We start from the raw sequence: 72,089 nt of genomic DNA on the forward strand, positions 1-72,089 counted from the left end.
AAACATTGGAAAATGTATACTGATTTAAAACTTACTGCATTTCTGAATGTCAGAAAAGGTTAACCTATCGACAGCTATACAGTTAGTCATCTGATTGGGCATTCACAAGTAAAATTACTCCTCTGCTCCTTTCCTTTAACAACAGATGTGGTTCAGCTGTTTCCTGGTATAACTTTAACTATAGACAGGATGGGGTCACTGCTTTGTCAAAAGAGACAGATAAAACATCTCTGATGAAGAAATAAATGATGTCTTGTTGATAAGATGGACTGTATTCAGTCACACCATTTATTGGGTCTGATGGTCTCAGGCCATTTAAATACCTCACTTGAGGTTCAGCAGTTTGCATTATGTATTGGCTGAATTGTGAGGTCCACCCTTCCCTTTTAGTAACTGTCAGTTGTAGTGTCCTCCCCCAGGTTATCCCACATTCTTTTCTGGACCTTTTTGGATTGGTTTGGGCAGGAATGTGAGTGGTTTCTGCACATGAACAATTTGGGTCGATCAAGGTACCTGAAGGGACAAGAGATACCAAGACACAATTCTAAACTTTTTCAAGTTATGTGTTCTCATGACTCTACCATCAGGCATGCCACTAGTTCAACCATCTTCCCCTAAATGCTCTGAGTTTACAGAACTCATGTCTTGAATGTCAGGCTTGTATTTTGAACTTAAAGTCTCACATAAATTAGCCCCAAAATTTGGTCAAAGCATTTGATTCTAAAGAATGAAGTTTTAACATTCGTAAATTTCTGGTGTATGGAAAGGATTGTACCATTAATGGAAGAGTTGTTGTAGACATTGTTATGAGCAGAAGGTTGTGCTGTACACTTGACAAATCCCATTCAGCAGATAATTCAGTGAAGAGAGGACATCCCAGTAACTCATATGTCCTATTGGTCTGAAGAAGCTCTTGAGTTGAATGAGTCTAACTAAAGCCAAACAAATTCCAGGTTACTGCAAGTCTAAGACTTCTACCAGGTATAAGACAGTCTTCCCCAAAATAGTCCTCCTAGGCAATTTAACCAGACTTTCAGACAGACCACTGACTTGTAAGGAAATTAGTGAGAGCTCAACTTGGAACTGTCAGCAACTCATCAATACCCTTAGTAGATTAAATCCAGTAATTGAGGAAGTAAACTTTATTCTCTGGATTTTAAGCAAGTAATGTAATAATTTCTACCCTGTAGCTTTTAAAAATCCACTTGGTAATTTCCTACCTATCTTCATGTGTTGGATTTTAAAATCCTGCACTGATTCCATCTTCAGTAAGAGCTAAAGAAATGTGGAGTATGCCACTAGAACTAGTGAAATGAATCAAATAAACCAACACATTCCACCGAGGTCTCTGTCAACAGGTATGGCCACTGAACTGTTTGTAATAATTGTGCTGAGTACTCTAAAGTAAATATAGTCCTTCTGTAGCAAATGATTCGTCAAAAGTGCTTCTATGGATTAACCAAGGAAGTTAAATTAGGAAAGATATCCTGAGAAGTTAAACTCAAAGCTACAAGAAGTGAAGAGTGTAGAAATACGTATTATATCTTAAGGAATAAACACCAACAGCAAATAGGACTACTCAAAAATATATCACATCTCAGTGCAGGAGAAGATTTAAGGTTCTCCACATTTCTGGAATGACATGATATATTTGGTAGATAAATAAAATTAGTCAAGCAGCAATATTTTTTTTTCATTAGATTATGACTGAAGAACTGTTTGTTTCCTCCAGAAATATTTCTATGCTTTCAGATAAACAATTGCACAGCACTATCCCAGGCAAACCAAGACAGAAGAAAGTTACTGCAGCTGTCAACCTGCATCTAATACATACACATTTACTGTTACCTCAGCAAGGCAGCTACATTCTAGAGTAAATACAACTCATGGCTTTTTATTTATTTTTTTTTTGTAGAGAGAGATTCTCCACAGCCTTTTCTTGGATACTTATTACTAAATACACATAAACCTTGACACCTATTTTAAAGAGAGCTTGTCAGAAAGAACAGTATGTAGGATTTGGAAAAAAAATGTGAAATTTATTCTTATTCTGATGTGAAATTCCCCAAAGTTTAGTTGCTGAATGCACCAGACACTGAGAAGCAGCGCAGTGATCGTTAATTTTTAAGGGTGCACCAGAAGTGATTGTTTTGAGATATTTCTACATTTGTGTGGTTTTTTTTTCAAACCATGGGGTTGGCATATATAAGGCTGGGGTGGGGGCTTTCTCCAACATTGGGAAGAATGTGGAGGGTGGTTTGCAACCCCCAACACCCAAAAAAAAACCCACTTGAAATGTAACTTTTTGCCATTCTGAGTTTTGAGCGTTAGTTTTAAATGTAGTGGTTCCTTGGATTTCTGATATTCAAAAAACTGTATTTCACTTCACATAAAGCAAAACACTTCTTTCACTCTCTTCAGATTTAATTTGGGTGAATAGCTTGGTAACCACAAAACCACCCATTGTATCTCCTCTGTCGTTCATGGATAGGGAAACATAAATTATCCAAATGAATGCTTGTTTGGCTCATCTCTGGGTCATTCAAATGCAAAATATAAGGGGTTAAAATTTTACCATGGAAATGTTAAGGCTTGACTTCTTAAGATCCTCAGAACCTAGTAAGTACCTTTGAACTTATGACTCTTACAAATCCTTCTTTATAGTGGTCTAGATAGAAGTTTGAAATTATTTTTTTTTTGTTTGTTTGTTTGGATAACTGCATTTTTGCAATAATAGCTGTAATCAAGTAAAGCTACTTTGGCAATAATTTAGAACACTGGCCCTCACTAGTGCATTTGTTTGTGTAGTTTTCAGAATGTTACAGAATTAGTGCAATATGGCAATCAATGTCACTGTAACATTTTGACACATTCTAGTAGGATTCTTTCTTAATTCCTTTCATACATATTAAGCCCTTACTCCCTTCAATAAAAATGTTTTTTTAGAGTTAAAGGTGGTACTAGCCTTTTGAAACTGAACTAATAATATAATATGCTGTCTTTCCTGTTAAAAATAAATGTTAGATATGCTCTTTTAAGTGGAGCCTGTGGAACTCATGTTTATCTGAAACAGCAGTACAGTACATGAGCTGGTGTTACAAAGAATAACTGCACATTTTGCCTGGACTGTTCTCGTAATTGATACTCTGTATCAGGATAGATAATTTGGATTTCTTTGAAACACTTGAAACTGGGAAACACACAACTGGGAATGGGGCATTTGAATGACAAACCCTTGGCCAGTGTTGTTAAAGTGTACAAACTACTGTCTGAAGGAGTGATTGATAGTGATGGGATTTAAACCCCTATTTGTTTGTAACTGATTGGAAATTCACAGTACCATAGAAAAAATACATTCAGAAGTGATAACTTGGGTGGCCAAGATGGCAAGCAGTTAACAGCAAAAGAATTATGGTTTGCTTCTCCTATACATTTTTGACAGTATTTATTTTTTTATTTCACAAAATCCTTCTAAAAACATAAAATGAAGAATTGGAAAATATTTGGTACTATCTGGTGAAAAAAATCTGCTCTTTTTTAAAAATTTCCTGTCGAAACATCAGCTTGAAAATATCAAATGAAAATGTATCACTCTAAGGCAACACATCAATAAGTCACTGTGAAGAAAGGGCTACAATCTATCAATAGTTTTCAGGACTTGTCTTTAAAATTGGATAAACTAGACTTTAAGGTTGACACAATCAAAGATATCTGTCATGGAAGACTCATACTCTGATATAGATGATAGAATGACTGAAGGGGACAGTAACACTGAATTCATTTTAAAACAAAACAAGTTCCTGGAGAAGATAGATGACCTTGAAAACAGGGTAAGAAGGAACAATATCAGGATATATGGAGTGCCTGAGAAGCAAGAGGGAGGAAATATGGTAAACGTTTTAACTACTTGGATGGCAAAATCTTTAAACCTCCCTGAAGCCCTATCATATGGTATAGAGAGGGCACGCAGATCCCTGTCAACAACAAATTCAAACAAGAAAACTTCAAATCCCAGGACCATAATGGTGAAATTCATTTCCAGTCAGGACAAAGACAGTTCTAAAAAACTGCCTATTCTGCATCACCCATCAAAATAGGTGATGACCTTATCCAATTTCACAACTGCTTTCCTTCTTTACTTGTCTCAAAGAGGAAAGATTATATTCCCCTGCTGAAAAGTCTAAAGAAATCTGGAATAAAAGCATATCTAGTTTACCCAAAAAAATTAAGACTTTGTTGCCAAAAGGAAGAAAAACATTTGAAACCCTGGATGATGCTGTTTCTTTTGTGCAGAAAAACATCTTAATCCCACTGAAGAATTTGAGTGGATCTCATCTCTGAAATGACGTGCTAGAAGAAACAAATGGATAGTAAAAGGCAGAAATAAAGAACTCAGGGACAAATGAAAATACTACGTGTTGCTGTAAATGCATGGTTTTATAATAACTTGTTTTTGAAGTATTTTTGAATGGATTTCGTCAAAAGGTAAAACTTTTAATCTTTTCATGTTTTCATATTAAAACATAGTTCCAGTAAGCAATAACTTCCTACATATTGAAATACGTCTGATTCTCCACTAGATGTGGTAAAAGTATAAATACTTGATATATTAATAGTAATCTTGAAATATATAGTCTGAGTTTAAAGAACTGATTAAAGTTTTATAGTTAAGAAGGCTTATAAGTAATGATAATTAGTCTGGGTTTGATAAAAAACAAAGTACTAAAAGAAAGGAAATTTGCAGATATATTCTGTCATGGTTATCTGTTAAAGATAAACATTTAAATAATCAACAGTAGTCTTACTAAATGCTGGGGAAATGCTTAAATAACATGTACTTAATGAAGTTTGCAATTTAAATAGGGCTTATTTGAATTCTTTTCTTTATTTCTTCAATCATCATCATCATTATCATCATCTTCTTTTGGCTGTTCCTGTTAGGGGTCACCACAGGGGATCATCTGTTTCCATTTCTTCCTGTCCTCTGCATCTTGCTCTGTCACAACAACCACCTGCATGGCCTCTCTCACCACATCCATAAACCTTATCTTAGGCCTTCTTCTTTTCCTGTTACCTGGTGGCTTCATCCTTAGCATCTTTTTCCCAATATACTCAGCATCCCTCCTCAGCACATGTCCAAACCAATGTAATTTTGCCTCTCTGGCTTTGTCTCCAAACCTTCCAACCTGGGCTGACCCTCTAATATACATATTCCTAATCCTGTCCACCCTTGTCACACCCAGTGCAAATCTTAACATCTTTAACTCTACCACATTCAGCTCTAACTCCTGCCTTTTTGTCAATGCCACTGTCTCCAACCCATATAACTACCCTCTTGTAGACCTTCCCTTTCACTCTTACTGGTACTCGTCTGTCACAAATCACTCCTGACACTCTTCTCCACCCAATCCATCCTGCCTGTACTCTCTTCTTCACCTGTCTTCCACACTCACCATTACTCTAAACTATTGATCCCAAGTATTTAAACGCATCCACCTTCACCACCTCTACTCCGTGCATCCTCACCATTCCTCTATCCTCCCTCTCATTCACACACATATATTCTGTTTTAGTCCTGCTGCCCTTCATTCCCCTTCTCTGTAGAGCATATCTCCATCTCTCCAGGGTCTCCTCCACCTGTTCCCTACTCTCACTACAGATCACAATGTCATCTGCAAACATCACTCCTGTCTGATCTTGTCTGTCAACCTGCCCATCACCATTGCAAATAAGAAAGGGCTCAGAGCTGATCCTTGATGTAATCCCACCTCCATTTCTTCAATAAAATTGTTAAAGTGTCTTTTCTATATAAATCATGGCTACCCCAGCATGATTGTGATCTCTCTTAACTTTTATCATCTTTCTTTTACCTCATTTTCCTGGCTGAAAGTCTAAAAGTGTTTCAAAAGCGTTTTTCTTAATGGCATGAACTTATTTGAGTTTCTACAGCAGCCTAGTTTCATTTTGAAAAGCTTATGAAAAAGGAAGTGCTACATGACCTCTAACCCCTCCAGAAACAGGAAATGAAGAGAACTTTTGAATGGAACATTAAAATGAACATTACTGGAATGGTTTGAAGACTTCTTTACATTAATCAGTTTAAAAATGATTTTGTAAGTTAAAACAGGATTTTTAATTTTATACTCAATATTACTACTTTAGTGAAACAAAAGAAGCTTCTGTTTTAAGGAAACTTCTGATAGGAACTGTAAGATTTTGGGGTACACATAGATACATAGATCTGTATTCATTGTACCAAACCATTGTTCATTAGTTTTCATACCATTTGTTCTCAAAGATGCCAAGATATAAATGTCTTTCGGTAAACATTAATGGGTTGAATAACCCTTTAAAAAGAAACTGTTTACCATTACATAAAGCAGATATTGTCTTCTTGTAAGAAAGACATCTTTTGACTGAAGATCTATGCAGGTTGAAAATAAAGGCATTTAATTCTAGTTAACTTCTCATTTTAGTTTTAAAAAAGAGGTATTCTTATCTTTTGGAAGAAAACATGTTTGCCTAAAATAGTTGATACTTATTCTAATAAGAATTGTATGCTGGGATTGGTGGTAATAGAAGTAGATAAAAGCAGATAAAAGCATTACACTCTCATAAATACTTATTGGATTCCTGGAATAGAATCTATAACAGCCAAGAAGTATCCAGACATTGTTGCATTATATTTAAAAGTAAATGTGGTGATAGCCAGAGACTTTAATTGTGTTTTATCAAGTAAACATACCACTAATAGGATCAGAAGATCATAGGAGTTTACTAGGCTATCAAACCAAAGGTAATTTCAAGCCTAGTTGTTTCATCCCAATGTAATGCCACAGATACTCCAGTCAATACCTAGGATTTTATTTAATAATGACTGCCCATTCTCAGAAGGGTTGAGGGTGTTATTCCTGGTAAGTATTTACAGTGTCCCATCCACTTGTCCATTTTTCTTTTGAACGGTGTCATAGAGGTGTTCTGCTTCACATGAATCGGTAGCCTATTCTAAAGATGCATCAGTCACTGGGAAACAAATCTGTCCCTCCAGCATGTCCTATTCAAGTCACAGGCCATATTTAGGTTCCTAAAACAGGTAGCTCTAGTCCTGTTTGATGTATGGATGTGCAGCAAATTCATTAGGTTTGGGTCAGAGCTTGCTCTGTAAACCAGGTATAAGTCTCCCCTAAGAAGTCTATAAGATACTTAATATTGTAACAAGGACTTTAGTCGGTCTGTGTAAGGAAGGTGCTGGAGTCCCTTGATCTTCTTAGTTAGAAACCTCTGTGGTATCTCCAATTACTGCAGGTGCTTTGTATGGTACATGCCAAAAGGGCTGTTATACTCAATTATGGGCCTGATTAGTGACAAGTATAGAGGGGCTATAACCTCCTTTCTCTAGAGGTGATGCCTTTGCTAATCAAGTGTAGTATGTAGAAAGCCTTCCTTACTAGCATGGACAGGTTGTCAAAGTTAAGGTCGCTGTCTACCTAGGATCCCAGATCTCTTACCACTTTATAGGTACATAGGGTATTGTTGTTAATGTGATAGCATGAAGGGACATTGTTTTTACCAAAGGGAATGATGATGCATTTCTTTGCATTCAGTTTGAGACTGTGACTAAAGACCAGTCATTGGCCTGCGTAAGACCCTCCTGAAGTATACTGACATTATTTGGGGATTCAATAGTTGCACCCAGTTTGCAGTCATCTGCAAACTTGGTCAGCCACAGCCCCTTAGTTTTGTCCTGAACTTCTGAGAAGTATATACCAAACAGTAGGGGGGCCAGCACTGACCCTTGTGGCAGCCCATTGGTGAGAGTGTGCTGAATGATGTAGATTCACCCACTTTGATAGTATGTGACTGGTTTGTAAACCAGTTGGCAACCCATCTTACAACAGAAGGGTTTACATTCAGTTTGCTAAGTTTATTAGCAATGCCTGAGTGTGGGATTGTGTCAAAGGCCTTTGCCAAGTTCAGGTATTCTTTTTGCACAGATTTGCCCTCATCAATGGCCCTGGTCACATCTCCAAAGAAATCATCCAGGTTTAACAGGCAGGATCTACCCTTGATAAAAGCCAAATTGGATCGAATCCAGGATTTGAAGGTTGCAAATGCCTTTATTTATGAGGTCCATGATGATAATTTCCATGGCTTTACAGATGAGTCTGGTCAGGCTTATGGCTCTATAATTCCCTGGGTCTGTTGCTAAGCGACGTTTGTGGAGGGGAAAATTGTTGCTGTTCTCCATTCTGCAGGAACCAGGCCAGTGGTTAGGCTGTGATTGAGCAAGGTACTTAATGGTAATGCTAGCTCATGTTTTAGTTTGTTTAGAGGACAGCCTGAGATGCCATCTGGTCCCATAGAGGCTGTGTTTTTTGCCTTAAACAATACAATGCTTTAATGACTTGTTCTTCAGATATAGAGGGTGAGAGAAAGTTGGGGGCAAGGTTTGTGATACATTTGGAGGGGATAAGGGAGTGAAATTTTCACCAAATCTGTCTGCCAGCAGGTTTGCTATCTCTGTGGGATCAATGTGTGTAATAACGTTAGTCACTAGTTTGGCACATGCTTGGGTCCTACCTTTTAGGCTATGTACCTAGCTGTAAAAGGCCTTATGATTATCCTTGGCTGTGATTCCTAAGTTTTTCTCAAAATTACCCTTAGAAGATTTGACATATCTTATTTGCCTGTTGAGGCTGAGGAGGGTGCTTTTCCATTGTTGGGGCCTCACCTTAATTTTCTTAGACAGCATCTTTTTGCATTTGTTGTAAAGTTTGTTGATGCTGGATGTCCAGCAGGGTGGCTTTTTTTACCTGGGGCTCTGGCTATGATTCTCTCTGGTACAGCCAAGTCTATACACTTATACAAGTGATTGTACAGGGCTTTAGTGTAAGCTTTTGGTGTAGTTACCACTTCTAGCTGGGGGTGGGGCTTGGAATGCATTTATACCCTCCTCTGGTAGGGTGGAGTTTGCTTTGGTAAAGTTTTTTAGTCTGACTTCACCCTTTCTGAGTTCTGATGTTAGTACCAGTTTGAAGGCAACTAATTTGTGGTCAGATTTGACTAAAGAGGGTCTGACAGTTGAGGTGGTGCATATGTTTGTCATGTTAATCAGGACCAGATCAAGTATGTTTGTTCCTCTTATTGTGGTTTGAACAATTTGCTCCATGGCACTTGAGTTAACAAAATCAAGGAACTTTTATGCTAATGAGCTAGGGCTAGAGCAGGTTTCCCATTGGATTGTGGGATAACTGAAATCTCCCATGACCAGAGTGTTTGGCAATATTTGGATTGATCCCAGTTTGATCAAGTAGGCCTCATGCGCATCATGATCCACAGAGGGGGATCTATAACTAACAATGACTTGAATGGTGGTCTTACCCACAGTAATCTGCAGCAGATATTATTAACATAGTACTTCATTTTAAATGACAACAAAATTCATAAAGACTATAACAAAATCTGCTACAACAGAAAATTACCTTTAACAGTCATTTTATTAGTTTAAACATAGATAATAGTAAATAATAACGATTTTGAATTTGAAGTACAGGTATGGAAGATAACTGGACTTTCACCATTCTATCACATTATTACAGTATTTTTTATGCATACTGAGTCCACTGAATTATGACGGGAAAGTTGGAAGCATGAAAGCATGGACATTTTTTCTTTATATATCCTCCTGATTCCCTTCCTCAGGTAGTCAACAAGAAATATATGCAGATAGGCTTAAAGGAAGAGGCAAACTGAAAGACCTCTAAGTTAAATTGTAGCTACACTTCTAAGTAAAGCCAATAAGATACCTAAGGAAAAGCAAGTAGGCAAACCCTGCAGAATACCATCTTGAAGTATACACATCAGAGCAGAGAAACAACAATAAAAACTAGAGGAAACTTGCATAATAAAAAACGTCAATAGATTCATACCTTGGGTATTTTTATCACTCCACCTAAGCCCAGAAATCTAGAAGAGGTCAAAATTTGTGTTGGTTTTGAATTAATGGCTTGGGTGACTGATGGTGCAGGAGGGATGGATGTGCATGCCTGTCCTGGGTGAGACAGCATTCATTGATGATGCTCTGTAAGGGGTGGCATGATCAATTGAGGGAAGTTGCCCCTGGAAATAGTTGATGAGTGCAGGATGTGTGGAAGGGAGTAGGTACAACATATAAAGAAAAAAAAAAAACAAGATGGATACAAAGATGTTCAAGTCCACAGGATGCCCTTAGGATCCGTGACTACAACATTGGACTAAGTCAGGGAGGGCAGGAAGAGATTAGCTGGTAGACTTAGTGCAGACAGTGCACTAGGAGCCAGGTTAGTAGTATGATGTTAAGGGGGGACAAAAACTTGAGCTGTTATGAGGATTCGGTACAACAACTTGATAGGAAAAATCTTTAACATTCAGAGTGAATGATTTTGGATGAGTGATGCACAGTTGTTTATTTAGTTAGATATGAAATTTTCCTATGACTAGTTAAAATTTCACCCCAGCAGTACAATTATTACAGCTTTTTCAACAACATTTTAAAAGACTTTCTTAGCTCCTAATTAAATTTGCAGCTGAAGTTTTCCATGCTGCATGCCAGAAAATTGCATAGAAATGATAAACATTTCTGCAACTGTATAATTGCATTTGGTAAAGCACAGACATGTCTGAAACATAAAATAACATGTTTTTTTTTATCTGTTAACCAAGTAAAAGGGCTAGTCCTCCTCCTTTGTTTCTTTCAGATGTAGTCCCAGCCTAAAGGGCAAGGATATGGATGAAAAGCAGTTGATTATGTTGAGTTGTTTTTGTATGACAGAACATAAAGTTACTTTTCTTGACAAAACTATGGGTATAATAAAAATTAACACAATCATATTTATATTCTATTTAGGGACAAGGGAAACAACTGGACTATCCAGAGAAATCCCACACAACTATTAAGACAACAAGCAATATTCTCCATGTGTTCAAGGAGTCATATAGAACCCCACCACTTGTGTTAAGGGCTGTGCTAAAAAAGCCCTGTTTCCAGGATGTGGTACTAGTGCATTCAGAGACACATCAACTGCATCAAGGAAGGACCTTGTCATTGACTAATTTGCATATCTATGAATTGTCATTAACTACTGCAAGTGCAGATCAGCATTTCTTGTCGTAGTTAACAGTGGAGACGGCCTCATCATTGGTAACACAGTCCCCGCCATTCACACTTCCCATACAAAACACACACAACACACATTCTATAGCTGTTGCTATCTTGTCACAATGTCCCCGGTATTTCTTTTTTCGTGTCCACATAAATCATGGATGATTTCAGTTAAATATTAATGGAGACATTATAGCTTCACACTTCCTATTCTTCAGTAATTCCATGGTAGCACGCAAGCTGGTAGGTTACCATCCTTCGAAGATTATAGGAGGTATAAATTAAACCTTCTCCTACTATTGTCCCATCTTGTGCTACTGCATTGAGAGGTATGCCTATTGTTTCATCTCCCTCCCCCTCATACATCACTGACTGTTTCAGGCAGTGAATAATGCCTGAGATAAGATCCTCTATATATACGTGTGTTAGGTCTGAGATTTACTCTGGCAAGGGCACAGGGTTCAACCTCCTTTTAGTACCATTAAGGCACAGTACATAATAGTATCCCTGGTATCTAGTGTTTCTCACCTCAATCCTCTTTACATGTAATTACTGTTAAGGCATGAAAGAAAGGTTTCTCCTTAGTTTCTAGTGTTCTCCTCTGACCCAGGTATAAGGAGTTTTCCATATTGTCTGCTCTTTCCTCCTGATCCACATATAAATAAAGTTCGATGCTGTCTACTGTGCCACCTGACCTATATATATTTAGCGTTCTCCTAGTGGCTAGTGCCTCCCCCACCCATTATTGCAGTCTTTGCCTGCTAGTCTATGATTGTGCACACGCACACACACACACACACACACACACACACACACACACACACACACACACACACACATGCACACCTACTTAACCTACACTCCAAACTAACCCTCCTCTAGTGCTACCTCCTAGGCAGACAAACTCACATGGACACTTACACATTCACCCCCTAACATGTACAGATATACAACATCCCCTAACAATACCTCACCATTAAACTCCCCACCTTTTACTTCTGCTGTGATGTATTCATTACCACAAGTGGCCAGTAAAGTTTATGCTAACTTTCACAAGTGAATGATTCTTTAAATAATTTAGCTGTGCAAAAGGCTTAGGCAGTACCGTGGAAAGAGAACATCACTAAGTAGCATATGTATCCCCCTGGGCTGCCTCTTTAGCATTTAGCATGGCCCAAAGACTGCCTGACATTCTGCAAAAGCACTGTGATGGAAAGGTATCTGAATTAGAAAAATTACCACAAATTGTGACCTCATATATACCTTGCACTAACTTTTATAAATTTGGCCCAAAGTATTCTCATAAAAATGATGTACTTTGTCAAGTGATCACGTACATAATATATACTTTACCAAGTGCTTGATATAGTGTAACATTAAAGTGAAACCTTGTACACTTTAGCAGTTGTTTGTTTTTAACAAATACCTCCAGCAGTCGTTTTTGAATTACCGTCTTGCATCCTTTATTTATCACACTGTGAATGAGCTGATTTTTCCCCCCTGGGCTTGATTCTCTCTTTTTTTAATATATTTTTGTAGGTCTTCCATCTTTTTTTTCAGTTCTTCTGTGATTTTTACTTTATCTTTGTAGCTGGGAGCGTCAATTCTTTCTTCCAGGAGCTTGAGTTCTTTTAAATGTTTCTGTTGCCTTGTGTGCTATTTTTTTGTGATTTTCTTTGGAAATTTGATAAATATATGTATCTAAATAGGCAGATAGCTAGCTAGATAAATAGATCGATTCATACACATACATAGCTGCTAGTGAGCCAGTGAAATGAGTGTTAGGTTTGCAGCTGCATAGTCCACTGCGTATGGTCATCTAGGCAGCTAATTGACAAGTGTATAAGATTGCACAAATCCAGGGGTTGGAAAATTTGCCCTTACCTCATGTTTGTGTGAACTTGGAGTTAGTATATATATAATTAGAAGGGGGTGTGGAGGTCAGAAACAATGTTTTATTGAAATCTTTTATAAATGTAAAAATTGAGTGTAGTAAAAACCGACAAACCAAGAATCCACAAATTCTTGCCAAAGCGATTCCAGGAAGTAGAAAGCTCAAAAAATCACTTGCCAATCCGTTTATTAAAATGCACACATAAAACTGAGTGAAGCGCTTTCATTCCCATAGGAACTTCTTCAGAACTAACATTAAACAAAATACAAGTCATTAAATATGTTAGAGCATCCAACACACCCACCAAATGAACCAATAAAACTATTTAAAATTCAGTTGCTTCAGTTTTAGGCACAAACTAATTGAAACTGCCTCATTGAGCTTAGGATATTGAGTGGCATTCAATTTTATTTGCCACTTTAGTTCACACAGGTCAAGATGTTCCTCAACAATTCTGCCTTCCATATCTTTGTCTATTTTTGTAATAATTAAAAAGCCAAAAATATAATCCACATTGTTACTCAAGTGCCTATACAAAGCATTGGTGTTTTTCTGTTTTTTAATGTCCTGTAAGTGCTCATAAACATGATTTTTGAACCTCTTGGAGGTCTTCCCTACATACAAGGCAGGACATGATTTACATAATGCCACATAAACCACATTTTTGGTACAACAGTTATATTTTCGCTCAATTTTGCATGTTACATTCCTAACTTTAAACTCACTTGCACAAATAATAACAGAGCAGTAAGCACAAGCTCCACATTTTTTCATTTCCATATTTCCATAACTTTTCTGCCTATCAGGCTTTTCCAAAAGTTGCTAAAATGACGTGTGTTAGAAAAATGTGTATTTGAATATATGAGAAATGCTAGTTTAAAAGCAAAGTAGTATATGATGCATTTTATTCTATTAAATCATATAAACAGAAAGGATTAATTCATGTTTAAATGTAAGTAGTTTTGAAACTGCAGTGTGGCTTGAAGCAAGCTGACCTTCAACCCTGGCAGATGCTAGCTTAGCAAGTTTTAATGTTTATGCTTTTCACAAGTGATTATCTGCTGGGTCAGGAAATTAGATATGTGAAATAATGAAATCTTCTGCTCTTTCCTGCTGGGATGATTTGGCCTTGTATATGTGTTACTGAGATAGCATGCAGCTGGTGGGAAAGTGTAACAGTGAACAAAGATGTGTATTAAAAGACTGAATCTGCTATTGTATTCGAACTGATATGAAACCTTGAAGAAGTAACTTTACAGAAAGACATTATGTCTAACCAGGTGGATAGCAAGGCCGTACTGTTACCAGAGGAAGACTTTTTTAAAATATACAGCATCAGCAGTTTTTATGAATAGAGGACTGTAAGCTAAAGTGATGTAGATGCCCTGTGACATATCACGTCAGTAAGGTGGGCACAACTTGAATGTTAAACCTATATAAACTTGTGTGCTTCCTGTTTAATGTTAGACAAAATTCTGTACTTGTACGTTTTTTGCCTCCTGGTGTACACTAGTAAACTTTTGAATCTGAACCTCCTGTGTATTGAATTCTTAATTTTATTTAACAGTTTGGTCCTTCTTAGCCGGAATTCCCTTGGACAGCTGCAGATCAGAGTCTACCGATGGTCAAATACTGCGCAGGAGAAGTTACCGAAACGGTTCTTCTTGGGTGAAAAGACCTCCGACTGAATTGTCGTTTAAAGAGGCTGGCCACTTTCTGATCTGTGGCCAAAGAGCAGATATTGGACGATTCAATACCGGAGGCTCAGGTAGGAAGAATTTGCCTTTTTTCTGTTTTAGATCAGGGACTAGGTTACAGTATATTGTTGTCAAGATTTGTTTTGCAGATCAGGGACAAAAGGAAGTACTGTATATTTGGTCATAGATCAGGGTAACAGAATAAGGTAGACAGTTATTCTAGATAAACTGTGAAAAGGAACTTAGAACTTGATATCACATGATAAAAAAAGGGTTACGTAATATTTTCTTTGCCATGGGAAATCAGTGCACTAAAACATCGCGAGATCTGCCCCTAACTGAAGACTCAAAATACATGCAATTACAACGTTCCGATAACGTTAGGTATTATACGAAATGGGTTAACAAATATGAATTTGATGGTAAACTAGATAAGACTTAACTAGTTAAACTCCTTAAGCAGCTTAAATCTGATGCAGGAGGTCAGGCAACAAAGCAACGCCAATTAGGCATTCCTCAGGCACACAGGTGGATTGAGGAAGCAAACCGTAGAGAACAGAAGCTTAAAAATTCAAAAACATTATTTTTAGACAAAGAAGATAATAACTTGGTAATAGCAACAGCTCCTTCTCCTCCTCCCTTGCCCCCTCTCTTACCCTTTTCAGGATATGAAGCGAGTGGACAGGCTGGTCCGCCTCCGCGTTATCCTGAAGTTTCAACAAGACCACAACCATTTGTTAGAGATCCTATTGAAACTAGGTCCCGAACACGTAAAACACATAGGGACACAGAATCATATCAAATAGAGAGAAACCTACAGGATGAGAGTGAGGAAGAAATATGCCCACTTATAGAAGTTCCAAATCCTCAGGCAGGACAGGAAGGGCAAAACCCAACACTCTTAGTATATAGACCATGGGCACCGGAGGATATCCGGAAAGCTACTGAGGGAATCCCCCATCCGAAAGTTAATTTTACGAAATATTTGGAAGATTTACAAGGCATGAGGTTGAGTTACCACTTGAATGGAGAAGAAGTAGAAAAAGTAGTAAGACAAATTATAGGTCCAGATTGGCACATGATTTGTGGCACCTGGAATCCTCATAATGTAGAGCTTAAACCCCTCCCACATAGTGACGCAGAGTTAGACAACAGAGTGAAAGGACTTACTGACCGAATCTCTGAGAAATGGAAACCTAGAGCAGACTGGACTTGCATTAATCAATGCATACAACAGGAAAATGAGACAATAGATGGGTACTATGCTAGATTATTAGAATGTTTTAATAATCATAGCGGTATGTCGGTTTCTGAGAACCAAACGAATGATTCCCCGTATGAACAACAATTGAAAAATGCATTTTTGAAAGGTTGCATTGCACCTATTAGTAGCTTCATTATGAAGCATATGATAGACCATCGAACAGGGAGACTGCAAGCCTTACTTGAATACGCTAGACATGCTGAAAGACATTTTAATAGTAAAAAGAAAAAGAAGGTGCAAGTCTTCACTGCTGAAAATGGAGCTGAAGTGTTTGTGTTACAGTCAGGTAAAAAGGGAAAGAAGAATGCTCAGGGAAACAAACAGTCTGACAAACGATCAGAAGATTTTGAAGAAAGGAAAAAGAGAGGTGAATGCTTCAAGTGCGGGAAAAAGGGACATCTAGCAAGGGATTGTAAGCAGAACAAAAAGGTAATAACAGAAGATAAGGGAGATGAAGTTAGTGAAGATACATCATGTGAAAGTCAGAAATCATCAGGAATAATTAATGAACAAAAAACAAATGTAAATGTGATAGAAGGAATAGAGGAAGTGCAAGTAGATATGGAGGATGAAGAAGGTGAAATTTTGGACTTAGCATTATTGAGCTTTGAGGTCTACTTAGCAGATACGAAACCGGAAGTTACACTTCTGGTGGAGGGAAGGGAAGTCAAATTCCTGTGTGACTCAGGAGCGTCATGGACTTTGATACACCCCTCCAAGTTACCAGAACATTCCGAATCACCTGATTACATACTAGTAAAAGCCGCAAATGGAAAGCTATACAGGGAACCACTTTGCCATGATATAGCAATAACTGACCCTGTTTCAGGTATGACCCAGAGAAGTAAAATTGTTGTTTCTGCAAAGTGTCCAGTAAACCTATTGGGCAGGGACCTTATGCAGATATTTGGCATAGCAGTAGTTCCAACTGTACAAGGTATGGAGGAGCAGAGACAAATGGATACCTTTGTAGTGCAATCGGAGGGTGAAACTTTTTACTGGTACAGCCAGGACCTAGTCAAGACTGGTCCAGGGGCAGTAACTGAGGAACTGATGAATGTAGCCATCAGTAAAGCCCCCTCCCTTGACACTTATCGACAGCATTTGTTACATTGTACTCTATACTACTGTACTACACCAGGACCTGATAGAGAGTATGAGCAAGAATTGTTCAGAAATCGTGCAACTAGATTGGTTTTGCGTACTTTGTACTGGGATACTGAGGGGAACAGTGTAGTTAGCTGTTCATTACCACAAGAATTCCTTGCATTTTATAGATCAAATCGATTACCACATGTCAGTTTGACAAAGAACAAAAATGTAAAATGGGCAGACTTAGGAGAAAAAGTAACAAGATGGGAGAAACAGACTGATTTAGAACTATCAGAACAAGGGATACAGAAACAGAAACTGAACTGGTTGACACAGACACATCCAGCTGTACACTTGCAATCTAGCGAGGACAGCTGATTAGCATTTTTATTAGAAGAAGAAGAAAAGGCCTTATGTGAAATTCCGACAACTCTTTGGTCAACAGGCAAGTCAGATGTAGGACTTATTCGAACAGCAGGACCAGTTACAATTACCCCAAAGTCAGCTTTTAGACCACAGAAAAGACAATACCCTTTGAGAAAGGATGCAGAAATAGGAATCAAACCTATAATAGCAGCATTACTCAAAGAAGGAGTACTGGTAGAATCTCCTGATTCACCATGTAATACACCCCTATTTCCTGTTAAAAAAGCAAATGGGGAATGGCGGATGGTACAAGATTTACAAGCTGTAAATAATGCAGTAATACCTAGAGCACCTACGGTGCCAGACCCACATACTTTGTTAAATGATTTAAAATCGCAACAGAAGTATTTCTCTGTGGTAGATATCAGCAATGCTTTCTTTTCAATACCTATACATCCTGATAGTCAATATTGGTTTGCATTTACATTTCGGGGTAAAAGGTATACCTATACTCAACTACCACAGGGATATTGTTAGAGTCCAACAATATTTGCACAAGAAATGGCTAGCAACCTGGCAGGGTTTACCCCACCGGGAGGTAGTCAAATTCTACTTTACGTAGATGACATCTTGCTAGCAGCCCCCACCCAGCAACAATGCAGGAAAGATACTGTAGAGTTATTAAAATTTTTAGCAACACAAGGACACAAAGTAAACAAAAGTAAGTTACAACTTTGGAAAAAACAAGTTCGATACTTGGGATATGTAATATCCAATGAAGGTAGAATATTAGACGAGGAGAGAAAAACAGCAATCTTGCAAGCACCCAAACCAGCAACCAAGAAGGAAATGATGTCTTTCTTGGGTACAACTAATTTCTGTTGGAGCTGGATACCAAATTATGTTTTGGAATATGCTCCACTGACTGACTTGATATATAAGACACCAATGGCAGCACAAGATATTTTGCAACGGACACCTGAAGCAGAAACGGCTTTCTGCAGGTTGAAGCAGTTAATAGCTTCTTCATTAGTTTTAGGACTTCCAAATTATCACAAACGGTTCTTTCAGACCGTAGATTGCAAGCAAGGATATATGACATCAGTATTGACGCAACAACATGGGGATAAGCAACGCCCCATAGCCTATTATTCATCGCAGTTAGACCCAGTGGCGCGATCTTTGCCTCACTGTGTACAAGCAGTAGTTGCAGCTGCAATGGCAGTACAGGCTTCAGCCTCAGTGGTGTTGTTCCACCCTCTCACATTGAGAGTGCCTCATGCAGTTGCAATAATTTTACTGAAACAAAAAGTGGCATACCTTTCTCCTGCTAGACACCTTTCATGTATGACTATACTGCTGAGCCAACCTCATATGACAATTGAACGATGTACGACATTAAATCCATCAACATTACTTCCAACTCCTGTGGATGGCACACCACACAGCTGCCTGCAGGAAATTGAACAGTTAACTTTACCTAGACAAGATCTCACAGATATGCCCTTGAATAATACCGAGGTGACATATTACGTGGACGGCTCATGCAGAAGGGGTCCTACAGGAAAGAATCTGGTAGGGTATGCAGTAGTTACAGACACTGACATTTTAGAAGCCCAATCCTTACCACATAACTTATCTGCACAAGCAGCAGAATTGATAGCTTTGACACGGGCATGTACTTTAGCAAAAAACAAATGTGTAAACATATATACTGATAGTCAGTATGCTTTTTCTACAGTACATGTATTTGCACAACAATGGAAAAATAGAGGAATGATAACATCTAGTGGAAAACCTATTAATCATGCGCAATTTATTTTGGAATTATTAGAATCTATTCAGTTACCTACCAAAGTAGCTATTTGTAAATGTGTAGCTCATACAAAACAACAGGATAAGATTTCAAAAGGCAATGCACGAGCTGATGCAGCTGCAAAGCAAGCAGCCTCAGACTCAGAAACTTTACTTTTGAATGAGGAATTACAACCTTCTGAGATTTTAGATTTAGACATGTTAAAAACAATGCAGATGCTCACTACAAAAGCAGAAAAACAAAAATGGTAAAACAAGGTGCAATTCTTGAGAATGGACTTTACATTTCCAAAGAGAGAAAACCGATATTGCCGTCTAATTTATTTAGATATGCAGCTTTGTTGGGCCATGGGCAGTGCCATGTCTCAACAGGGGGGATGGTACAGTTAGTAAACCGAATATTCCAAACATATGGATACACAAACTACACAAAAAAATTTTGTGCAGCTTGTCATACTTGTAACAAGCACCATGCACAAGGGGCATTTAAAACCAAGCAAGGAAGTTTTCCTATACCACCATATCCGTTCCATACTATTTGTATGGATTTCATAGAATTGAGTAAGTGTGAAGGGAAGAAATACTGTTTAGTTATTTTAGACATGTTTTCCAAATGGGTAGAAGCTTTTCCAACCAAAAACCCGGATGCAGCAACAGTGGCGAAAGCCCTGATAAAAGAAGTAATCCCTAGATTTGGCATTCCGGAAAGGATTTATAGTGACAACGGCACACATTTCGTGAACCAGACAATTCAGCAACTTGGGAGATTTTTTGGTATCTCCTTAAAGAACCATTGTGCCTACCACCCACAGTCAGCAGGACTGGTGGAAAGGTACAATGGTACCCTTAAGAATAAACTGAGGAAGTTAGTTGAGGAGACCCAAAAGAATTGGATACACTGTCTGCCTTTGGCACTGCTGAGTATGAGAATGGTTCCAAATGTGAAGGGTTTGACTCCCTTTGAAATGATTTTTGGGAGAGCATATTATGTGCCTCAGTGGAAAACTCTCATGCCTGCAGAACAAGAGGCTGACAGTTCATTAGCTAGTTATATGAGGAAACTGTTAACAAATAAATCTGTTTTGCAGTTTAACTCTTTTTCAGATAAGGAACAGACCAGACCGGTAGAAGCAGTCTTGGCCCCTGGGACGTGGGTGTGGCTGAAAGTGACAAAAAGGAAGAATTGGGCGAGTCCAAAGTGGGAAGGACCGTACCAGGTTCTGTTGGCAATGCCTACTGCAGTTAGAGTGGCCGAGAGGACGTCCTGGGTTCATTTGACACACTGCAAACCGGTAAAGAATTTTCAACTTGATAAAAACTTTGTGACAGATACACAACCAGACCAAGATGGCCAAAAACAAAGTGAATAGAAATTTAGTTCAACCCCAGAGACGTTGCATAATCATTTTGTTGAGTATACATTTATTGACTGTAATTGTAACAATTTTCCTCTTGTTGTGGTTTATCCTACACACAACCACACAAGTGAAAGTGGGAAGGCATGACGAAACGTCTATAGACTGGCATCCAAATTTTAACACATACCTGGCCATGAAGCATGTATATGCAGAGACTATGAACATTTCAAATTGCTGGGTTTGTACAGCTATACCAACAGCATATGGAGAAGTGATAATGTCCGCTGTCCCTTTGGGGATAAATGAGACTTGGGAGAACTTACTCTTCGATACAGGAATTGTGAGATCACAGGACAAAATAACTTTATTTTTACCTGTCACACAAAAAGGAGTTGTATGTTTTTATAAAAATGATACCCTCCAGGTGGGCTGGAGCAATTGTAATATAACCATATCTTACCGATGTTATATTAAGAATAGTAATGGCAATACTTTTTGCAATACTAATTATGACTCATATTTGAACTCATTGAAAACAACCATGAATGACATTCGCAAGAATCCTGTTTTGTTTAAACAATTGTCAGTTATAGATCAGAAAATATTTCATGCAGGGCTAATGCGTATTAGTACTAAAGTAGAAAACTGTTATTTTATTTGTGGGGAAAAAGGCATATAAATGGTTACCTGAGAATTGGTCCAGCAGTTGTTTTTTGGGTTATCTGGTTCCGGCAATAAAACATACTGCAGAATTACCTTTGGGTAAGATACGAAACGTGAGAGAAGCAGCCCGAAAATCCAAAGGTCCAGTTGAAAAACCTGTGAATCCAGTTGGAAAGATCAAAGCTGGCTGGAAAGATCACAATACCGTGAAAGACAAAAGCAAATTGACTCATATGGACTTGAGTGACAGTGTTATATCTTGGGCAGGAATATTCCCAGCCTATGGAGCAGTCAAATCGATCTGGGAGCTGAGGAAGTTGTCGAAACTTCTCGAAGTAATGAGTAATGCAACTTTTTCTGCCCTAGAACTGGTGACTGATGAACTGAATGCAATGAGAACTGTTGTGCTACAAAATCGAATGGCTCTTGACTTCACCCTAGCGGCGAGATGTGGTACATGCACGCTTATCAAAGAAGAATGCTGTGCGTACATACCAGACAACAGGCATGAAATTAATAATCACCTAGAGGTAATTCAGCAAGTATCAGCCATGACTGAACCAGGCCCAAACCCACTGATGGACTTTTTCCAGAATCTATTTGGGGGGGGGTGGGGTTCCATCCTAATGAATATTCTGATTGCCATTTGTGTGGGTATACTCCTAATAGGAGCATGAATTTGCTGTGGAATTCCCTGCATGAAAAGATTAATCAAAGATTTTATTGATGTATCTGTTACTGAAACTTTGTATCAAGATATTGAGATTGAAAAATTGATCTCAGATGACATTTTTTCTGAAGTATAGATTGAATGACTCACCTAGCTGAAAATCCTAAGTGGAAAAGGTTAGGAGATGAAATGACACTATGCATACTTCAAAATAGAATAAAAAGTATTAATAGGGGGGAAAATGTTAGAAAAATGTGTATTTGAATATATGAGAAATGCTAGTTTAAAAGCAAAGTAGTATGTAATGCATTTTATTCTATTAAATCATATAAACAGAAAGGATTAATTCATGTTTAAATGTAAGTAGTTTTGAAACTGCAGTGTGGCTTGAAGCAAGCTGACCTTCAACCCTGGCAGATGCTAGCTTAGCAAGTTTTAATGTTTATGCTTTTCACAAGTGATTATTTGCTGGGTCAGGAAATTAGATATGTGAAATAATGAAATCTTCTGCTCTTTCCTGCTGGGATGATTTGGCCTTGTATATGTGTTACTGAGATAGCATGCAGCTGGTGGGAAAGTGTAACAGTGAACAAAGATGTGTATTAAAAGACTGAATCTTCTATTGTATTCGAACTGATATGAAACCTTGAAGAAGTAACTTTACAGAAAGACATTATGTCTGAACAGGTGGATAGCAAGGCCGTATTGTTACCAGAGGATAACTTTTTTAAAATATACAGCATCAGCAGTTTTTATGAATAGAGGACTGTAAGCTAAAGTGATGTAGATGCCCTGTGACATATCACATCAGTAAGGTGGGCACAGCTTGAATGTTAAACCTATATAAACTTGTGTGCTTCCTGTTTCATGTTAGACAAAATTCTGTACTTGTACGTTTTTTGCCTCCTGGTGTACACTAGTAAACTTTTGAATCTGAACCTCCTGTGTATTGAATTCTTAATTTTATTTAACAACGTGCCTTTCCTATAAACCACGGTTGGTTCCAGTCTCACGTTTTAACAATATCATCACCTCTAAAAAGGTCCCAATTTTTCTTTATGATTACTGTTATACCTTTACTATCCAAGTTGTATGTAGAAATAAAAGTTTTCTATTTTATCTGAACTCTACCATTAACATTGTCTGTCCCTTCTGACCCTCCACCTACTGCTGCAATGGGATTTTTGTATCCAAGTATGGGTTGGAAATACAGATTAGCTCTCTTAGTTATAACCTCATTCTTAATATTTTCCAAAAATTATATCAGGTAAGCTCTCTTAATGAACATATTGAGCACAAATTCACAATCACTCTGATTCTCTAAAACATGTCAAACTCTGACACCATCCTAGTTACCCTCACCAGCTGGCCCCTCACCACAGATTTCTTCTGGTGAAAAGGGTGATAGCTGGTAAAATGAAGATAACTATTTGAAAATGTAGGTTTCCGGTAAGTGTTGGATATGAATCTCCCTTTTATCTTATCTTTTTTAATTTCTACATCTAAGAAATTACTTTTATCCGCCTCCCATTAGGTTGAAAAGGATAAAAAATCTACAGTATTATTGATATATTCCAAAAATCTGTCCAATTTTTCCAGGGAGTCCCTTCATAAAATAAATATGCCATCCAAAAAATAGGTATATACAACCCAAGAATCCCTAAATTCATTATTAAATACAATCTGCTAAACTGAGCAGTGAAGTCATCTTAGACTTATTCTCCTCATGTTTCAAAACTTTCACTACATTTGGGTCTTGTGAGGTCAGCAGATATGTATGGAGTCACATGATTGCAGATCTTTACATGTAATCAATTTTGAGAGGCCCATACCTCCTTCAGAACGGGGAAAATATAATGTTGGTATGCACTGATTTTTATAAATAATTTAATGAACATGAAGCATCCTTCTTGTTTTTCCTGTCTAACCTATCCAACACCTTTGGGCCCCACTCCAAAACTGTAAGTTAGGACAAGAAGAGCAAATCGGTTTATAGCTTGGATTTTGTTCCTAGATGTCAATGCTGTTTTTAGTATTAATTTTAGTCTTCCAAAATATTCCTTACTGAGTTTTATTCACATTTGTTCATGTTTTATTGTTTATCCTTCATCAATTCCCAAATATTTATACACTTCCTCTTGCTCAAGTTCTTTTATATCACATTCCTGTCCAAAACTGATGTTTTCTTGGTGCTGCAGTTTTCCTGCTTTGAAGGTTGCTTCTGCACATTTATTAAGGCCAAATGACATTCTTATATTATCTGAAAAAGTTTTGACCACATGTAATTGTGCTTTCAGTTCCTCATCTGATGAACTGTACAGTTTTACATCATCTACAAAAAGAAGATAAGAAGTCTTTACACTTTGTTATTTTCTGGGAGCCAATTTGTAGCCATGACCTAATCTGTTAAGTAGATAACTTAATAAGTTAAGAGCAAAACAAAAGAGCAGTGGTGACAGAGAGTCACCCTGGAATATCCCCCTTTGAATTTTTATCCCTGGAATAATAATTTGTCCTTTATCATGGCTTTACTGCAAAGTGGTTTGTCACTGTTTCATGGTCACTGTAATGTAACTGATCAGTGTAGGGTGTATCTTATGAATTTTTAACCACTTTTTTATCCATGAATGTAGCAGCAGTGGTACAGTGGTAGCATTGTTGCCTCACAGCAAGAGGTTCTCTTGCTCGATTCTTGGCTGGAGTACCTTCTGTGTGGAGTCTGCATGTCCTCCCCGCAGTCAAGTGGCCTTCGAAAGACATGCGTGAATGGGCGTCCCTTCGCTGAAGGTTGGGCATCGGGCTGGCAACTCGGCATCATAAAAATCTACTGGCAATCATTAGTGGACCGGAGTTCCACTGTGGCGACCCCTAACCGGGAAAAGCTAAAAAGATAAACAAACTTTTATCCATGAATGTGGGATACTCTCAGATCCTTTTTTTGTAATCTATCCATGCCATACTTAGATTCTTCCCCTTTTTACAATTCTCCATTATGACTTTATTTAACAACAAATGATCCTTTGTTTCATATGACTTTATTTTATTACCCTTTTGTTCTATTGCCATGATTGAAGTTTGTTATAAATGACTATAAACTCTATAAACTCTGTTGGCATCAATTCCAGTGTATAATTTGTCGTCGAAAGGCAAGTTACTGGTCTATAGTTTTTAGGACAGCTTGCAAGTTCACTCTTAAGTAGGAGTATTATTTTTCCTGTTGTTAACCAGGCTGGTGTCTGTTCACTGTGTACATATAAATAGCTCATACTCATGGCTAAAGTTTTCATGTAAAGATGTTAATAATTTTAGGCAGAAGTTGTGCTGCATCTGGGCCTGGGTTTTTGATTAGGAGCTTTTCTTAACTTTGTTTTAATCTCTCTGTCTGTTAGTTCATCCCATTTCATATTCATGTACATTTGAACTTCTTATTCTTTCTATCTTCTTCTATCCATTTAGCATCTTTATTATGTTCCACATGATCATCATAGATACTTCTCCAAAATATATCTATTTCTTTTTTTTTATTGTGTTTCAATTCCTTTTTCTATGTTTCCCAATTCTTTATAAAACTTTTTTGGGTCATCAATAATTGCTTATGTTCTACTTTTCCTTTATATTTATCTGCATATCTTCAAAGTTTGTCTGCCTCAGCTGATATATTTTTAGTTTATTATTTATGATAGTGCACAACAGATCCTGATCTGTTCTGATACTCTGCATTGCTTTTATCACATCTATCTTTCTGAGTATATTTGATGATCTATTCCCTCTCCTATGCTATTCTAACAGTGACACTTCTTGTTTTAATTGCTTTATATTTTTCTCTATTCAATACTTCCATAATGGCATTCAAATTCTCCCGTTCCTTTCCCTTACTACTCTGTTTTCTGTGGTAAGACTTTATCTGTTATTAATTTAACTGCACAGTAATATATCCCATTTACTTCTATTGCATGGATCTCTATGGACAGTCCTAATTAGTGTTCATTTGTTTTATCAAGCTTCTGACTTTTTGGGTTTTATTGACTTTCTGTAGTTTCTTCCATTGATCTTAATATGTCTGCCATCTCTATTAAATCAAGCAACTCTTCTCTTAGATCATTTTCTTCTAAACTGAGGGCACATTTTTGTTCTTCATTTTATGTAGGCATTCTATAGAAAGTTCCAAGGCATCTTCCTCTGCCACATTCTCTTCAGTTTCATCCTGTGTCATCCATTGTTCTTTCATATGAGAACCCAGTAGCCTATCACTCTACAACATTGACTGCGTCAGAGTTTCCACAGGTTCCTGTTCCTGCTCTTGCCATGCAACTCCAACTGAATGTTTGTACTGGTTTCCTGTGGAAGGCTCCAAAGTATTTTCATATGGCAACTGAACAGATGGTTCTTGCTCCACTGGTTTCTCCTTAATTTGGGGATCCAGCCTTACCTTTGAGAATGAAATAATGTCAAATGTGCACTACTGCCAAACCAGACTAAGGACTGTTCAGACTGAACAAATGATAAAAGTGTCAGTTACTTTATCCACAGCAGACTCTCCCATTCCCAGAAGCTGCAGACACCTACATTTGTACTGCACTGCATCTCCCAGTAATGTCTGACCTCATATTCTACTCTCCATTTCTCTTATAACAACCTTGTGTATGGACATGTCAGTACTCTGACTCATTCTAGGTATCAAAAGGAAAAGAAAACACCCTTAACGGCTATTATGACACCTAGGAATGATAATGTTTTGATTGGGCATTTAAAGTTTATTTTGAAAACAAGATATCTGAGATCATAACATACAATAAGTGAAAAATAAGCAGTCATTTGATTGTGGTATTATGATTATTTTAAACAACAGTGCAATTTCTTAGTTCAATCACAGAGTCAAATAATCAGTCCTAGTAGAATATTCTTAGGGGGTCCTTTCGCATCTATATTTGGTCAGCAGACATGGGCAGTGTACTTTAATGAACTGGTTAAAGAAACTGCTTTAGAGAAACTGTAAGTGATATTTATGATAAGAGCAAATTGAAAGAAAGGAATGAAGAATAAATGTGTGGGATAAGAAGTGAGAATAGAGAAGATGCTGATCTGAGTAAAATAATACTACGGATCAATTGTTTGGAGTATAATTTATTTAAGAAATGACAAATTCAGCACAAGGTTTGGGAAAGAGGTGGACAAGCAGTATCTGAAGTATGGATGTAAGTGCACTTTGCATGTTTTAAAAGACTTTTTTTTTAAATTCCATTCTGAAGTAAGAGTATGACTGAATTTGTTTCTGGGTGCAAGGAAGATATCCTCAAAGTTTTGGGCAATGAAAGGAAAGTTATTTTCAATACATATATTTGTCCTCTAAATATTGCATGAAACAGGCTTCATGTTTGCCTTTTACTCAGGTCCTTGCAAGTACTGTATTGGGCCTTGAAAAATGGAACAGATTTGGCATTTGATGCTGAGTAATAAAGGCTGTAATATGCTAATAAACTACTTTTGTTAGGCAATGGTATCACTTCTCCAACCTGTGTTTACCTACTTTTATGAATATGAGCAAGTCACTTAACCAGCCATGTTATTTATTTATTAATGAAGAAAATGTAATATGAAGCTGTAGGATAGGTATGTAGTGCAGTTGATGAGAGAATAAAGGCTTGTTCCTGAAACTATTTGGAGAGTGGTAGAGAGACGATGAAATGATGACAGTGCTTGGAGTAGATGCACATGGGAGTCATGTATGAAGCATGCAACGGTCTTGTGTTAAAGTTGTGAGTGTGTGTATGTGTGTGTGCATGTGTAAAACCCCAGATAGGGACGATCTACAATATTCTGGACAGTTGTGAGGTATACATAGCACAACTAACATCATATCTTGGATTAGATGCCTGAAAATAATACATAAATGAACAACTATTCAAAGCACCTAGTTTGATATAAAGTTATAGACATGGGAAAGTGATGATTTATATTGCAACAACAACAAGGAATCCGAGTGCAAGACCCAACTAATAACCATAAAATGATTTGTATTGTCATGGGTGAGTTTTAGTCTAGTAGATGAGGGTGCATTATTGATTGAGAGTTGGTGGTGATAGATTGTAAAGAGTGTTAATACAATAAGGGATACAAGCAGTAGTAGTTGTGGGAGTGGCATTAGGAGTGAGAGATAAGAAGTTAGTAAGAGTCACAGAGGTTGAGGAGGATAACAGAATATGAGGCTGTTGTGTCTCAGCAGGTGCTGAGCAGCAGTGCAGTGGTTGGAGAGTAATGAAAAGGTTGTAGTTAAGTTCAGCTGTTAGTCTATGGATTATATGATGTTCTTGCTTGATGAGATGATAGTTTATACTCACAGTTATGATTTTATTCTAGCTCTGGAACTTGCAGTGTGTCATAATAGGCAGAATGTCCCTGACTATTGTGCCTTACAGGGAAACATCCCACAGCCTTACAGTCTGATGCCAGCTTGAAGTAATCTCCTACCTAAACAAAACTTACCTTACTAAAACTCATAGTACATTTCAACTCCCAAGTGTATATCCACCACACAGTTGGATTATTGAATGGTATACTAGACATTGTATGGTCTTGTTAACTGATGTCACCAAAAATAGGTATTGAAATTAGCTGCTGCTAGGTATGGTGTGGACCCAGCCTACTCCAAGGACCCATGCCACTAGTGGGAGGGGCCTATGTGCCCCTACTGGTCAGTGTGTGGCTGTCATAAAAAAAAGCACCCTTGGGTCAATAAGGTACTGGCTATCTGGTTTCCAGTTGCTTACTTGGGACAGGTCTGTTGAATGAAAGCTAGACATAAAACCAATCAACCTGATAAACATGAACTAAAGATTGCTACACTCGGTATATGTCCACCAATAGCAAGAAGCTTAGAAGTGAAAGAAATAACGGTAAAGAAGAGGATGGACATTCTCTGTATCCAGGTAATAAGACAGAAGTGCAGTACAGCAAAGCCACTTGGCTTGGGATCTCGAGACTATTACTCAGGGGAGGACACACTAGAAATAGAGTGGAAATTGTGACTCAGAAGAGGCTTTAGAAGACAGCAAGAGATGTCATCTGAATTAGTAACAGACTTGTGGTAATCAAACTCCAGTTTAAGGAAAGGGTAGATTCATGGGTAAGTGCTGTGCTAGCTGCCCTTGCAGGCCACTTTAAGTCTATCCAATTTCACTTCAAAGATGAGAATCAAACCCTGTACCTTGCGTCCGTGAAGTAATCACTTTAATCATTATACCAATCCTCCACATAAATAGGTAAGTAAGTACTGGTGTAGCTGCCTTGTAGGTTAGACATGGATGCCCTTCAGTATTCTGTAGCAGACTAAGTACTGGTATAGGGCTTTGACGCAATCCACATAGGACATGTTATTTGTACCCTGTATTCTTTTAGTGAGGAACCTCTGTGGCCATTCCAGCTGTTGCAAATTCCTGCTCAGGGACGCACAGAAGGGTGGATTGTACTCAATTATTGGTCTAATGAGGGATGAGCATAGTGCAACTATGATCTCCTTCAATCTGGATGCCATGCCCTTCCTTATAAATTGTACCATGTAGAAAGGACTTTCTCACCACCAAGGATACATGGTGATCAAACTTCAGTTTACTATCAACCTGAGTTCCCAAGTTCCTTACCACTGGATATACTCTTCGGAAAGTTTTATCAATACTATAATTTGCAGGGGTGGTCTTCTTCCCAAAGGGTATAATTATTCATTTTTTGCACTGAATTTTAGTTCATGGTTCTGGTACCAACTATTTGTCTGTGTCAGACCCAACTGAAGGATATCGACATCTTTGGAGGATTAATTGATTGCTCCCAGCTTGTAGTCATCAAGAAATTTGCTCAGCCAAAGGCCCTCTACATTTGCCTTTGTTTCACATAAGTGTAGTCTGAACAGGAGATATCCCATTACCATATCCTGTGAAACACCACTAGTAACAGGCCTCTTGGTGGAGGTGGATTCTCCCACTCTAACTTCTTGTGTCCTTTCTGTGAACCTTTTGGCTATCCATTGGGTGACATAGGGATTTATGCCTAAATTTGTGAGATTGTCTATAATACCTGAGTAAGGTATTGCATCAAATGCCTTGCCAGGTCAAAGTAGGCAGTAGGTGTTGTTTTACCCTTCCTTGTCTATGGCTGTAATGACCTTGTCGAAGATGTCCACTGCTAAAATGAGCTGTGCTGGTGCAGTGCTTGAAGATTTCCTAAGTCTCTGTTTATCAGGTCCATGATAATTCTTTCCATGGCCTTGCATATAAGAATTATCAAACTTATGGCTCTGTAGTTCCCTGGGTCTGTTTATGGACATGTAAAGAGATAACTGTTGTAGTCCTCCATTCCTTACTGATGAAGGCAGTCTGGGGGGTGTGGTTGAATAGAGGTTCTAGCAGGCCTGACAGGTCTTGTTTCCAGCTATTTAGCAGGCATCATATTATATTGTCAGGACTCACTAATACAGTGTTTTTAGCTCTGGAGAGTTCAGTGAGGACCTGTTCTTTAGCGACAACTGAGGGAGAAATGGTAGAATGCATTTCCCATGGAGTAACTGGGGGTGATAGGGGGGTGAATTTGGAGCTAAATTTATTGGCCAGCAAATTTGCTATATCCTCCAATTCAAAATAGGAAGTCCCATTTACTATTAGTTCAGTACACTGTTGGGTGTTCCCTTTAAGGCTCTGTATATAACTGAAAACTGACTTATGGTTAAACTTAGCTTGGGAGACTATTTTTGCTTCAAATTTAGGTTTGGTGAACTTAATTAGTTCCCTGAGTTGCTTTTTGAGACTAATGAGGGAGGTTTTTTTGTCTTGTAGGCATAGTCCAAGTCCTTCCTATTTTGGACAGGCATTTCTTTCTTTTGTTGTACAACCTATTAGGTTCATAGGTGCAAAGATTAGTACTATGCTAACTATCCCTGTGAATCATTTTAAGCCTAGCTAATTACCCTATGTGAGACTCAAGCCCTGCACCTTGTGCCTGTAAGGTAAACACCTTAATCATTATGCCAACCTCCCTCCCACTCCTGTTTATACTGGGGGTCAACAAAGGCTTGTTTTTGTAGTTTGTCATAAGTTTGTTTCAGTTTGGTATTGCTGTTAATATGCAGTTATTTACATACTTGTATGGGGTTTCTGTAAACACTTCAGCATAGTTCGCAGTGTGCTTTGAGTTTGGGGGGCCTTGGAATTTAGCTACGCCATCACTTAATAGGAGTTAGTTAGCCTTGGAAAAGTTCCTAAAGGTTCTGGGATTTTCTGGGATTTCGGGCTTTATATTAATTACAAGGTTCACCACTTTGTGATCTGATCTGGCCAGTGAGGACATTACATAAGAGGAGGGCACAGCATTCCCTCATATTTGTAAATACCAGATCCAGGATATTTGTACCCATAGCAGTTGTGTTTACATTCACAAAATCCAGGAATCACTGAGCCTTCATGTTAGTGGGTGAGTATGTATCCCAGTTTATGGTGGGATAGTTGAAATCATGCATGATTATGGTGTTAGGCTGAATTGTGAGTGACTGCAGTACATTCAAGTATGTGGTATAGTTATCATGGATCATAGAAGAGGACTAATAACTAGGAAGAACATGGTATGGGGCTTTACCTAAGTTTAATAGATATGGCATAGCTCAAGTGTGTCATATTGTTTGACCAATCTTGAGATGAACTTACTTTTTATGTAGAGTGATGCACGTCTACCTCTTGCCCCTTCTTGTGCAGTAGGTGGTCTAAATGTGCAGAAGACATAGCCTTGCACTGTCACTGTGTCTTCTGTGTCTTTAAATCATGTCTCAATAAGGGATACAAGCAGTAGTAGTTGTGGGAGTGGCATTAGGAGTGAGAGATAAGAAGTTAGTAAGAGTCACAGAGGTTGAGGAGGATAACAGAATATGAGGCTGTTGTGTCTCAGCAGGTGCTGAGCAGCAGTGCAGTGGTTGGAGAGTAATGAAAAGGTTGTAGTTAAGTTCAGCTGTTAGTCTATGGATTATATGATGTTCTAGCTTGATGAGATGATAGTTTATACTCACAGTTATGATTTTATTCTAGCTCTGGAACTTGCAGTGTGTCATAATAGGCAGAATGTCCCTGACTATTGTGCCTTACAGGGAAACATCCCACAGCCTTACGGTCTGATGCCAGCTTGAAGTAATCTCCTACCTAAACAAAACTTACCTTACTAAAACTCATAGTACATTTCAACTCCCAAGTGTATATCCACCACACAGTTGGATTATTGAATGGTATACTAGACATTGTATGGTCTTGTTAACTGATGTCACCAAAAATAGGCATTGAAATTAGCTGCTGCTAGGTATGGTGTGGACCCAGCCTACTCCACGGACCCATGCCACTAGTGGGAGGAGCCTATGTGCCCCTACTGGTCAGTGTGTGGCTGTCATAAAAAAAAGCACCCTTGGGTCAATAAGGTACTGGCTATCTGTCTTCCAGTTGCTTACTTGGGACAGGTCTGTTGAATGAAAGCTAGACATAAAACCAATCAAGCTGATAAACATGAACTAAAGATTGCTACACTCGGTGTATGTCCACCAATAGCAAGAAGCTTAGAAGTGAAAGAAATAACGGTAAAGAAGAGGATGGACATTTTCTGTATCCAGGTAATAAGACAGAAGCGCAGTACAGCAAAGCCACTTGGCTTGGGATCTCGAGACTATTACTCAGGGGAGGACACATTAGAAACAGAGTGGAAATTGTGACTCAGAAGAGGCTTTAGAAGACAGCAAGAGATGTCATCTGAATTAGTAACAGACTTGTGGTAATCAAACTCCAGTTTAAGGAAAGGGTAGATTCATAGGTAAGTGCTGTGCTAGCTGCCCTTGCAGGCCACTTTAAGCCTATCCAATTTCCCTTCAAAGATGAGAATCAAACCCTGTACCTTGCGTCTGTGAAGTAATCACTTTAATCATTATACCAATCCTCCACATAAATAGGTAAGTAAGTACTGGTGTAGCTGCCTTGTAGGTTAGACATGGATGCCCTTCAGTATTCTGTAGCAGACTAAGTACTGGTATAGGGCTTTGACGCAATCCACATAGGACATGTTTTTTGTACCCTGTATTCTTTTAGTGAGGAACCTCTGTGGCCATTCCAGCTGTTGCAAATTCCTGCTCAGGGACACGCAGAAGGGTGGATTGTACTCAATTATTGGTCTAATGAGGGATGAGCATAGTGCAACTATGATCTCCTTCAATCTGGATGCCATGCCATTCCTTATAAATTGTACCATGTAGAAAGGACTTTCTCACCACCATGGATACATGGTGCTCAAAGTTCAGTTTACTATCAACCTGAGTTCCCAAGTTCCTTACCACTGGATATACTCTTCGGAAAGTTTTATCAATACTATAATTTGCAGGGGTGGTCTTCTTCCCAAAGGGTATAATTATTCATTTTTTGCACTGAATTTTAGTTCATGGTTCTGGTACCAACTATTTGTCTGTGTCAGACCCAACTGAAGGATATCGACATCTTTGGAGGATTAATTGATTGCTCCCAGCTTGTACTCATCAAGAAATTTGCTCAGCCAAAGGCCCTCTACATTTGCCATTGTTTCACAGAAGTGTAGTCTGAACAGAAGAGGTCCCATTACCATATCCTGTGAGACACCACTCGTAACAGGCCTCTTGGTGGAGGTGGATTCTCCCACTCTAACTTCTTGTGTCCTTTCTGTGAACCTTTTGGCTATCCATTGGGTGACATAGGGATTTATGCCTACATTTGTGAGATTGTCTATAATACCTGAGTAAGGTATTGCATCAAATGCCTTGCCAGGTCAAAGTAGGCAGTAGGTGTTGTTTTACCCTTCCTTGTCTATGGCTGTAATGACCTTGTCGAAGATGTCCATTGCTAAAATGAGCTGTGCTGGTGCAGTGCTTGAAGATTTCCTAAGTCTCTGTTTATCAGGTCCATGATAATTCTTTCCATGGCCTTGCATATAAGAATTATCAAACTTATGGCTCTGTAGTTCCCTGGGTCTGTTTATGGACATGTAAAGAGATAACTGTTGTAGTCCTCCATTCCTTACTGCTTAAGGCAGTCTGGGGGGTGTGGTTAAATAGAGGTTCTAGCAGGCCTGACAGGTCTTGTTTCCAGCTATTTAGCAGGCATCATATTATATTGTCAGGACTCACTAATACAGTGTTTTTAGCTCTGGAGAGTTCAGTGAGGACCTGTTCTTTAGCGACAACTGAGGGAGAAATGGTAGAATGCATTTCCCATGGAGTAACTGGGGGTGATAGGGGGGTGAATTTGGAGCTAAATTTATTGGCCAGCAAATTTGCTATATCCTCCAGTTCAAAATAGGAAGTCCCATTTACTATTAGTTCAGTACACTGTTGGGTGTTCCCTTTAAGGCTCTGTATATAACTGAAAACTGACTTATGGTTAAACTTAGCTTGGGAGACTACTTTTGCTTCAAATTTAGGTTTGGTGAACTTAATTAGTTCCCTGAGTTGCTTTTTGAGACTAATGAGGGAGGTTTTTTTGTCTTGTAGGCATAGTCCAAGTCCTTCCTATTTTGGACAGGCATTTCTTTCTTTTGTTGTTCAACCTATTAGGTTCATAGGTGCAAAGATTAGTACTATGCTAACTATCCCTGTGAATCATTTTAAGCCTAGCTAATTACCCTATGTGAGACTCAAGCCCTGCACCTTGTGCCTGTAAGGTAAACACCTTAATCATTATGCCAACCTCCCTCCCACTCCTGTTTATACTGGGGGTCAACAAAGGCTTGTTTTTGTAGTTTGTCATAAGTTTGTTTCAGTTTGGTATTGCTGTTAATATGCAGTTATTTACATACTTGTATGGGGTTTCTGTAAACACTTCAGCATAGTTCGCAGTGTTCTTTGAGTTTGGGGGGCCTTGGAATTTAGCTACGCCATCACTTAATAGGAGTTAGTTAGCCTTGGAAAAGTTCCTAAAGGTTCTGGGATTTTCTGGGATTTTGGGCTTTATATTAATTACAAGGTTCACCACTTTGTGATCTGATCTGGCCAGTGAGGACATTACATAAGAGGAGGGCACAGCATTCCCTCATATTTGTAAATACCAGATCCAGGATATTTGTACCCATAGCAGTTGTGTTTACATTCACAAAATCCAGGAATCACTGAGCCTTCATGTTAGCGGGTGAGTATGTATCCCAGTTTATGGTGGGATAGTTGAAATCATGCATGATTATGGTGTTAGGCTGAATTGTGAGTGACTGCAGTACATTCAAGTATGTGGTATAGTTATCATGGATCATAGAAGAGGACTAATAACTAGGAAGAACATGGTATGGGGCTTTACCTAAGTTTAATAGATATGGCATAGCTCAAGTGTGTCATATTGTTTGACCAATCTTGAGATGAACTTACTTTTTATGTAGAGTGATGCACGTCTACCTCTTGCCCCTTCTTGTGCAGTAGGTGGTCTAAATGTGCAGAAGACATAGCCTTGCACTGTCACTGTGTCTTCTGTGTCTTTAAATCATGTCTCAGTAACTTTACAGATGTTAACATTCTCCATGGTGAGGATTGCTTCCAGGGACTGGAGCTTCTTTTTGAGACTTCTATCATTGAGCAGTAACACCTTTAATTTATTTTGCATCGAATTTACTATGTTTGAAGGTTTATCAGATTGGCATTGCCTAAAAAAGGAACTATAGGGGTGGATAATGTTTGGTCAATATCCAAAAGCTTAGTGGGGACAGGTGCAGACCATCTATGGCAAAGCAGCATGGTCTGTCAATCATGTTCTCCCAAGCTGACAAATATTGGACCCCTTTAGAATGATACATAGGTTCATAGATTAGTACTAAGCTAACTGCCGTTGCGAGTCATTTTAAGCCTAGTCTATTAGACCTTGTGAGACTCAAACCCTGCACCTTGTGTTTGTAAGGCAAACACCTTAACCATTAGGCCACCCTCCTTTACCAATAAATAAACCATTTATTAAAGTCTATCACCTTCTGTTTATATTGTGGTATCATCCTTGGAGACAGTAGAATGCTGCTCAATCATAGGCTTATACCTGCCTGGAACACATAATCTGAAAACTCTATCAATCTCTCTTCATATCGTCCAGGGAGGTATGTCACAGGTTATTAATTATTAACACCCAGATGGACTATGACAGAATCATACTAGTACTTGTGGTTCAGTGTCTTGAGTGCATTTGTGATCTGATGGATTTTGCCCCTTATAGGCAACTGACCCTGGATACACAGGTTTTCCAGGTCCCTCCCTACTATCATATCATCCTGTCTAGTAAGTGAACCTACATCGAGTATAACAATTCTAAGTTCATATTTGGCAGGCTGACTGTTTTTATGTCCAGCTTTCACTGAACAGAGTTATCCCTGTAACCCAAGCTGAGAAACTGGACAGCAGCTAGTGAGTAACTTATTGACACAAGGCTGCTGGGTTTTATGGCACACACTCACTGACCAGTGGGAACACATGCACCTTACCACCATTAGGGTGGATTCCTGGCATAGTTTGGAGTAGGCTAATTCATTAATCCACTTATCACTTGACTTAGACTTGAAATAAACTCCCAGAAATCTGAAAATAGAAATTTACATTACTCCTGGTAACAACCCCACCTTAATTAAGGACTTCCTCCACTGGTCGTCCTTAATATTCTCTCAAGAAACTAAACTATAGTTATGGATGACTTTAATACAGACTGGCTATCCTGCAACTCAGACAATCCTACAAATTTCGTAAACTTATATGGATTCTCCCAGCTAATTCAATCCCCAACTAGAATTGATAAAAAAAAACTAAAATACAATCAATACTAGACTGGATATTAGCTAATAAACCTACTTTTGCCTCCCAGTCAGGTTGCCTCACAAACACTATTAGTGACCATCTACCCACCTGCCTTGTCAAAAAATATCTACACTCCCACAAAAACACTACATATAGACAAACATGTAACAAAACAAATTCTCACCTCAAACATTCCTATCAACCTTACAGCAATGCGACTCAACCCATCTAATACCACTCCCACTAGATAATGCCGTGTCGAACTTTAATAATACATTTTTAGACATAGTCAATGACCCAAGAACTACCTAGGACCATTAAAATTAAAACAAATTATGCTCACTGTCTAACTAAAGAAACTAGGCTATAACTTAAAACAAGACAAACAAAAACCATACCACTCTAGATACACACCAGCAACTAAGAAATAAAGCCAAGAAACAGGTAAAAATTCATACATTATGACATAACACAAATATAAAAACAACCCTCCAAAGTTTTGGGCTACCATAAATTAACTACTAAAGCCAGTTCAATCCATAACCCCAACACCAAACACTACAAACAATGTAGACAGTATAGCCACTCAACTTAATACATATTTCAGTAGCTCCATATTAACTCTGACCAACACTAACAACAACACACCTCTAACCATTCCCGAAGCTACAAAAGATCCATCCAATGCCTTCTCCTTCAACCCTGTACAAACCAGTACTATAAAGAAATTACTCAACAAACTTAGATCTACTTCTCTCGCTGTTGATAACATACCTTCCGAACACCTCAAGATAGCTGCCGACGCTATCTCCTATCCATTTTCCATTTTGATCAATTGCACAGTATGATTGAACAGTATGTTCCCAAGATCTAGAAAATAGCTTACGTTACACCACTTCATGAAGGAGGGACCTGTACAGAATTTTCTAATTTTAGGCCAATAACAATCTAATCTCCACTATCAAAAATCTTGGAAAAATGCATCCATTCCCAATTCCTGAACTATTTGCTACTAAACAATCTTCTAACTAATTCCCAGCATGGCTTCTGACCCCACGACAGTACCACTACAGCTCTTCTAACCTTCACAAACACCATCAGCGAATACAGACATAACAGTTATCTAGTCTCCACCACATTCTTAGACATGTCCAAAGCATTTGATATCGTCTCCCACCAAAAACTACTTAATGAACTCTCATCCCTTAATTTAAGCCATGCAGACCTCACTTGATTTCATGATTACCTCTCTGGCAAACAACAAGCTGTAAAATGGCAACATGATTTATCATCTCTGCTACCTGTTCCACTAGATGTTCCACAAGACTCTATCTTGGGTGTACTCCTGTTTAGCATCTTTATCAACAAGCTCCACACTGCCACCCACTTCGCTACAGTATTACAGTATGCAGATGATTCCATGCTCATCTGTTCTGTCCCCTCACTCTCTAAACTCCTAGAAATAACTCAACTTTCCTTCAGAATCTTGAGCATCTTGAATCACTGACTCTCAGTTAGTTGTCAATCCCAACAAAACTAAGCGTATGATTTCTTTAAGTAAAAAACCTCAGATCTGCATTCTCTGTTCTTATATAATCTTCTAAAAATGTCAAGATAGAACCTGTACAACACACTAAGTTACTTTGAGTTACAATTGATAATAACTTAAGATTTGACAAACACTTGTCTCTTATCATAAAAAAAATTCCACATTAAACTAGGTTGACTTTATAGAATTAAACCTTATCTCACCAACAACACAAGACAATCTATTGCCAGAACTCATCTGCTCTCTAATCTTCTTTATGCCTCTCCTAGCTGCACAAACCTAAAGAAAGCAGATTTAACAAAACTATATTCCTGCTACAATAAGACTGCCAGATTTGGTACCAACTCACCATATAGATCCCATCACTGCACTGCCTTACACCAACTAAATTGGCTTGAGTTACCTAATTACCCAACTTTCATCCAACTTACAATGGCCCACACTATAATTTACCAACCTGACAAGAGTCCAGCACTCCACAATCTGCTTCAGTCTCAATCTAACTGAAGACACCTGAGATCTTCTTACAAACTCCTATTACAAGTCAGAGAAGCTAACAATCACTGTGGAGATGCTCTCTACTTTAATTGAATCTCCATGACTTGGAACTAACCCCCTAGCACATTCTAACCACTGCCAGTCCCTCATAGTTCAAAATACTTCTAAAGTACCATTTATCTAATCTTGGCTCTGCTCTTGTCTAACTCCTGACTGACTATGGTTCCCTCATGTCTAACTCCTGGCTGACATCTAGCTGTATTGGTTTTCCAGGTCTATTTAACACGACCAAAGACACTGTTCTTCGAACGCATAATAGTTGAACCGAAAACATCGAAAACACATAATCGTGAATGGCCACGTCTGTAAATTTTCTCCTAAGGAAAAATTTGCGAGGCTGTAAAGAAATGAAACACACTTTCCAATCCTAATAAACCCCCCCACCCCCCTAACTAAATATACTAACTCCGAGATTGCTCAACGTTGGGGGAACAGGGCAAACCGCGAGAACGGTAAACTGAAATTTTTCTCTTGGAAAAAAATTGCATACATGGTCGTTCATGGTTTAGTGTTTGTGATGTTTTCGGTTTGACTATTACGCATTCGAAGAACAGTGTCTTCGATCACGTAATAGGGAACCAGTTTTCCCATACATAACTTGTTTACCTTGCTTTGCAGATGTTTTCTGTTTGATGTATTTTTAACTTATCTCACCTGTAAACTCATCACAAGTATCACCTTGCTTTCTCTGTCTAGATACTCTGTGCAACCTTTTCACTTTCATATAATAACCTCTTTGCTCCCAAACACCTTACCTACACCTTGTACAGTGCTTTGCATATTAGAAATAGTGGCATAGTGATGTCTACCTTAATTCATGATTATAAGTGTATAACACTTGAAACAATTGTTTATTTTTCTACTGTTTGTATGTACTAGTTATGCTCCTTTATATGTTTTTTATGTATAACTTTGTATATGTATTATGTATAATTTGTGTTCTTTTTATTTATGCTACTACTGAATAAGTTTACAACCTATGTCATTTTTGTTTACTTGTATCTTTTGGGGCTTTTCCCCCCGGGCCTGCACTGAAAATGGGCCTGTGCACAGTCAGACTATCCTGATAAACAAACATCAGACAAATAAATAAATCATCAGCTAATACCCATGCCCATTTTTGATGACATTAGTCAACATGATCGAATCACCTAGAGACATGTCATAAAAATTAAAGACAGACTCATGGCAATCAGACTCCAGTGTAAGACTAGGACATTATTTATAGTCTTAGCCTATAACCCAAAGCAGAGTTGTGATAGTGAGGAAAGAGCACATTCGCACAGCAGTGGAAGAACCTACTAGATAAAACAGGACAACATGAACTGCTACTTATAATGGGTGACCTGAATGTACTTATAGAGAAAAACAGACAGGATATGAAGACTGCCTGGGTCCACATGGCTGGGGCAACAGGAATAAAGAAGGTGAGGCCATTCCAGACGTTTTTTTTTTCTGGCAAATGGTTTGGTGGTGGCCAACACGTGGTTCAGCAAGAGAGACAGTCACAAGATCACATACACAAGTGGCAAACATGCAACACAGGTAGACTTTCTGCTAATGAGGAAAAAGCACTAGGGTAGAATCAGGGATGACTAAGGTATCCCCCAGTGAAACAGTCAGCCCACAGCATAAACCTCTGGTTGCCACAGTCAGCTGCAAGTAGTCATCACAGAAGGCTCAAAGGTCAGCAGACACTAGGCTGAAGACCTGGAAGTTGACAGGAGTGAAACTACAAGAGTTCATCGAATTACTCAGGACTCTAGCACCTTAGGAACTAGAGGAAACTAATGGAGTTGAAGAAGAATGTCAGCACCTCCAAACTGCATTTGGAAATACTATAGAACAGATATGCAGCCAATCTAAGGATGGAAATAAGGTACATAAGGAAAGCTTGTGATGGAATGCAGATGTTCAGGAAGTCATTAAAGGAAAGAAGATGTGTAGAAAAAAGTGTGAGATAAAAAATAAAAACAAGGTAAGAAGTGATACTGGTTGTCTAACAAAAAGGCTAAGAGAGTAACTGCAATAGTAAAGAATAGGACATTATTGAGACCCTACCAGCTTCTGGAAAATGACTCAGTAGAAGGCACAAAGAAACTCTATCAGGTTACAAGCAAGGACAGAAAGATAAAGAAGATAATCAAACACCATTCATAAGGGATGCCAGCAACACCCTATTTACCAGTCCACAGGACATCAAAGGCAGATGGAAGGAGTACGTCTAGCAGTGCCTGAATGAAGAAAACCCCACAGAAGCTGTACTGTCCCAGACACAGCCTAAAGTGAAAGAGAAGGAGTCCACCTCAGTAGAAGAAGAACAGCACACAGAAAATGAAGTCAGGGAAAGCTTCAGGCTCAGATAAGTTTGCAGCATATATGATCAAGATATTGAGTAAGATAGGGAGAAATGGCTCCTAGGGGAACTCACAGCAGTATGGAGAGAAAGATGTAATAAACATAACTGGAGAATAAGCATACTAGTGCCAGTGTACAAGAACAAAGGGGACAGCCACAACCATGGCGGTACAGAGATATCAAACTTCTTTCACACTACATGAAAGTTATAGAGAGGGTGATTGATAAACAAACGCACCGAACAGTAGAAAGTAAGCTTGGAGATGGGCAGTTTGTATTCAGATCAGGATTCACCACAACTGACCTGATGTTTGCAGCGAGACTGATAGTTGAGAAGAAGCTAAAGCCGAGGAAAGGGCATTCTTAGAACTGTAGAAAGCTTATGACTAGGTCCCAAGAAAGCTGATTTGGGAAATGCTGCAGTGGTTTGAATTTCAAGAAACATTGATAGAATTAGTGCAAGCTGTGCACAAGGACACAATGACTCAAGTATGGACAGTATTCAGTCACACAGAGGGGTTCCCAGTAGGAGTGGGTGTGCATCAAGGCTCATCTCTGAGCCCACTGCCATTCATACTGGCAATGGACTATATTATCAAATCAAAAATAACACAATGTACCAGTATAAACACACTTTATGTTTAAGACCAGAATAATGGAGCATTTAAGGGACATAAGGGCAAATAAATTGGAGAGTCCCTTAGCTCAGCATTTTTTTGAATTTCATGGGGGTAAATGTGATAGTTTAAAAGCTACTGTTTTAGAACAGATTTTTACTAATGAAATTAGTGATGGTATAATAAAAAATATGCTTTTAAGAAAAGAAATGATTTTTATATTAAAATATGAGACTTTAATTCCTAAAGGTTTGAACACTGTCTGTTGTTGGAAAAGTTTAATTGGAAGTATTGTCTTTTTAAGAATATATTAATTGCTGTACTTAATTGATTGTGTGATTGAATGATTAGGATAGCTGGTGTTATATAAACTACTTGTGCGTATGATTTGTTACTCCTTGAAGGCTTATTGTAGCCGAGGCGCTAGAGAATAAAGTGTGTTTATACTGGTACGTTGTGTTATTTTTGCGGTGGAGCAAACAGTTTTTTTGGAAGTTGTTGCTTAGTTGTTTCGTTCTTATGGCCAGTGATCCAGCTATTAACATTCCAAGGATCTTTAGAGAGAATAATTCCGGTACCTCTCAATGAACTCTTAATGGTTTTATTAATACTACTTCGGAGTGCATTTCTGATTGATCTGAGAGGAGTGGGGTGAATGACAACGGTTCGGGTGTTCCAGTTTGGGAGCGCTTTTTGGCTGAAACACATAACAAACAAGTAAATAATCCATTTGCACATGTCGGCAAGCACTCCATGGATAACCCTCCAGAGGTAAAAACACTCATCTCTAAGCTCAGTAACTTAATGGATAAAGAAATGCTCACATTCTATAATTACACTAGCCTGCAGCGGTACTTAGATTTAGAAATAGTACCACGAGGTTTAAGAGCAGTTAAATTTCTATCAGAGCCATTCGTAAGGACATGTGCGACGGATAAAGCTTTCCAACAGAGATGGGAGAAAGCAGCACATCATTGTTCGATAGAATGGCTTAATATTCTCATTGAGCGTGACATTATCAAACTTTCTAATATAAAAAAAGAAATTAGTATAGTTTGCACTAATTTGATGTCCATTATAGACAGGGCTAAATTTGAGTCCTGTCTTACTGATATTCAGGATAAACTTAATCAACATGAAAAACAAGTTTTGGAACAGAAGATGCGTAAGATACAAAGAGACCTTCGAGATTTTGAAAAAGGCACAGCCTTCTTTGGGGGATCCAATCAGCGATCTCGCTCTAAAGTGGGCCGTTACAATGCAGGCGGCCATCAGAAGGAAAGAACTGATAGTACAACCAATGCTGACGTGATGGTTAATGGGAATACTAGACATTATAGTGATAGTGACATTAATATTGATTTTCCACCTTTGCCATCTCCGGTGGATGAATGTTACTTCTCTGAACATTTTCGTCCACAAAGAGCGTATGGGAGGCAACAAAAAAGAAGCTATGTGGAGCAGGAACAACAAAGAGGAGGGCCTCCATGCCAGTGGCATGAAAATAAAAGGACTAAATGGTACTAGTTTTTATTTTGAATTTAATTCAGTTATTAATTTATCTGGTTGTTATATCAATGACAACATTATTTCTGTTTTAAATCATGGTTTAAAATTTGTACCGACTGTTCTGCCAAAAAAATATGAATGTAAAGTTGAGTTATTCAGGTTTGTACGAAAATTACATCTCTGGTATTATTTTCAGTATCTTTCTGTTAAGAACACTGGGATGGAAACTGTCTTGAATAACTCTCAGAGTATTGATAGTTCCAGTGTAGAATCTAGTAATAGTGATTCCTTTATATCTTGTGATAGTAATTTTAATGCTTATTGTGCTTTAGATACATCTGTGGTAAATACCAAAAGTATGTTCATGCCCCCTTTTGTGCATGAAGGTATAAAAAACTTTCAAGCTATGATGAATTTTGAAATTAATTTGTTATTAAATAGTCTGGATAAGAAAAAGTGGATTTTAATTTGTCAAAAAATGAATGGTTTGAATTAATGAATTTTTCTAAACAATGGGATTTAGTTGTAAAACCCTCAGATAAAGGAAATAAAATAAATATTATGCATTATACACAGTATTCTAAGATGTGCGTAGATTTATTAGGAGATCATTCCATATATTGTGAAGTCTCTGAAGATGCTATTAAACAGGCAAAAAATAATTATATAAGTTTAACACAGAGAGGTCTGAGACTAGGATATTGGTTAGATACAGATGTTAAAAATAAATTGGACATTGAAAATTCTAATCCAGCTTATTTTTACTGCCTACCTAAGATCCACAAAGATGCTAGGAATCCCCCAGGTAGACCGATTGTTTCGGCTAGTAATTATTTTCTACACAACCTGGGAGTTGTTCTACATCAAGTGTTATTTAAGGAAGCTCGGAAACTTCCTTCTTATATACAGGATTCCTTTGATTTTCTTAGCAAAATCAAAGATGTTATTTGGAATGATAATATGTATTGGGTTACACTGGATGTTAAAAGTCTCTATACCAATATTAGACATTCTTTTGGAATAGAGGCCTTGAATAAACAGATGGGAGATTATCCATTGACACATTATGTTTCTGATTTAGTTAAATTTTGTTTAGAAAATAATTATTTTTATTTTGAAAATAAAATTTTCCATCAAATTCAAGGCACCGCTATGGGTGCCGCATTTGCACCAATGTATGCAAATATTTTTATGGGATTGGTGGAACAAGAGTATATTTATACTCATTTTTTGTTAATAATTATGTTAAATTTTATTTTAGATTAATTGATGATTTAATTTTTCTATGTGATGGGGGCAAATCTTGGGTGGATAAGTTTGTACAAGATATTCAATTGAACAGATTTGGTAACAATGTGGATCTAAAGTTTCTTTTTTAGATATTAATTTACAGGGAATTGTAGGCAAGCCTATTGTTACAGGCATTCATAGGAAGTTTGACTGTATAAATGAATTTTTAATGGGAACCAGTTGCCATCCTACGCACACTATTGAAGCCTTGCCTTATGGAGAATTTTTTAGAATTTCTCGTATTTGTAGTGACGATAATATTTTCCTGAATGAAATCAGATACACCAAAGATATGTTTAAAAGAAGACAATATGATAGTCAATTAATTGATTTAGGGATTGAGAAAATATTTGATAAAAGATTTAATACTGGAATAAATTGTAGAAATAATAATCATAAATATGTTATTAATTATAAGGGAATGGAGGAGATATTTATGGTATCTACCTTTAATATATGTAGTGAAAATATCAAAAAATATATTTTGCATTTTTGGGAATTTTTAAACAAATTATGTGGAACTTAATGAACTAATTAAAAAGAAGTTGACTTTTTCCTACAAAATAGGTAGGAACATCAAGGACATGGTAGTGCATACAAAATTCCATAAACCTGATGAGAGAATATATGACCAAATTGTTGTTAAGGGTATGGTACCATGTGGAAAATGTAAAAGTTGTCCTTATGTAACCAGCTTTTTCTCACAGATAAATGGTATTGTTTTTAAACCAAATGGTTGTTTTAATTGTAGAACAGAATGAGTCATTTATGCCATTAGATGTGGTTGTGAAAAAATTTACATTGGTCAAACTAAGAGAATGTTTAAGACCAGAATAATGGAGCATTTAAGGGACATAAGGGCAAATAAATTGGAGAGTTCCTTAGCTCAACATTTTTTTGAGTTCCATGGGGGTAAATGTGATAGTTTAAAAGCTACTGTTTTAGAACAGATTTTTACTAATGGAATTAGTGATGGTATAATAAAAAATATGCTTTTAAGAAAAGAAACAATTTTTATATTAAAATATGAGACTTTAATTCCTAAAGGTTTGAACACTGACTGTTGTTGGAAAAGTTTAATTTGAAGTATTGTCTTTTTAAGAATATATTAATTGCTGTACTTAATTGATTGTGTGATTGAATGATTAGGATAGCTGATGTTATATAAACTACTTGTGCGTATGATTTGTTACTCCTTGAAGGATTATTGTAGCCGAGGCGCTAGAGAATAAAATGTGTTTATACTGGTATGTTGTGTTATTTTTGCAGTGGAGCAAACAGTTTTTTTGGAAGTTGTTGCTTAGTTATATTATCAAATCAGTCAGAGGGAACAGATAGACAAAGTTGCTGTATGTAGACAATGTGACATTACAGGCAGACTTTGAGCAAGAACCTCAAGAAAAGACAGGGGTTTTGAATGCAAATCTTAAGGCAAATGAAATGAAACTGAGTACTGATAAGATAGTTGTAATGGTTGCAAATGGGAGAAATACAAAGAAGGTGAGAAGTAAGATAGAAGGGAAAATTGTGGAACAGGTTACCAGCTTCAAGCGCTTAGGAGGGGTGGTCGAGGAGGAGGGAAGTCTGAATGAGGAGGCCAAAGCTAGAATCAGAATGGTTGCAGCCAACTGGTCCTGAGTGTAAGAATGACAGAAGAATGCCAGAAAAGTAGAAAAGTAAGGTGTGCATAATAGTAGTGAGAGCAGTATTACTGTGTGGTACAGAAATCTGGACAGTAAAAGGAGAGCAGTTGAAGAAGCTAGAGGTGATAGAGATGAAGTGTCTGAGATAAGTAGTAGGATGCATACTGTGGAACAGATGAAGAAATGATGGAATCAGAGCAGAAGCCAAAGTAGCTCCAGTTGCAGATAATGTTAAAGAGAACAGATTATGGTGGTTTGGGCACGCGCCAAAAAAGCAGAAGACAATCTGAAAAAAAGATTTGGGACACAAATTACGAAGGCAAGAGGAAATGAGGGCATCCAACAAAGGAGTGTGTGGATTGTGTGAGAGAAGACTTGCGACAGTCAGGCGTTACTGCTGAAGAACGTGATGTGAAAGAGAGGCATTGTATTGAGACAGATGGCAGCAGTTGACACAACACCCTGAATCCATGTAGAAAGTGGGGAATAGGGGTTTGATAATGGTGATGATGAAAGGTAGTGTGCCATTTTCCAGTGTCACTGTTCATATTTTTTGATCAGACAAAAGAGAAAACCCACACTAACAAAATATTTAATCAGACAAAATAGTAAGCCCCAACTAACAAAATAGTTAATTAGATAAACAGAAAAATGTATATCATTTAGGTTATAACTAAGGCAATTTCTAATGAACACTTGGTCCTGTTCACATACTGCCCCAAATTAACCGATTCTCTTCTAAACCCATCATACTATATTGCTAGCCTAGACTCCTTTACAGCCATCTTCCTATTATAACCAGCCAGTCTACATTCTGTAGAGCTATGTACTTCTCTACCCACTATTTGTTTCTTTTTCTGACAGTGTAACTTTCATTTTCTCCCTTGCACACTTTTGTAGACTAACACTATCTTTTTCCTCCCATTCTGCCTACTTCCTATTAACTTTCTTCCATATCTTATCTCTCCTAACACCCCCCTTGTCCAACATAACTTAGCATCACTTTGTATTAACATTCTTCTTGTTTTCTGCACACCTGGATGTCATACTCTTATCTCTTCATCTCTAAACCTATAGTCGCTGCCCATTTCCTGCTCTTGTCAGCTTTGTTTTCCTCCCTCCTCCCTCCCTATTATTATCAAACCAATCAAATCCAAATTGCCATATGCCTAATTAACAACTATATTTTAACTTCATCTTAGCTTCTGATTATTTTGTCACCAGTACTATCTATTTTGTAATTGGAATATTTATGTCAATCAGTCCAATTTCTTATGCCAGGCACTAAGTTGTACCATTTCGTATATTATGCATGCAATAGTATGTATATTGTATTATAATTGTAAAAATTGATTGCTTAACTTTAAAATATTAGAAAACTGTAAATCAAACTGTGGAGCTTTTCTCCTTGAGCCTCTATTGAAAAGTTTTTTTTTCTTGCCCAATCTGACAATCTTGGTCAACAAATGTTAATGTTGTTGTTTGTCTTTCGGCTTTTCCCCGGTTAGGGGTCACCACAGCAGAACTCCGATCCGCTAATGATTGGCAGTAGATTTTCACGAACGCCGAGGTGCCAGCTCAACATCCAATCTTCAATGAAGGCATGCCATTTAATAAATAAATAATAAATAAATAATGACAAGATGGCATACTAACCATGTGCAAAAACTGCAAGTAAGCAAGTACACACTATTCTGGGGATTCATTAGCAATCGCTTGGCTTCACGCTAAGCCTAAATGATGTAAGAGTGTTAGCGAGATGAGTAGTAGCGCTAATTGAATATGCATGCTGCTCATTGCTCCTACACATTTGCAAGCACCATTTCATGTCCAGTAATGGTGTTTAGGGCAATGGGAAGGTACTTGTGAGGACAAGCACAGAATGTAAATAAAATTGCTTATACGCAAAGATAAGATACAGGCACGGGCTATAGCCCAGAAATATAAAGGAGAAGTAGAGCAAAAGAATACAGAAGGAGGGAAAGCGAAATGGGGGAGTTGTGTACAAATAATAATTAGGGTAAAAGCACAAGCCAAATCAAAAACTCCTTACTGCAGCAAACGGAAGGTCCTAGCAGCCAAGCACAAGCCCACAAAAAGCCAAGGCGTAGTTAGTAGCTAAGTCCACAATACAAACACTTCTTTATTTAAAAACAGCAAACAGCTGTTTTGTACATTTTTAACATTTTTAATATATTTGGAAGTTTAAGAGTTTTTAACATTGGCATAGGATTTTATTTTAAAGTGTGAAACACTTTAGAACACCCGAATGCTATGGGTTTAATTGACCATGCCGCTATCCAGGCTTTGGGTGTTCGTGTGGAATAGGTTACAGTGGAGCTTATTAAGTACAGTACTGTTGCTTTAAATGCAGACTCCACTACGTAGTGCTGTTACGTATACTCATAACTGACAAGGTGGAGGTGAATTGTAACAATTAGTCAACAATGATAGAAACAGTTCAACTACTTTTTATGACTAAAGGACAAAAAATATTTTTCCAATTTGGATATTGTAATTATCAAAAGAATGTTGGTTACTACCCGAGTATGGACAGACAAGTAACATCAACTGTTTTATTTCAGTCTGCGAATGTATCAGTTGTAACGGATTGCATTTAGCTAGTTATGTTTCCAGCTAGCCCTAAAGGTTTGAAATTATACTAAATTGAATATGTATTTAATGTTTTAGTGAAGGTTTGTTAGAACCTTAGGTTTAAAGCTGTTGTAGTAAAGGCCGGGATGCTGAGATTATTGACTGAAGCATTGCATTTGGAAATGTGAATGTAAACAGGATTGCAGTACTGTTTGAGCTATCACATTGAAATGGTTGGTATTAATTCAATGACTTAATTGAAGGAGTGTTAATTAGACATTGGGTAGGGTATTTAAAGAGATGCTTTACACTTGAAACTTTGTCTGAGGAAGTCTCACTATCAGTGAGACGAAACACGCTTTACGTTATTTTTGCTGTTTGCTGTTTTTAAATAAAGAAGTGTTCGTATTGTAGACTTAGCTACTAACTACGCCTTGGCTTTTTGTGGGCTTGTGCTTGGCTGCTGGGACCTTCCTTTTGCTGCAGTACAAATAATAATTGCTTTATACTGCATAATTCATTAATATGGAAGGGCAAATGGGTAAAGGTAACTCATAAAACTGCAAGCAACTGAGCTGAAGTGTCAAAGAAACATTTTTAACATAAATCCTGCAATACTGATGCAACAATAATTAAGACTAATGACGATACCAGAGATATGCACATAAATAGAAACAGACATGCTAACAAAGGATGCGATAGGGATATAAAGTTGCTGTGTAACAAAGGGGTGTGAACATCTGATATACATGTTAATAAAATGCTGAGCTGAGATCACAGTTAGCAAGGACAGAAGATGCATTATGAGATGAATGCATCAACTGCAGTTTTTGCATATGAGATGTATATACAGGGAATTTATGTATGCAAGCCAACCCCATCACTGTATTCTCCATATCATCATGTATATAGGAACAAATGGACCTTACAGATGTAGTGTCAGGTACATCTGAAATAGACATGTTTTTGCAAAGAAATATGAGGGGCACCCATAGGAAAGGGGTATATCACCTACAAATATGTAATAAACAAGCAAGTATTGCACAGTCATGTAAATGCTAAATGGTAATCTAATAACATGTAACATGCATAACTGACAAATGAGAAGACAGATTGGATTACATGCCATGATTTTAAGTTTGTCATTGCTGATTTGCAAACATCTCAGACATCATTATACTGGGCATGTTCTCATAGAATTAAAGGGAATGGTACATTAACAGCAACTCAGCAGCAATAGCCCACAAGAAAGGGTTGTGACAGAACACCAATCACATTTTCTGACTGGCTAATAATGTGCCATATATGTTTATGGAGTCCCTCATCTGCCATTAAGCTGTATAGTGTAAGGAAACCAATTGCAGTAATAAAGAAATGCCCAGATGACTGAATACAGTACAAAATGTAATTATTTGGGGAATAGGCAATGCCTCTGAGCAGTGAATGACATAATAAACATTTGCATCATGTAATTTTCAAACACATGCCAGGAGTGATCAGACATATGAATAACAATTATGGACATCACAGAAATATGTATATATCGGTCATGTTCTGAAGAACACTCTTGAAGGGCTTACAGGGCTTTCCTATCATAAGAGTAATGGATACACTAACTCATAGGACAAGGCATGAGAACAACTTTCTGAGAGTGCCATAGTTATTGTCTGTGTGTAAGCCACTGCTGATTGACAAATTTATCTGACAGACAGATGCTGCCAGATTCAATCCCCTGCTTATTATAACAGGATCTCTCTAGACCTCAGTACTGACTGCATGTAGCATATCAGATAACAATGGAGGCTGTCACAAATAACTAAATTGAATGTGTGCATCAGGAAATAAGTTATGAATATAATATGAGCAATTGGATATGAGCAATTGGATTTAATCAGAGTACTGGTAAGGAGCTACACATGTCACTGTCCACACAACAGTGAGTAGTACAATATCAATGCTTCTTTAACAAGATAACTGTTTCCATCATGTATTACACACACTGCTCCAGAACTGAACCACAGTCGGTCTGTATAGGTATGCTATATAGGCCAGTGCCATAGGAGCACTCACAGCATGACATGGCCTAAATATCCATTTCACTGCCATACAGTCACAATCTGTGATGATATAGCATTCTCCAACACATAAATGGATAAGAACGACTAGGTAAAACAGTGTTTTGTAACATCAGTACATTTATATAATGTCGCCAACAGCAAACTATGTGACTCTACTGACTAATGATGCAGATGGACCACATGTGCCACAGTGGAACTTTTAACACAGCTGTGACACTCCACCTATGCTAACTTATTACATCATATGTATGTGTTGTAAGCAAAAAAAAATGGATGGTAGAGGCCTCTTCCACTGTAAATGTACATGTTATAACTGTGGTGGATGCTATTCAGGCATTACACTATAAGGCCCAGAAATGCTAATAGTCACTTAATGTAGGTGATGAACACATGAGCATTTGACAATAAATAATACATGATATTCTACAGGATGACTGCACCATGGTAAAAGTGTCACTACCATTGTGAGATATGTCAGTATGTGAAAACATTACATCATGTTATTGCTGTAAGGGATATGTGTGCCTGTAATTGCTGTATTAAGACAACAACAGTCAAAATGTCATCTCATTCTCTCAAGCCATAAGATAATGCTACCTACCTATGCTATGTAAGGAAAATGTAATCACTTATCATCATTACTCTGAATAAAAACATTGCTATGTCAGAAATTATCATAGCTTTTTGTAAGAGCAATCAACATCTATATGTGTACACAGCAGATATACTTGACAACAGTGTTAGTGACAAGTACATTCAGAATAAGACTGACACAATGTAGTCTGAGCAGTAATGGCTAGATTTGAACTAACTACAAAAGATCGCAAGGCAAAGGTTCGTGCCTGAAATGCAAGCACCATGCACCATGTTGAAATGCAACTGGGGTAGTACATATTTAAAAGGATGATATCACCACTGTTTTTAGCTGGATGTTTATGCTAAAAAGTGGTCCAAGTGTCCAATAATACTGTACAACTACACATCATACATGCATTTGAAAACTAGTATAGACAGTATGATTGTGAAAAACACACGCACACACGCACAGCTGGCATGAAACTTCCTAGATATGTAGTTACACAATGTACAAAGCACATTATCAAAGTCATGCAGCACAGGAAAATCTACACTCCAGCTGTGAGATGCTGCAGTTATGGTAGCATTATGTAATCATTATGTGGTCTGAAAGTGATTTTCCCTGTGGATGCTGGGATTTGTTAGTGCAACAGTTTGCCACTTTAAATCCATCTCATAAGCGTACATGAATGAGGTTGTGAGGTGGCCAATAATGGTCACAGTGATACTCTTTAGGCAGTGATGGACCTAAACCACATACTTATATACTTATACCATCTATACAGCACATTATCAGCAGCCAGAGCCACAGAAGAATACTGACTACAAGTGAGGCGTACAGCATCTATAAAGGGATGACATCAGCAGTGTATTGCCAAATAGATGTGTCTGGTAAAATGACTTTTATAGCCATGTGGGAGTTGTAGAAGTTGTCACTGCCTTGAATTCATTTGCTGTCACATATACACTTGTAGAAGTTAAACACTGCTGTATTTAAACTGCCTACACATGTCTATTTACACATTCTAGAGAATAGTGTAAGAAATGCAAGCACCACAGGAGACGTCTGACATTTAAAGTTTGACAGTTCACTTTAGAAAGAATGATCTCATCAATGTAGGCATAGAATATCATTTTGTAATTGTATGCACATATTGCTGCCTCACAACCTACCTGTCATTTAAAAAATAGAAACATAGAAATACCCCATATCACTTCCCCTCTAAAAACATGAAACATATGTTTCATTTGAGGTTCTTATTAGCAACATAGATTTAAACAGCTGTGGACATAGTATGGCCTAAAACATGGTTTCTTTAAGTAATGCATAGAAAATTGTACTCAGTAGAGTACAAACAGTATGCCCGGCTACACTCTTGTGTTGCAAAGAGGTTGTGGTTGTTAAAAATGTAGAATTAGGGGTAGCGGGGTCATCTAGCAGTTTAAAGTCTTTATCCAGAGCAGAAGTTGATTGAGGTTATCCTCACTTAAGTGTAAATACCCGCTCTTACAGACAGATCTATATCACTTTAGTTCCTCACATAAGTGTAAATACCCCCTCTCACAGACATACCTATATCACTTCAGTGAAGTTACAGTTCACTGAACAGCATTTCACCCCTCTCACAGACAGATCTACATCACTTAAGTGAAGTGACAGTTCAGTGAATGGCATTTCATCTGAAATGCCGTTCATCAAAATCTGCTCTTGTGGGGGGATGTGGTCCCTACACCCCAGCTAATTATATATACCAACTCTGAGATTGCACTACAGTGGGAAAAGGGAAAATTTCCTGATCCTCACTGTACTGCGATCTTAGTATGAACAGTTTGACAGACAGCATGTTCAATGTAAGTGAACTGAAAATGCCATTTGCTGAACTGAATTTTCACTGAAGTAATATAGACCCCTCACAGACAGACAAGTTCCCCATATTGAGCACTGATCCTCTTACCTATCTAGTCACACTATATAGAAAGCACTGCATTCATTACAAGTGCCACAGTAGAAGTTTAATTATTAAGGGTAGACAGTGCACTGTTGTCAGGCTGACCACAGCAGTGCATTAAAGTGATGATGTTTCTGTAAAAAGTGGGATAAAGAGCTGAATGAAGAGTTAAATACATTCTTCTCAGGGAAAGTGGATGCAGCATCAAGTGATAAACCTGAACACACTCACAAATTTCCCCTGTTGAGCATCAAATCTCAATCCTAGCTAGTTATAGAATCTAGAGATCACCATATTAGTTGCAAGCATCACAAGAGAAGTGTGATTTTAAGGGGAGGGAGTGGACTTTTGTCATGATGACTTCATCAGTGTGTTTCAGAGATGATGTTTCTGTAAAAAGTGGGATAAGGGGACTGTGCGAAGAGTTAAATGCATTCTCTGCAGGGGAAGTGCATACAGCACCAAGTGTTACACACACAAATTTCCTGTTTTGAACATCAAACTTCCTACCTATCAAGTTAAACAATCTAGACAGCACTGTATTAGTGGCAAATGACACAGGAGAAGTCTGAGTCTTCAGAAGAGAGAGTGTATTTTTGTTATTATGACCTCATCAGTTTGTTTCAGAGATGCTATTTCTGTAAAAAGTGGGATAAGGGTGCTGTGTGAAAAGTTAAATGTTTCTTCTCAGGGAAGTGGACACAGCATCAAGCATAACACACACGCATACAGACACATGGAAATATGTCCCTTGCTGAGGGTCGAACATCCTACCTATTCATTCACGCAATCTAGAGAGGACTATATTATTTGCAAGTGCCGCAAAAGTTAACATTGTTGAGCAGGACATTTGAACTTCTTGATAATCAACTGTTTGGAGCATACGGTACTGTACATCAGAGGTTGTGCAGTAAATGTATGTGTGTGCACAGGACAATGTAACATTGCTATGGTTGTCACATATAATTATATATTTATGTACTAAAATTTAGATACTTTCCTACATGTACAATGCATTACTATGAGGGACATTCACATGCTTCATTATTGGATGCCATAGACATTTGCTGTTGTATACCAGTGGATTATAAATCAAACTTTCCTGCAACTTCATGACGGGTGATTGCACACTTGTCTTGTCTCATACTTGCACTATGTGCATTGCCAAGACAAACATGCAAGTTATGCATGGGGCAGTGCATGGCAGAATAACAGTGAAGGATTATGTAAGAACAGGTCAACCAAACTTGTAACACAGTTGCAAGTGTAAACACTGTAGAGCAGAGATACATTAAAAGACTAAATCAAGTCAACTTCATTCTGAGGTCATGATTACCTACTGGCAAAATTAATAAAGACATAGAAATGTTGTGCAACGTAAAACAATAATTATGTGATTTTTTTTTGTTACTCTTTGAGCACAGTGCGTCCAAGCTAAATTGTGTTGTTGATGGCAAAAATATTAGCACATGTGTGGTCATATTTTGAAGTGTTGAATTTAGAATGGGAATTAGCAGTACTCTGTGTTGCTCTTTGTTGACTTTTGTGCCAACATCAGTACAAGACAGGCTCCACCTTAGGGAGCAGGCATATTAGTATAGCAGCAGGATAATGTGTTACGAAAAGGTGTAGCCAACATTTACAGCCACAGGAGTCAGTCAGAACATTCTGAAACATTTTTTCATCCATCTGTATTCAAACTGTTAGAGCACTGCAAGGAAAACCTTTACACCTGAGTATTATCCACGCATACCATGTAGGAAGTCGCACTTCTGATAGTTGACTTTTGATAGCAGATTTTAGCAAATGTGAATATATGTATTTTCACTATCCTACTGACCACTGTTTTCTGTACAACCAACTGTTCAACTTGTTGAAAAGTACATTTGCGTTAATATGCAGAGCTTAACAAACTGGCATGAAGAGCAAAAGACTAATGTGCCTGAGGCAATAAAAGCAAAAGTTTAGCTTTATTTGCATTTGTTGCCCAGCACCAGGCAATGCACAAATGCAGAGCTGGAAGAATAACAATGCAGAGGGGAGAAGATACATCAACAGGATGACATGGAAGCAGGGACAAAGTAGATTATGACAGCAGTAGGAGAATGAAGGCTCAAAACAATATGTACCTAACAGACACGTATAAATTAGGGTACCCAAAACAGTCAGTAACACTTAGCTAAAGGCAGGATTAGAACTTTTGAAAGTAGTGAAAAAATCTATCTATACATGTGACCATTATGTCATCACACCACAAAGGCATTACTACTTCACAGCATTTAAATAACACAGTTGAAGCACAGTGACAACTTACTGAAGCAGAAAGGGTGAACAGAGAGAGAGAGAGAGAGAGAGTGAGACAGAAGCAGAGAGGAATAACAATATGTTTTGTGGGACAAGTAGAAACATCTGTATGGTGTGTTACTCTTACTTATTAAATCCTCATTAATCTGTCTTGCTGTGTTCAATAAAGTGCTTGTTATAGGGAGAAATACAGACTAGAAGAGAGCTAGAAACATAAAGACATAAGCAGGATAAGGTGGGATTACTAACTTTTCCTGTTGCTGCAATTATTTGGCAAAAGATGTCTTGCTGCACTCTTCAAATGGAATGGTAATGAAATGTTGTATATATGGAGAAATACAGACATTTGAAGTTAAATATATGAAAGTAATATGAAATGTCAGTAATTAATACATTGAGCCACAGCTGTAATCAAACCCATGACACTATGCAAAAACATCAATCTCTAGCCAGGGTAATTATTACAGCAAGCCACATAGGAATACCTCTGTCATTACATCCAGCAGCCTAAGAAACTGCTAAATTAACTGCGTCATAGTCTTTAGTCTGTCTTTACTCCTAGCGGATGTACGTAAACCTGAGTGAAAGTAACTTGACCACTGTGGATTACATTGAGATCATCAGTTTTCACAATAAAAGTTAAATAGCATTCACCGTCATTCAGCATTGCTGTGCTATGCCAACCTCCACCAAATGCAGAGGAAATAAGGTAAAGTCTTTCCTGTGGGTCATTGCTGGCCATGTGTGTGTTGTGTTTGAATCTATTTTTTGATCAGATTAAACATATGAAAAAGAGGGCACTAGGACAGTGGTGAAATTGGGTTTGGCAAGCAGAGGGTAGGACACAGGAGAAAGAACAGAAGAACATGCAGGAGGGTGGTGGAAGAGCACCATAGCTAGCCACTTCACAACATAAATGTACAATTGTACACATGATTTAATGACCTTGGAGTGTTGCCACACCAGTGATGGGTGGCAATAACAGAATACTGGCATATGGCCAATTGGACCAAATCAAGAACATCATGATGATGCAGAGGCATGTATGGGGTGTATTTGTTATGGTGGGACAGGTGCCCATTGTTTGGGGGGTGACAGTGGAATACGAAAATGAATGAGAGGATCAGGTAGGTTAGAAAGCATGTGTATACATGCAAGACATACAGGATAGACAGAAATGGTGTTGGAGACAAAAGGTTGGGGGACACCATGATTGGGGATAAGTTGGGGACATCAGAGGCACAGCCACATCAACAGTGAGAATCTAGTCCTTACCCACAGAACTATCACCACTGCATCCTGGGTCAGGGCAGACATGGCATGTCCTTGCAATCCAGTGCAGGATGTTTTCAACCCTGCTGATATGTGCAACAAGGTCCTTATCCACAATATCCTCGACCAACCCTGTCAGCTCCTGTAGGTGACAGAATTTCCACCTCCATTGATACTGCTCCTGGAGGGAACCACTGCATCAGCAGCCAGGGCAGAGCTACCTGATGCAGTTGGAGCAAGTAGGGTAGGGTTTGTGGAGGCAACACCGACATGTTGAGAACCTGAAGTGCTGGGTGTCTGTGCTGCCATCTGTGGAGGTATGGTGGGGCAAGTTGCAGTGGCCTGTCTACCTCTCTGTACTGTTAGTCATTTCTTTTTTATCAGCAAGGTGTGCAAACAGCAGATTATTAATAAATTATAACCCCCCCCCCAAAAATAAATAAATAAGAGATAGAAAGGGTAGGAGAGACAAAAAGATTAAATTAGATAAATGGCATTTCACAATACTTCAATGAACTTTGTTTGGCAATAAATAAATATGTGTGATAATGTATTATTGTACTCCTTTGCCACAGCCATAGATGATGGAAATTTATTAATTTGTCATAAAAATATTACTGCTATGACATAATAAAGAGCACCATTTATTTCCCTATGACATACAGGAAATATGCATTCAAATATAATGACTGCAATTGCCATAATTGGATTCTTCCTGACATATTACTATTGTTCATATTTTCTAAACACTTGTCCAATTATAAAAAGTAATTGATGTGTATGGCATTGAAATCACACACAGTTAAACTGGTGTTCTCATTGCCTGATACAAGTAGCAAATGTTACTGGGGAAGGCATTCATGCTTGAAATGAAGGTTGGGGTATGACTATTCAACATGCTAGTGACTGAGGGAATGAAAAAAAAAACATCTGGCTTGAATTTGGACTTGAGTCATAACTTACCCCATGCCTCTCTGAGGCGAGTTAATCTCTGCTTGTGTATCTCATGGTTTGCAGATATTTTCTCTGCAGCTATACAATATCAAACAAAAAAAATAAATATATATGAAAGCATAATGAGAACCTGCATTAGCTGGTGAGATCACTGATACCATATCATAGACATGTGATGCTTTAGTATACTTACACAACTAAGGGATATTCATAGTTAGTCACAGTTTTAAATTCAGCTTCCCATCAGCTTAGGAGGTCCTGCTTGTGCTTTTTACGATCATTATAGGGGTGATGACATTGTTCCCCATTGCATGGAATGCCAGTTGCACAGAAGACAGCCTTGCCTAAGCTATTCCAAGCCAAAGTCCTTATACTTAGACCCAGTATAATCCCCCTGCAGCAGGCTATGGCTGTAGTGCTTCACAAGGATTGCTGCAAATATATTGTACTCCTCAACACCCCACCTTATTACTCTAAATTTAGCACCATTTTATCCCTCACTATCCATGTCTGCAAAAGTCAAGCTAACAGAATATGTCTGAATTGATACTTATTTCAGATCTTGTGCACAAAGATACACAGCCTTGCCAATTGCATTTGCACAATTGACAGTAGATTAATTCCTTGGCTGACACATTGGCACTACTTGCATTGCATATTAGTAAAGGTGTGAACATGGCCTTGAGCTTTGCCATGTGTGATGCTCAACCTATTGACACAGGTTCCAATGTTTAACAATAAAATGCTTAATAACATGGCTTTTAATCCTTGCAGTTTGGAATTAGGTGGAGGATGAATTATGACACATTGATGATGTTGGGGCTAAAACAATGTTAAAATATTGTTATACCAGCTGGGAATTGAACCTATGTGAAAAAAGTATGAACAATTTGAAAGTTAGCTTAGTAATTGACATTGCCAAAGGTGGACTACATTTTAAGCATAGAAATTAGAGATATACTAATTGCAGTATTAATAGAGACACACATCAGAGAAGCCTGTCTATGTGCCATTTTAATTATTCCTAGAAATGCATTCTTACATAAAATTCAGTATTTCTGTTTGTAAATATATTTCAGATGGATGCAATTGAATGACCTTACCAATACAGGTTGTTGAATATTTCATACATACTTCACAAGACATACCTATCCTAAACACATAACTAAAATATATGACAATACTTGACAATTATAACAAATGTATAGTGCAAGTCGAACATGTGCAAGTGAATTTTAAATTAAATGTCATCACTGTCATGTTTAAGAAATTGGGCAAACATTAGCTTGAGGTGATACGTGAGGCATCAGTGATGCACGCTACATAGAAACATTTACTAATGCAAGCACTATTGAGACATTGCTTGCAAGGAACATGTTTACCATTATCTTTTTTTATTATTTTGACAGTCCTACACAAAATGTTGTAAGAAACTGGATTCTTACACGCTTTGTAAAAGTATCTTTTAGCTGGTCTCAAACCCTTACCAAACTCAATGCACTTGCACCTTGTCCCACAGTGATAAGGATATGACAGGTGGGATTTTTCGACTCAGAATTATCAAGGGTGCTAAGGAAAGCTCAATGTTGCCAGGTGTGTTTTTGCAACATAAGTTAGCCTAAACTCAACTTTTTACTTTTTTCTTAAGTAGGGAACCATGTTTTGCAGTCTGCCAAGCAGAGAGCAAATGCAAATTAAAATGACCAAAACAATTAGAAACTGTGAATACTTGCAATGTGACCTCTAAACAGGATTCTAACAATGCTATATGCACCTTATATCTCTCAGTTCACATCAGTTACACCTTGTGCCACAGAGATAGCTATGTGATATGTAGAATTTATCCACTCAATACTGTCAAGACTGCTGAGAAAATTGTAACATTGTCAGGTATATTTGTGCTCCATAAAGTAGCTTAAGCACAATTTTTCATTTTTTTTTCTTAGATAGAGAACCAGGTTTGCCCACTGCCAGGTGGAGAGCAAATGCAAAAGAAAATGACAAAAAAATTTAAAAATGACATTGTGAATAATTGCAATGTGACTTGATTTGAGCAATGTTTCATGTACCTTATTTCTCTTATTTCATTTCAGTTACACCTTGCGCCATAGAACTGGCCATCTCTCAGGTGCATTCTCTGCAGTAAGTATGATCCATGTTGCAGAAGGCAACACAATGATGCCTGACATATTTGCTCTGCATAAGGCAGCCTAAACTTAATCTTTCATTTTTTTTCTTAGTTAACCATGTTTGTGCACTGCTGAGCAGAAAGCAAATGGAAAAGACATTAGAAAAAAAGTATATGACAGAGAAAAATGCTGACAGTAAATTAAATGCAATCAATGGGTATATGTAGCAATGACCAGAACAAGAAATACATTCAAGTGACATATTAATCTTTCTCAAATGTCATTGTAACATCAGAAATGTAATTTGTGGAACGTATTATCAGACTTGTAGTTGATGATGGATAATGTAAATATAGACAGACAAAAGCTCACATGTTGTTAGCAACAGTGACAAGAGTTGCTTTTTAAATAACAACACTATGGCATCACAAAATGTTATTACCTATGTATTCAGACCACCCTCTATAAAATTATTAGTTAAATGAATTCAAAGCGTGCATCAGCAGACATTTTCTCTAAGCTCACTGCACTTCTAACTTGTGCCACAGAGAAAGTTACCTGACAGGTGTATTTCCTTCACTGAGTACTATCCAGAGTGCTGATGGCTGTACAATGCCACAGGAGTGGCTTGAACTACATATGGCAGCCTAAGCAAAATGTTCCTGTTTTTCCTGAAGCTGTGAAAGTTCATTTTGTGCTACAAGCAGTACACAAATGAAGAAGGTAATATTTATCAGAAGCAGTTAAACAACTTTTAGGGAATAACAAGTTGAATACATATGAAATGAACCACAGCTACTACTGCATTACACTGATAATTCATTCTTCTCACATCTCCTTCCCACATCAGTACTGTCATGTGTGTCTCACAATAACATTACTTCAGCTATCATCACAGGAATGGAGACAGGCACAGGAAAAAGAGGAGATGCTTTCATTGTTCACACAGCACACACAATTAATATTGCCATAAAGTCAAAGGACTTATCTATCTGTCACTTTTAGTCAATACTGATCTTACTTGATTTTCTCACATCAACATGTTTAATACCAAAATGAGCATTAAGATTTAGAGTGACTTCCTTCATTAAAATGATCCGTGTGCAGGTGTTGAACCATGTTTTCCTAAGCTCAATACATGTACACATTATGCAACAGAATAGGAGTGTGACGACTTAAATTTCATCACTCATTACTGTCCAGAGTGCTGAGGAAAGTGAAACAGTGCCAGTCTTCATTGTGCTACTGATGGCAGTCCAAATAAAAATTGTCAGTTTTTACCTTGGGCAGTGAAATGACGTTCACTGCTACTGACTGCTGCCAGTCAATGGCGTGCAATTCCAAACAGTGAGCTAAACAATAAAAAGGAAAAAAAAATATTAAAAAAGGTGATCAAGTACTTCAAATGTACATTTCAGATGTTTACTCAACTTTGATATCTTGCAACAGGCACTGATTTGAATATTCAAACATTGGTAAGAAGGACAATTATCAAAGAATATTTCCCATATTTGTCATAGACAGCATAAATTAGCAAGGAAAAAAAGTATTTTCATCTACCGATTATGTGATATTATACCACATAACATTGGCAGTGTCACATAAGCAAGTCAATAAAGTTGTCTTTGCTATTTGACAGTAAATGCTTGGATAATTGTGATATTGCCAACAGTTTGGGTACCTATGTATTCACGTAGACTTAAACAAAGAGTGCAGGCACTGCAGGTGTATTTCTTTCCTTCTTTATGATGCCTCATTCCCTTATCTATGTTTTCTTCATAGCAATTCTATTCTCTTTTAGTGCATATGTTATCTGTAACAATGTTTGAAATACTCCCTTGAATATCAACATTTGTTACCAAGGGGCAATAACTGTGATCAGTAAAGATAGAATTTGAATGTCAGCAATGTTGCTATCCTAAATCAGTAAATTTACTTTCACACTTTTTGATAAAGCTCTTCTCCCTGGCACACCCTGGTAGGTATACATCAAAGAGAGGAGGAATTGTGAAACTCTGATTGTTCCTGCAGTCAGAGTAATCATAGACATGTGCAAGCCATTAGCGGGTAACACTTTTCAGTGGTCATCCTTTTCTTGCTAGGGCATGTGCATGTAATTGTGTAAGTGCTTACATCATGTTTACATTCCCTACACTTAGTGCAGTTTTTAGTATTCAGGAATGCTAATGATTTAACACTTCATTTGCATACTGACAGTGCTCACAAAGCTGACTATGCAGTATATAAAGATAATCATGTAGCTAATGCCCTTGTATCATATTGGGCAGATTTTTATGGATACAGAGAGCTCAATACTGCTAAATTAACACAGCTTTAAGAGAATTTTCTAATTTCTACACTGCTATATTGATAAGGTATGTTGATATTTCTTACATAACCCCTTTTGTTTATGATTAAAAGGTGAAATGCACTGACCACTGAAAAGCATTTTCTATCTTAATGTTTTTTGTTTTATCCCTTTCTTTTGGCATAACCATGTCTGCATTACCAAAAATATGATACACAATGTTGCAGGACATATATTATTTAGGTTGTATTTAAATTATGTTTGCAAAATTATTGTAGATGATTGTGTTATACCTTTGTAGGAAGGTCTGGCATTCTTACCTTTATTAGCAGAAAGAAAAATGTGTTACATTTGTGTATTTCTACCTGACTGCCCTCCACAGAAGTGCAGATGGCACTTATAATTGTTTTGCTTACATTTCTAATGCTACATTTTGAATTGTTATTGTTAATGCTGCAATGTATTACACAGTTAAACCTTTATCTACATTACATAACTGTTATATATTGTTGTTGATATTTGATTTAAAAATATTTATTGGGGGGAGCTGTCCTAACTGGTGTGTAGGCATAGGGACCATTAACTTTTAAATTGTTGTGTGCATGAGGGATGCATATATTCACGGATAATAGAGTTCACAGCCGTCCTGTCTGTGTATTATATATATATCATTATGTGTCTGCAATATGGCATCCAAGAAGAAATCTGGACCTGCAAAGCCACCATACACTGATACAGAAAATGCGATCTTTATCCAGGCCTTACACCACCATGGACGTTTTCTGTTAGGGAGAAGAAGAGGTGACCAATCTGCCAGAGACAGGATATGGCAGCAGTTGGGGAATAACATTAATGCTGTGGGAGGGCATGGTTCAATTTACTCCTAGATAAAACTTTAGGCAAGCGATATACTACACTTGCCCAGGAGCAGGTGGTTATGGGAGGTTGTCCTGCTTCAGAGCCATAACTAACTGAAACAGAGTAATTTCTGCCCACTGTCAGAGCTCTACATAGCTTGGAAGAGAGTTCCCACAGAATCTTTGATGTTAATACAAATGTGGACAACAGACCCAGAGTGTTAAAAGCAGACCTTCCAGGTATGCAAATTGCAAGTGTCATTGTTTATCTATGCATGCTTATATCTTAGATGTCTGATATATATAAAGGCAGTGAAGACTGTGAGTCAGATGATACAGTCATAGAGAAATAGAGGAGGGTGTTTTATTGGGGGGGGGTGTGGTGGAATCTAACTGTTCCCTATATTTTTGTATGAGAACATTTTTAATTGGCACTTGTGAAGGGTATTCTCTTTTTCTTGTATCATTTGCATTGTGATACTTAGCAGACTTCTTTCCTTTCCATTCCTCACATACAGGCACATTTTGATTGCAAGCTGCCAGCTCACCTGCACATGGTAAACACACATGTGTTTATTGGTATTACTCTCTATAAGGTAGATTCAGGACTGTATGACATTAAATTTTGTGTTGCTTTAGCAACTGTTAGAGTTTAACATACCTTTTCTATAAGGGAAATATATGATTAATTTTATTGTCTATTTCAGTGCTTGTTATATTTATTGCTGGTTATAAAATGTTATCTGGACTGTCACTGTGGAGCTCCTACCACATGATGTCAGAATATAAGTAGCCTCTGATGATGATGGTGGCAATGATGAGGCACAGTCTGGGGGTGCAGAGGGTCAGCGTGACACTGAGGTTGTGTCTCCTATATCATCTGCCCATATTTTGGACACAGTCAGTATGCCTGGACATACTCATGACACAAAGACTTCTGATATAGGACAGGTTGAGGGTGGCACCATTGGTCAGGTTAGTGTCATTCCTCCAGTTGCAAAGATAGTTGCTTCTACACATAGCCATCATGAGGGTGTGGAGCCATACAGGAGGGTTGGTTAGGATGCTCTGTAGAGGCCTGCTGTCCACCCTCCACCTTATGCTGGTGTGTCAAGTATGTAGGGAGTCACAGGCATGTTTCACCAGGGTCTTGGAAGAGATAATGTGACTACTGAACATTGTTCATTCTGATATGACTCCCTGAGCTTTGTTAGCAACTCCTTGGACAGGGTGAACAACACACTGGATTGGGTAGTGTCTGTGAAGGAACATCTGCTGAGGGAGGATTTGCATCCATGTAACTGGAGAGCTGCTAGATTTTCTGCTGTTAGCACAAGGGCATACAATATCCCAGGCCCATAGTGACACTACATCCACTGCTCTGTCAGTATTTGCAGTATCCACACCCAGACATGGTAGGCCATGTGGTCATGGTTCCAGATTTAATAGTAAGGAGAGCTCATCCAGCAGACATCACTCACATTCCAGCCAGGACCATGGAAGTAGCAATGCAACTTCTGGCAGTTTGGTGTGCAACAACGCTGGACTGACTACTCTACCATGCATGGCTCGCACCTGTCCAAGATGCCAGGATATAGTGCTAGCACAGTGCTTGATTTTATTCATGGAGACACACACACACCCACACACACACACACACACACACACACACACACACACACACACACACACACACACACACACACACACACACACACACACACACACACACATACACACATTGAAAAAATATCACTTGCCCATACTATCTCTTTTTATTTCTGTGTGTGCAGTCTATGGCCCCCCCAACACTTCAGTGAAGTGTGCTACTGCATATAAGTCCTACTGGTTCTAATCTCCTGTGGGGTATGTAGGAAACAGGTGTAATCCCTTGCAATTAGTATAATTGCATTCATTTGTTATTGTAAAAGTCTAGAGACTGATTCCTCTGGCACCCCTAATATATCCTCTGTGGGTCTCTGAAAAGTACTAGTAGCTAGCTAGTATATGTAATGCTAAACATCCCTTTCTTTCCACTGGGATGGGTTCTCCATGATTTCCCTGGGGCCTAAGCTGAGGTGGCAGAGATTCCATATTTCCATGTTCACCCTGTATTTCTCAGCAATTTCTGGGTCATGCAGTCCATGATAAGTCAAACAGGGTCTAAATACCCTTCTTCTTCTTGCTTGATGTCCAGCAAGCCACAGCACACTGATCTAAAGCCTGTTGCACATACAGCATAATAACAACAGCAACCTTTATCATGTTATTTTTCTAAGTTTATCCATGCCTGTATTCCAATGAGCTTTGGTGTACATGGCAGAAACCTACACTGAGTGTACACAATTGCTTTATAGCTTTCTGAATAGCTCCACCATGTTGGATTGGTTAATTAGCATGTATTTCAGCTCTTTATGCTTTTATTAGCATATTCTGTCATTTAGCTGTGTTTGGCAGTTCTAGGCATTGTGTAGATCCTCTTAATGAATACCAAATAGTGCACTATTGTGTAGCTGTTAATAAATCTGTTACTTGCTCTAATTAAAAAAAATACATTTTTTGTTGTTGAAAAAAGCCTGGAACAATATTAGAAGGGGTAACTGGGATGAAAGACTGGAGTACTGTGAACTCATCTGACAATTATGATTAAGTGTGAATGCCTTCCCAGGTTCCACTGACATTTCCATTTCTAATGTTTTAGGATTAAGAACTGCTAACTTATAAAATATTTAGTTAAATTTTAAAAGGTATTTATTGTTAATTGACAGGTTATTGTTCTACTATTGTTTTATCAATGGTGTGTTTTGCAAATATATTGTTTGTATTATTACTTGCTTTACTGATTACATAATCTACTGCATTATTTGAGATATTTATTTTGTTTTGGTGTTTGGATTTTTTATTCAGATGATGAAAGCTGAAAGCACTAAATAAATGTGGTTCTGGTGCATGACAGATACCAGTGTTTTTTTTTTCATTTTGTTATTAGTCTCCCATTTTATCAACAGTCTAAACAACCCAACCTGCCTATTGTACCATGTAAACACTGTAGCCTTTCATTTAGAAACCAGTTCTTCCCTGTTTGCAGAGCCATTTTTTTTCTAAAAGTTTAACTGCTACAAAGCATCAGTTCTAGCAAAAACATGCCTTCAGTTGTACTGCCTTCTGTGTGGAGTTTGCATGTCCTCCCCACGGTTGGGTGGGTGTTCAAAAGACATGCATAAATGGGTGTGCCTTCGTTGAAGGTTGAACGTCAAGTTGGCACCTCGGCGTTCATCAAAATCTATTGCCAATCATTAGCAGACCGGAGTTCCGCTGTGGCGGCCCCTAACCGGGAAAAGCCGAAAGACAACAACAACATTAGTTTTATCTTCATTCCTCTTCAAAACTATGAAATCAATAATTTATGAAAAACAATTAATGGAAATTCCATCTGATATAAATCTTTCTAGATCAGACTTTGTAGAAGCTAACATTCCCTTGAGGTCACTCCATTACTGCTAATACTAATATATCATACATGCATGCCATGAAAAACTGTTGTATTACACACTGATACTGTGTTTTATCTATGCTTATTTTCTGCTATGTGTTGTGTTCTTTATTCTGTTAACTATGTTTACATTCTGAGGTATGTTAGTGATGCGTATGTTCTGTAGTACTCACATTCTGAACGTCTATTAGTGATTATATTTTATTACTTGATATGTTTTCATACTTGCAACAATGTATTCTGTTGTCTATTTTATAAATTGTATATGTCTAAATGTCCTTGGTCATGACAGAAAAAGGATCATCAGATCACTTCACCTGTCTTGTTAACAAAATAAAATAAACAAATTATAAATAGATAGTTGTCAATGAATGCATAAGTAAATAAATGGTTTACTATTGGAATTTCTAATCAGCTTTAGTTGACCGTTTAAAATGTCGTCCCAAAATGCTGAAATCGAAATTCCAAAAAGTAAACCAAAAACCACTGTGGATCAATGTATTCAACATAGCAGGAGGTGACGTCACTCACTGCTTGCTATGCACATTAACATACCATTGAACTCTACAGTCAATGGTACGTTAATTCTACTATTTTGGGGGGGGTGCCCCCTGCACCCCTACACCCCATGCACATTAAATATACCAATGAAATGGGATAATTCCTTGTTCCTCATTGAAATGCAACCTTCCTGCACAATGTTGAACCTACATTATCAACCTACACTACCCATTCACTGTAGTATAGTTGATCAATTTTGGGTCAACATTCTGCTGACTTGGAAACTGCAAGTTGACCACATGCCAGTCGATCGATGCAGTTTCCAAGTTTTGATAGTAAACCAAATAAATACCCAGTGCTCTGCTTTCCACTTGTTCATGAACAAAATTCATCACACAGTCTTCAACAACTTTAAATCACATTTTAATTGAACTTGAATATGTTTTTCAATGGCTTAATCTTCTTCAAGCATAACGTATTGTATCTTATTCGCAATTTCTGTACTTATTGGAATTGTGACAATATCACAAGCAGTTTGGTTTCTTGGTTTACATAAGAAGAAAACTAAATCACTGTTAAACATTATTTAAATAATTCACAATTCCTATACTTTATCCTAAAATCCTAACAACTACACAGTGTATTCCATTTTTTTAATGTATTCTGGATCGTTGGCCGCCGATGCTCTGCTTTGTGTAGAGACTACAGCAAAGCAGCCATAATTATGCAACTACATTAACAGATATTATGCTCAAGCTGAAACAGACCATGACGTAACTCATGTATTGAACTATTTATGCTTGACTTATCTTAAGCTATTTGAATTAAATTATTTAACCACTGTAAAGGTAACCTAGTCCTTGCTTTGCACATGGTCAGTATAGAGGCAAAATGCCATTAAAAGCAGTTTAGTTGCTAGAGACTTCCTCAGGTGTCCAACATGGGGAAGTGAATTCACCACAGCTGTCTTCATCTCCCAAAGTAATTGCTTGGAACATCAGCGGCAGCTATATGCAAGCTACATAAAAAGAGGAAGCATAGAATACCTCCCCATAAGACTCAAGTGGCAACAGAAGGGCATAGTAAGAGAAGAATTATGAGAAACATGCTGCAAATGCTGAAATTAGTCTCATTAGAAACCCTCCCTGAACCTGCAGAGCTGAAGAGGAGGACAGCTTGAGGTATTATCTTCCCTACTACTGTCTCCTTACTGTCAGAAATCACCTACACAGCAACACAAACAGTCATCAGTGATTTAGGAGTAAAATAGATGAATCAAGTGCCCAGAGCTTGAGCTAGGAGCTGTAAAATTAAAACAATGTAATGTGCAGAACAAGAAGGGCAGAGTTAATATCAGACTGTCCAGCTTTGTTGAAATTGCAGGAAAGTTAAAGCTGTATGACATTATCCGACAATCAATGCACTGATTAGCATATACTGGGAGATAGACATCAACAACAGAAATAAAGAATCACACAGATATATTCCCTGACATGTAAAGTTATAGGATGCATATTTGCATCATAAGGGACTGGTTACTAAATAATGGTTATCCATCCTGGTATCAAAGTTGTTCATTTTATAATAAGAATATTCCAGGACTTGTCAAAATATTTACTTCAGAAGTAAATAACTGAAGGAGAGGTGACAAAAGAACTGAAAAATGTCTCAATTTTGTCATGGGTGGTCTGCATACCTTTCAACCTCTTAATGCAAGAAATCTGAATGAAGCCAAAAACAATGAGATGCAAAGGCTGGCAAATCAGGAGCAGACTTTAAATATTGCTCTTACAAACTTAGAAAGTTGATAGAATAAAATGTTTGACATTAGTGTGGGGTTTTCTGAATTGTATAAAGTATAAATCTCAAATGTTTGTCATTATTTAATCACTTCAGTCCTCAATAATCTGCCATAAAGCCATACATTTTATGTGTAACAGATCAAAAATATGAGACAAAAATCCAGATATTCTGTGAAAATCTGGAAATTTGAGGGTATAATTCTCAACTGTCCAGATTTTTTCAGAATATCCAGATTTTTACCTCATATTTTTGGTCCATTTTAATAAAATTGTGTTTTTGGCAAATCATTAAAGATTGAAGCCAGAAAATAACGACAGACATTTGAGTTTCAGACTTCATACCCCTCAGAAAATTCATGCTAACATAAAACCTGTTATTCAATCAACTTTCTAAGTTTGTAAGAACAATATTTAAAAATTGTCCCTAGTTTGGGACTCCCCCTCCATTATTCATGGCTTTGCCCAGATGTTTTGCTCTAAGAGGTTGAGATGTATGATTGAGAGGTGTGCTGATCTAGATATCTACAATGGTTGTGGTCATTTAGGGGTAGAGAAAAAGAAGAAACTGCAAATTCACAAAGTCCCACAGTTTTCGGTAAGCAGGGCAGAAACTGGAATATAATGTGCTTATAGGATCATAGGCTGTTACTAGGCTAATGACCCTATGGCCCTTACAAGCCTAGCCAAGTTCTTACCCTTATTTCCATGCTCCTGTCCAAGATGGACACAGGTTGAACCCCCAGGGTGAATTTACTGTCTCCCTTCCAATCACCCAGACTGCTTTTGAAGATGGCCAATGAGGTGCTCTGTTTGACATGAAGTGGAAGTCTATTCCCAAGGTGTGGGAACCTCTGGGAAACAAATCTGTCCTTCCAGCAGGTTTTATTAATGTCATATACCAGGTTAAGGTCTTTAGAGTGAGTAACACGTTTACCATTTGAGTTTTGGATATGAAGCATTTCCAACAATGCATGGTCAGAGATTGCCTTAAATGCAAGGCAGAGATCACCTCTGAGTAGTCTCTATGAAACAGAATAAAGTGACAATGATTTCAGATGTTACCCATAGAACAGATGGTGAAAATGTTGAATTCTCCTTTTGAGGAACCTTTGTGATTTCGCCAATTCATCACCATAGCAACCTTGAATAAAATATGGATTACTCAATGAGCAGATAGAAAGTGGATCTCTCTTCACACAGAAGAAAGCCCATTAGGAATGATGCCCTGAAAGCAAAGTGAGATTGTCTGAATGTTGACTGAGTATGGAGAATATGATGGGAAGTTGTTAATTCAACAAGAAGCTGGAGATATGCAGATGCAGAAGAAAAAAGAGAGAAGGCAGAAGCATAGACATTTGGAAGAAAAAAAAAATACCAGATCATGACAGAAGATTGCCCACATGATGTTGTAAGCTCTGGATCCAGTGAATACTTTATCTCACCCAATAAAGTGATTGGTTGTCCGTGCCACAAGCCAACTGAGAACTCCCAGGGGAATGATCAGCCAGTCTTGAGCTGGCTAATGCTAAATATATGAACAGTTTGGCAACTATGTGGAGGTGATTAAATAAATCAAATAAGGGAGTGACCATCTCTTAAAATCACACAACAGAGAAAAGAGTTATTGCATTTTTCTTGTTTGTTTAGAAAATCATGTCTGATGAGTCCAGCACATTAAGGTGGAAAGATCCATTACACAGATATAAAAAATCGTCCGCGGTATTTTCTGACAGAACAATAAATTTTATGCAGTTAAGAAATATTCGATAGGATACAGAGGCTACAGCAAATGGTAGCACTACAAGTGATGCAAAGCAAACACTCAGCACCAAGTCACATATGTCTGTGCCATGTATGATAGACACATTTGAGGCTGAGGTTGTTTTTGTTGAAAAAAAAAGGTATGTTCTTTTCTTATTTGTTCAGCAGCAATATGAATTTCTGTACAAACAAATTAAAGAAGGCAGATCTAATAATAATACAGAATTACAATGGTTAGGCAGCTCAGTATTGAAAGACGGCATGATTTTTAAAGCGTGAATTTATAGTTTCAGAAGCACGAGGCATGGAGAATATTTTTGAATAAACAAAGACACATAACCCATAGCATCTGAATGATTTTATATTTCATTGTCCCTTTCAGAATAGAAACTGAGAGTTCAAAATGTAAGTTAATTATACAAAGTAAGTGAGTCCTGTGTTATATTTTATTTATTTTATTATTTTATTTTACATTTGTTGACCGGGATAGTCTGACTGGATGCATGTCCATTTTCAGAGGAGGCCCGGGGAGAAAAGCTCTAAGGGTAAACAGATACAGCATTACATAATACCAGCATTACATATTACAGACTATTTACAGTGATTACATAAGTAAGCAAGTTAAACAAGTGCCACAGGTTAGAGTTAATCCCGAGCATAAATCAGGATTAAATTAAATTACACAGTAAACTGGTTAACAGATTTTTACACATTCTAGAGAGAGTTAGCCAGGCTTGATGCACTGACGTAGCCAGTTAAGTGCCAAATGTTGTTTGAGTCTAGTTTTAAATTGACCTAAGGTAAAAAGTAAGGTAATATCAGCTGGAAGAGAGTTCCAGGGTCTACTTACAGAGTTTGCAAAGAGAGAGTCACCGGCTGTGTTATTAATTTTGCTAGTCTGAATTAGTAGTTTGTTAGAGGATCTATGCGGTCTAGGATTGTTATAGGAGGTGATAATATTTTTAAGTGCAGGAGTATTGTCCGGATTATAGAGGATTTTATAGGCCATAATCAGTTGGTTATACTGGATTAGGCTGGGTAGTTCATGCCACCCAAGCTGATTTAGATTGATGCAATGATGTGTCCTAAAAGGCAGCCCAGTGGCAAACCTGGCAGTGTGGTTGTAGCAAATTGAGAGTTTGTTAAGGACAGTCTTGTTTAAATTTGAGAGTACAGGGGATGCATACAGAAGGGTTAAAGGAGGTGAGAGCGAGTTATGGCAATTTTAGCTGGAGG

The sequence above is a fragment of the Protopterus annectens genome, chromosome 7.part1, assembly GCF_019279795.1.
Source record: "Protopterus annectens isolate FY-2018-M chromosome 7.part1, PAN1.0, whole genome shotgun sequence".
NCBI lineage: Eukaryota > Metazoa > Chordata > Ceratodontiformes > Protopteridae > Protopterus > Protopterus annectens.